Below are 72,089 nucleotides of genomic sequence, written 5' to 3'. Positions count from 1 at the left end.
TTTCCTGAATCAACCTTACCAACCGGACAGTTTTTAAGCATATAGCCTGCCTAACCAAATTTAAAGCATTTGTCCCTCCCCTCATCCCAAAAACCCTGATGCAACCGATAATAAAACCTACAAAGAGGACACGATGAAGCCGACTGTGCTTGACTAGCCTAAGATTGGTCACCCTATGCCTTGAACTTGTCACCTCCCTACTGACACCTATCACCCGACAGTTCCCGATAAGGAGTACTAGCTGTGAAGAAAAAACCAAAACTCCCCCACTTCTTCTTTGCCCACTTACCACTATCCCGACCACTTTGTTATTTCCCACCACCTTGATTAGAGAGTCTAAACCTATGACCCTTGTTTCCTCTATCTCAGCCTATTTTTTCTTTTCTTCCTTCACCTATTGCATGTGAACAACCACCATAGAGATATCTATGTCCTTAATTAGTAATGCAATTTTTTTTTCAAGGATCAACTCCCTAGACAGTACTGAAGTGAACTTTCTTATCCTGGACCTCATATCAGATACCATTTCCAGAGCATACCTATATAACTGGTGAAACTTCAAGGCATACTCCTTGACCAACATCTTTTTTCTTTATATTAATGAATTCCTCTATTTTTGATTCCCTCATCTTCTAAGGAAATGAGCAATCTAGAAATGCATTGGAGAAAGTCTCCCACAAAGAAAACTCCTCAACATCACCCTTTTTCTTATCCCATTCCTCATACCACTGTTACGCTATATCTTTCAGCTGATATGCTAGGAACTCCACCTTTTTCTACATTTGTGGCATGCATAATTTATAAATTTATTTCCATCTCATCCAAAAAACCATGAGGATCCTCCTCCATCTTAACACTAGTAAAGATTAGAGTACTCTACTTCCTGAACTGGCTAAAGCTTATAGCATTAGAAGATGGAATAGTAGATGCACCACACTTAGCCTGAGAGGCCACCAACTGAGCAATCATATGAATCAACTAATGAAACTCTGGATTTGTGATGTCGGCCTGAGAAGGACCAGAAAGAACTGGTGAAACTCTAGAATTGTCAGAGACTGGGACCCCTAGACCAAGTATGGATCTCCTGAGTAGAGCGTGTCCCATCTAAATTATCCCTAGTTTGGACAAAGGAGTTTTCGTGAGATTCAGATCACCGAGGCATGATCGAAAATGAGAACAAAGAGGAATTAGAGAAGTTTTAGGACTTAGACTCCAATCTTGAAAATAGAACACAAAGAAAAAAAAACACTCCTAAATGCCTTGTATCCTTTCCCTTATGAGTGTGGCGCACAACACACCTTAAAATAAGACTGTACTTGACACGACTTTGTGGACTCAAAATTGAACATGAACCTAGGGCTCTGATACCAACTTGACATGACCCAAATCGAGGTCTTTTCATAATGGGAATCCTAAGTCCAACTAGGACCGGGGACCTCCCCTATTACCCAACCTAACATCCAATGATGTACCTTGAGTTAGATGAATTTGGAACATATAATAAGATAGCATTTTGTATATTTCCAAACTCAGGGATAGGTACATAACTGTGACCAACCCAAGCAAGTCCAACCATCCAATACCCAACTAATAACCATATCAAAATAAAAATAATAACCAAGTATGACTCCATAACATTATAAGATGGAACAATCATAAACACAGTCAAACAGTGTATGCCCCAATACCAATGCCAATACTAAGTCTAACGTCACTACCGACACCGCCCACACAACCTATAGTAGTTCCACAAAGTCTCCAACCAAAAGTAAAATAATATCTGGTTGGGACATGCCCCCAACTATAGCCAAACCAATATTCATAAAATAAATAAAATGTGTAATGACATCCATGATATGAAATGGAGCCTTCTGGAATATGGGAGCTCACCACTTCTAAACAATAGCTGATCCCAAATCTGACCACTAAGCAGGAAAAGTAGAATGGTTGATTCCTGCATCGCATGGGGATACACCCGCCCGAAGATGGGTTAGTGGGTGAATGTTAGCAAGTACTAAGGATATGGATAAAATAATGCCAACCTTTAATACTATGTAAGCAACCATATGCATTCACAACCATACATATATATATACATAAAATCTATACCAGCAAAGATAATCGGGTTTAGAATGAATTTAAAAACAATAACCTTACTATGTATAGCTTAACCATCCTAGAACCACCCACGTGCCAGTATAACTTGAACGAGCCTCGGTGCGTGTAGCCGAACAAACCGAAGATACCATAGAGGTAGGGTATTCCCATATACCCTTCTCCTTCCATAATATATATGTACAAGTGTACTTAGGGGATTCTTGTATACCCCGTAATTATCATTTATAGTTGTCATGACCAATCCTCATGGTGGAAAATATGAGTTTCCAGTTTTCATCCATTGGACTTACACCTTTATGGTTAGCTATCACACCCCGCCATTATAGCTCAATTAAAACCATTAGCACACAACCCAACCATCATTCTATTTATTAATAACCAAGGCTATAAGAAATGGTATCATCATATTGACTATATCTTATAAGCAATGTCCTTAGCCAACCTTTTTAGATTAAGGGATTCCCATATACCCATGGATTACATTATTAAGTTTACTTGGGGGGACTCCCATGTACCCCATAAGTAAAGTTCATTAGTTAGTTTTAGTGGAGGATTTCCTTGTACCCCACAAGGCTTTCAATTAAGCCAACTATGATCGTACCATTTACCCATTCCCAACTATTTAGGGTTCCATTACCAAGTTGTACCATGTAATAGTTTTATTAAAAGTTCAATAATGTGACAAAAGCATTCTCATAGGCATTTTATCAAACACATTGGGGATATATAATTTCTAAAGCTAAAACCAAGTCTATATCAACCAAACCACACAACCATGTGTTCAAATCACCATTAAAATATGAAAACCACATGTAAAAGACATGGTAAAAGCATAACCAACCATTATAACCATAACCCCCAAATATATATTTGAAACCCAAAAACATACCACAATTATGCTATGAAAACAATTCATAAAACATACCTTTAATTGGAACTAACAACGAGAGAGGAGTAACATGCCTTATATTGAGAAGAAGATGAAGAGAAACTACCCTTATGAGTCCTAAATTTATCCTATTGATGAAACCCTAGGCTTCCTTGACCTAAGAGCCTTTAATAGAATTTAAGGAAGTTTCTAAGTGTCTAAGATTAGAATATAAGGGTAAATGATATCCCAAGAGAGATATAAGTTGTGGACCTTAAGAGGTTAAGAGGGAAACATCCAGATTACCCCCAACTAAACTACATAAAATTCCTGTAGGAAGGTAAGACCAACCCCTACCACTCATACCGTAGGAATTCGATGAACCCCCAACACTATCCAATATATAAATTGGGCTCTACGACTCATACCCTATCCTCATGACTCATTGTGATCCACTCATACTTAGATCCAAGTTAAGTTACTAAGTTTTAGATTAAGTGAAGGAAAACCTTACCCAATTACCTGTCACTAACTATACAACTCGTTTCTTCCTAGTTGTAACCATTTCAAAAACCCAACCACCCAATACCACCCAATACTGGACAATATACTACTGGTTCACCTACCTTGTCCCTCACTATACGACTAGTATGGTGAGTTATATGATGTCTATAAGGTCCAAAACTTACGAAATTTATAAGGATCAAATCCCAGGTTATTTCAAGTAGGAAGAGATGTATGATAATTTCCAATAGATAACCTACATGTTGCAACATATGTCTAAATCTGCTTGATAATTTCCAACTAATATGTTGTATGTTGCAACTGTTACATTATCTGTTGCAATAATTAAATCTAGTATTCCATTTCAATTAATAAGTTCAAATCTATAGATAAAATAAAATTCATAGATAAAATAAAATAAATCAAAGCCTTTAAAAATAACATAGAATATACGAACAAATAAATTAAATATAAAAAAATTATTATGGGTACAAATGATCTACTCAACAAATAAAGCAACAATTTATGTTTTGGTGCCAATCATTCTTAAGGAGAGGTTATTACTTCGAAAGACTCAAGCTATAATGATCTACTTAATATGGACAAGTTATTATTCATTCGGTGATATGGGATTCAGCTTTGGTCGTCATGGATATTTAATGTCGTTTGCGTATGATTTTTGAGCTTTTGCTTCTCCATATTTTTATAAAAGAGTAGCATATATTTTACGGAGTAATCTAGAATCAAGTCCAATATTTGGTACTTTTAATCCATCGCTCAAATACTCGACGTAAGTGGCAAAAAAAAGACCACTATCCCTGTGTTTGTAAAAATTAGATAATCCATATCTTGCAATTAATCTAAGTGTTGTGAAATTTATGAAATAAAACTAAATTACGATACTTGATTGATACTTACAGGATACCAATGGGTTATTGAGAAATTCCTTCAACATATTCTACATCAAATAGATTATCCATTTTATCCCAATATACTTCAATCGTCGACCAATCACGTTACACCCCAACTTAGGATAAGGAGTCCTACATCGGCAAAACACAGGAGGGATGTTGGGTATATGAGTAATCAAGTATTACTCCTTAGCAATGCATTTTAAATTCGTGAGTGCCTGGGAACAAAGAGAATAATATCACTAGTGGATTGAGGAGTTCATGGGTATCTCGAGCCTTGATAGTTTGGGATGCTCGTCGCAACCAGGGCTTCGGCTTGGGTCGTGACAAATTAGTATGAAGCTTTGGGTCTAGAAATCTACTTATATAAAGGTAAGTTAGCAATATTTTAGCAAGCTTTTAAATCTCAGATGATGGCCTATAATATTTCTTTCCCGACATCGAGTCGTAAACTCGAATGTTCCTCTCTTTTAGAACGATGATAGCCAACACCTAATGGAATCATCACCACAACGAATTGAGATGTACAATTCATCGACCAAATGCCAAGGTAATCCAGCTAAAATGCTAAAATATTTAATGATGTTGATTAAGCATTCCTCATTTTGGAAAACTTTTGGTTGTTGTAGACAACTCCTATCATAGGCATTATTGATGTAAACTTCGTACAAATAATTGATTGTCATGTGTCTGTATTGTTCTTGTGTTTGGAACTTGACCTTCTTTCGGAGGTGGTAAGAAATGACATTGATGTGCTGCTCATATTATCAAACATTTCAGATTACATGACAATAAAATTAATACAAATACAATTAACTAAAGTATTAATAGTAAGATGTATGGCATTTAAACCTTATCATTCCAGCAAGTTTAGGGATATGACATCAAATAAAACTAATTCTTTATTCTGGAATGTGCAACAACAAAGTCGAACATATCAAAACCAAGACCCAATTATTTCACTTTGTAGTGTTTGTCATTTAGTTTTCTGCATGATTTATATTTGTTAGTTTCTTATTTTTACTACAAGAATTATATGAATCAATATCTTTAAAAATGATATATGTTCTTACCAGCATGAAGCTTTAACATCCCATCAGCGATCCATTCTTAATAATCGTTGATCACCTTTATTAGCCTTTTTTGGAGCCTCATTCGAGATATTGAACCCTTCAAATAGGTAATTGTTCTATTTTTTTAGACTGAAAGGTTTCACTTTTTGTTCATATTTAGAAGCAGTTGATGAATTATAAACTGTGATATGATGTTGCTCAGCAATAGTGTAACACCCCGATTCGCTGAACCGGAATGCTACACGGTGCTCATGACCCTAAGGGACTACAAGCTAACCCATGACTGATATCTGTACCTGTATACTGCAAATCATGATATAATAATACGGAATACATAGAACTGTAAGGCCATAAGGTTCAACTGAATAAAACCATATGGGTGAAAATACCCAAAACAACTCAATCTGAACGTAAATCTGAACATAAATCTGAACGTAAATATGAAAGCCTCTAAACTGTCTAAATCTGAGCGACTGCAATGCTACCGCTACTGCTGGGCTAGAGATCATGTCTCAGAACCTATGGTGTAACATGAAAAGAAAGCACCATAGTGCAAATGCGTCAGTACAACTGAAGTACTGAGCATACGAGGAAGGTAGGCTGAACATAAAGGGTTTCATGCATGAACAACACTGACTGACTAATATGAACGTGGGAGTGCAAACACACATATATAGAAACTGGGATCGTGAATATGTGATAGCATAACCTATAAGCTAATATATGGTTTACTGATAACTGTCATGACTGATACTAAAACTATGGGAAGTAGTGTTTAACCGACATGCCCCATGTATACCATTATGGCTAAGCTGGGGTCCAATCTTTGCCCCGACTAGAGGGGTGTCAATACCGTGCCACGGGTAAGGACAGCCTGTGAGTGACCCTTATCTGGTGGGAACTCAATGAGAATGGTGGGAACCCTAAACTGACGGGTTAAGCCACCTCATCAACCCTAATCTGATGGGTTAAAATGTCTCAACCTACGCGGGCTATGTAGTTTTGGAACACAAGAATGACTACTAAGAATCACACCCTGAACTGGCGGGTGAGTTCCTATCCTTGGGTTCACTCGGTGCTAACCTCTACTCCCATCTGGAGGGACTGGACATAAAAAACTGACTGTGCATGACTTAATCTTATTGAATTTCGTTGACTGGCAGAATGTTACTGATATTTGACAACTGACTAAGATCATGAGGTTTTCCTGAGTCACATGATAGACCGAAGTCTATGGAATCATAGCTTGAGTTCGGATATCGTGAAACATGACATGGATCTAGGCACACAACTATAGTTTTTGGGTACAAGTACCCCCAGGACTCGATGGAAGGAAACTGACACACATGAATGACTTGATCATAAGAGTAGAGTCCATAATTTATAATATCATATGTAGGGATCTCATACTAAGCATGGTTATCAACAATGTATTGCATGGAAAGGATTTCATATCACATGGAAGTACTTGCACAATCTTAATATCATGTTCATTACATAATTATATTGGCAACACATACCAATAGCATGGAAGTTCATGTGGATTGCATGGCTATCATACATCTTGTTCATAAGTAGGATTTGCAAGTAAACATAGCATAATCTCATAAGAATAGTTCATGAGTATTCCAACAACATTTACAAGGCACATTATCAACATAGAAGTCATTGGAAAGTAAGGGCATATCATGAATCCTTCACTTAGTCATAATTTAGCTATATTGCATGATTTCTAGTTTCTTAGGCATTTTATCAAACACCTTACATGCATATCATGAGAATAGGTGAAATCATCAAATTATACATCAGGAACAACCAAATTTACATGTTTCCAACTCATATGATATCATGAATTCATAAAAACATATAAAGATTCCATCTTGGGAATCACCCAATATCAACAACATGATCATCAACACCCAACAATATAGAAATCATACTTTATAATGAGAAAGAGGGTTTTTGAGATTTATGGATGAAAGAGATCTATAAATTAACTCACGCATACCTTATAAGGAAAGATTCTTGATGATTGATGGAGGAATTTCCTTGAAATCGGATCTTCAAGCTTAGTTACACAACCCTAGCTGTTTTTCTCTTTTAGTGCTCTTGGATGATGAGCTTTGAGATGAAAATAGGGTTGTAATATGTTTAGAATCTATATATTTCATAGGGTTAAGTTTAGGGACATGTAAGGAGTGTTAAAAGACTTAATTAACCTTAAAATAACTCAAAACGGAGTGTTTTTGGCACCTGGAATTGACTTAGGCGGCACCCAAGTGATTGCCTAACCAATCGCCTATGCTTACTGTCTCTCACGAAAATGGGCATAACTTTTTGCTCATGTATTGGATTAAGGCAAAATTTGTATCGTTGGAAAGCTAATACGATTCTCTACAATTTTGTGGGTCTAAATCAGCAAAAATACCACATTAACATCAAGTTATACTCGTTCAAAGATGACCATTTCAAAATTGAACACTAAAACTTAATGGATTCAAAAACTCTTAGCTTGTATTACCTTAAGTGACTCATATGAACATGCTTACTGCATCATAAGCTATCCTATCACCAAGATATTCATTGTAAGTCATGTACTCAAGTATGAATCACAGGATAGGAGATTTCATACGTAGGAATACTTATTCACTTCCTAGCTTAGAAACATGCAGGGTATTACAATATCTCCCCCTTGGGAACATTTGTCCTAGAATGAGAATTTACTGAGAAGGGATACAAGACAATAGAACCTGAACTGAACATGAAGAACTGAAACTTGATCTCATGACTGACATGCTAAATATATACTGAACTCGTGCATATCTGATGCACGGACAACTGGCACATGAATGTATGACTGAGTATAAAATGGTTAATAGGTACCAAGTTTATACTGGAAACATAAACGTGAACTGAATAAGATTAAGGAGAACCGTTACCTTAAGCTTCATCTGAATTGGCGGGGAAGTGGTGAGGATACTTGGTATGCATATCTGCTTCTGCTTCCCAAGTAGCTCCCTCATGAGACTGATTTTGCAAAAAAAACCTTGACTAGAGGGACTTCTTTGTTCCTCAATCTACGAGCCTGATAGTCTAAGATTTCGAGTGAAATCTCTTCCTAAGAGAGGTTGTTCTGAATGTTGATGCTCTGAATAGGGAAAATAACTGCTGGGTCACCTATGCACTTCTTTAGCAAAGAGACATGAAAGACTGGATGGACTGAGGCTATATCTGAAGGCAACTCAAGCTCATAAGCTACCTTGCCGAAGTGACAAAGAATTTTGAAGGGACCGACATACCAGGGACTGAGTTTCCCTTTCTTGCCTAACCTCTTCACTCCCTTCATGGGAGAGATTTTAAGATAGACATAGTCATTGAACTCAAACTTGAGATCCTTTCTACGAACATCTGCATAGAACTTTTGTTGGCTCTGAGCATCCTGAAGTCTCTCTCTGATCAACTGAAATTTCTCTAAGGCATTGAATACTAAGTCAGGACCTATGATTGAGGCCTCACTAACTTTGAACCAACTAATCGGAGATGTACATCTCCTACCATAGAGAGATTTGAATGAAGCCATCTGAATACTAGAATGATAGCTATTGTTGTATGCAAACTTAATCAAAGGCAAGTGGTCATCCCAACTTCCCTTGAAGTCAATTGCACATGCCCTTAACATATCTTCAAGAGTCTTAATGGTCCTCTCTGCTTGACCATCTATCTGAGGATGAAACACTGTGCTGAGATAGACTTGGGTACCGAGACCCTTTTGGAATGCTTTCCAAAAGTGAGAAGTGAAATGGGTACCTTTGTCTGAGATGATAGATTGTGGAACATCGTGTAACCTGACTAACTCCCTGATATAGAGTTTGGCATAATCCTCGGCGGAACAAGAAGTACGAACAGGAAGGAAATGAGCTAACTTGGTCATTCTATCTATAATGACCCAGATTGAATCATGCTGATGACGAGTTCTAGGCAAACCCATCCCAAAGTCCATGTTAACTTCTTCCTACTTCCAAGTAGGAATAGTGAACTCTTGCATGGAACCACTACGTTTATGATGCTCTATCTTAACCTACTGATATGTAGAGCACTTAGCCATAAATTCTGCGATATCTCGCTTCATCCCACTCCACCAATAGATCTCCCACATGTGCGGTACATCTTAGTGTCCCCTGGATGAATAGAGTATCGCGCACCATGCGCTTCTACAAGAATTCCCTGGCCTTGTCCGGATGATAAAGAACACTCCTGTCGTAATCCTTCAAGATATCTAACCACCTTCTCTGGCAAAGATTGAGATCTTTCTGGGAAAAGACATACTGGAGGATTTTATGGTCTGTGAAGACATCTACATGAACTCCATAGAGATAATGCCTCCAAATCTTCAAGGCAAAAACTACCGCTGCTAACTCAAGATCATGAGTACGATAGTTCTTCTCATATAGCTTTAATTGTCTGGAGGCGTAGGCTATGACCTTACCATGCTGCATGAGGACACAACCTAAACCCACTCTGGATGCGTCATAATAGACTACAAAACTATCTAAACCATCTGGAATAGCTAGAACTGGAGCGGAGGTGAGTTGAGTCTTTAACTCTTGAAAGCTCTTCTCGCATGAACCTGATCACTGAAACTTAATCTTCTTTTGAGTCAATATGTACATGGGAGATGCAATAGAAGAAAATCCCTCGACAAACCATCTATAATATCCATCCAAACCCAAGAAACTCTTAATATCTGATGGAGGTATGGGTCTGGGCCAGTTTCTTATTGCCTCAGTTTTATAAGAATCTACTCTAATACCATCGCTGGAAACAATATGGCTAAGGAATGCTACTAATCTGAGCCAAAATTTGCACTTGCTTAACTTAGCGAATAATTGGTGATCCCTGAGATTCTGAAGAACAATCCTGAGATGGTCTGCATGATCACGCTCTGTGCGAGAATAGATCAGAATATCATCTATGAAGACTATGACAAACATGTCCAATTATTGCTTGAACACACGGTTCATCAAATCCATAAAAGCTGCAGGGGAATTGGTAAGATCAAATAATATAACTAAAAATTCGAAGTGACCATACCGAGTACGGAAAGCTGTCTTCCAAATGTCACATTCTCTAAATCTAAGTTGATGATAGCCTGATGTGAGGTCTATCTTGGAGAAGTAACTGGCACCCTGAAGTTGGTCGAATAGATCATCAATCCTGGGAAGAGGATATCTGTTCTTGACCGTGACCTTGTTGAGTTGACGGTAATCAATACACATCCTGAGAGAACTATCTTTCTTGCGCACAAATAATACTAGCGTACCCCATGGGGAAATGCTGGGTCTGATGAATCCCTTATCTAAGAGATCCTTCAACTGATCTTTTAGTTCCTTGAGTTCTGCTGTTGCCATTCTGTATGGAAGAACAGAAATAGGTTGAGTATCCGAAAGAAGGTCTATGCTGAAGTCTATTTCACTTTCTGGAGGAATGCCTGGAAGATATTCGAGAAAGACATCTGAGTATTCATTAATGAAAGGGACTATTTCAAGGCTAGGATATTCAAAACTAAAATCTTTAACATGCACGAGATAATACACACACCCCTTAGAAATTATTTTTCTTTCCCGAAGGTAGGAAATAAGTTGACCCCTGAACGCTGAAATGCTACCCTTCCGCTTTAGGACGGGCTCATTCGGGAACTGAAACTGAACTATCCTATTTCTGCAGTCGACTGTGGCATAGTAGGAATGAAGCCAATCCATGCCGATAATGACATCAAAATTAGTCATCTCTAACTCCACTAAATCTACTAACGTGGATTTCTGAGATATCATAACCAGGCAGTTCCTGTATACCCGTCGGGCTATGATGGTTTTACCCAAAGGGGTAGAGACTGAGAAGGGCTCTGCTAGGACTTCAGGACTGATTCCAAAATCGCCTGCTATGTATGGAGTAACAAAAGACAAAGATACACCTGGATCTAGTAAAGCATAAACATGAATATGGAAAATCTGTAATGTACCAGTAACGACATCAAGAGAATTTTCCTGATCCTGCAGGGACCGAAGAGTATAGAGTCTGTTTGGGCGTTGCCCACTGGTAGCACTGGAAATGGCACCCTGCTGGTTCGGGTGACTGGACTGAGCTGTAGAATGATTTTACTGACCCTGAAGACTTGACTGCAGACACTCCCTAATCCTGTGGCCTGGCTTTCCACAACCAAAACAGACATCACTACCAGCTCTGCAAATACCCTTTTGGTTCTTACATAAGTCTGACAAAAGGGATTCGTTCGTGCATTGTTTATCCTGTTAATCATGTTCAGTGTCTATTCAGATGAGAGTAGAAATTAGCACCAAGCGAACCCAAGGATGGTAACCCACCTGTTATATGAGGGTGTGATTCTTAGAAGCAATCCTTGTATTCCAGAACTATGTATCCAACATAGGTTGAGACATCATAGCCTGTTATATGAGGGCAAATAAGATGGCTTAGCCTATTATATGAGGATTCCCACCGTTCTCACTAGATTCACCTGTTATATAAGGGTTACTCACAAATTGTCCTTTCTAGTGGTGCGGTATTGATACCCTTCCAATTGGTGTTACAGATTGGACCCCAACTCAGCTATAATGCATTATTTAGGGCATGTCGATTAGATGACTACTTCCCACAGTTTCAGTACAAAATCAGGACTGTTAGATACAGTCAATCAGTCTCAGTAATAGAACTTAGATAGTTTTACAGTATTCAGGATTGTCAGATACAGTCAACTTATAACAGTACGAAACTCAACTCGTTCCATCAAAACCTAGACTATTAAATACATTCGCTCATTATCAGTTATTTCAGTTATACAGATATCATTATTATAATATCCTAAGTAGGGATCTCTTACTAAGCATGGTTATCAACAATGTATTGCATGGAAAGGGTTTCATATCACATGGAAGTACTTGCACAATCTTAATATCATGTTCATTACATAATTATATTGGCAACACATACCAATAGCATGGAAGTTCATGTGGATTGCATGGCTATCATACATCTTATTCATAAGTAGGATTTGCAAGTAAACATAGCATAATCTCATAAGAATAGTTCATGAGTATTCCAACAATAGAGAGACGTTAACAACAACATAAGCCTCGGTTTAATAAATCCCTCCGAGGATCTTGAGGTATTTAACAGCTATCCTTGGGGTTATGAAAGCTTCAAAATAACTGTCGAATATTTGTTGACTCCGTTAACGCCAAAAACAATCAAGTTATATGGCTTTTCATGGGCCTTCATGGTAAATATTTCTTTTATCATGATATGATTCATCATTTTTTTTATTCAATAATGCTTTTGATTTATTGGCGTTATATTATAGGCTTGGGCATTTGAAGCCATTCCTTATTTGAGACAACAAGTGAACTACCAGGAAGAAGTTTTCTGTCCAAGAATTCTGAGATGGTTGTCGGTCAAAACTGATAAAAATACAAAATTTCTTGAACTTTTCAATCCCCCCAAGGAAGCAGTAAGTCCAATTCTAATTAAGTTTCTGTTTTAATTAATGATTAAATGATTTCATTATCATTCTTAATATATGTACCAATTTATTTTAGACTGTCCATCCGTGGCTTGTTCCGACCAACCGAGAGTTGAAGATGCTATTTTTTCTCACTTTATGGTCTGTCTAAACTTTATCAGACCCTAAGGTCGTTGCTGGGATAAAAATGGAATTGTTTGGAGAAACAACCACCACAAAAAAACAATTTTGAAGGGTGGGGCTAATGATGCTCCTCTTACAGTTTTTTGAAATAACAAGCCATTCTGATTATGATCATAATGGTTGTACAGATTTTTCTTTGGATTTTACCACATATAGCGAATGTTTTTCATGAAAATGGCAAGACTACAAGGCGAAACACGATGGAGTAATCAATGCTATTAATGCACTAACTGCTTTTGTAAAGAAAATCATATCTAAGGGGGGTGTCATTCCATCAAAGAGGATTTCATATCCAGAAACTCCACTAGAGACCAAGGCGGCTAAGAGGAGAAGGAAAGACACTTCCAAGGCATTATCAATCATCAAAAAAAACAAGATTGCAATGCCTCTGTCTTTCTCTTGCACCAATATTCAGTGTGCAAGGGCCACAGGAGAGCAGCATGAGCTGAAGAAGGTGAATGTACATCATCTGTTCCCAAAAAAAATAGGCACATATATGTTTCAACAGATGATACATCTGCTAAAAATTATCAAAAAGATATATACATCTGTTGCAACTGTTATCTAATATGTTGCATCAGATTCTTTATTTGTTTCAACAGATGAGTCTTATATTACAATAGATGGGTCATCTATTCAAAATTATCGTATTACTCTGATTTACCTGTTTGAATTTTTCCCAACAGATAATTCATCTGATGCTACATAAGACTTATCTATTACAATAGATGAAAAATTTATTATATATTTCTACTTAGCATTGATAATTTTGGCTTTCCAGGTGGATGTCACAGCTACTGCTGAAGAGCATAATATCACAGTTGATAATCCATCAACTGCTTCAAAAGATGAAGAAAAAGTGGAGCCTGTCAATTTGGGAGAACGAAAGAATTACCCATTGAAGGGTTCAACATCTCGGACGAGGCTCCAAAAAAACTAACACAGTTGATCTATGACTATTCAGAATGGATTGCCGATGGGCTGTTATGCATCATGTCGGCGGGTACATAAATCAATTTTATAGATATTGGTTTATACAATTCTTGTTGTAAGAACCTGATATTAACACGTATAAATCAATATCTAGAAAATAAAATGATGAGCGCTACAAAGTGAACGAATCAATTCTTGGTTTTGATATGTTCGACTTTGTTGTTGCACATTTCGAAATGAAGAATTGGTTCTATTTGATGTCACAGCCACAAACTTGCTGGAATGATGAGGTTTAAATATCATACATATTACTATTAATTAATACTTTATTTAATTGCATTTGTGTATTGATTTTTTCATCACATAATCTAAAATGTTTGATAATATGTGCAGTACATCGATGTCATTTTTTAATACCTTCGAAATGAAGCCAAGTTGCAAACACAAGAACAATACAGATACACAACAGGCAATTATTTGTACAAAGTTTACATCAATACTGCCTACGATAGGTATTGTCAACATCAGTCAAAAGTTTCCCGAAATGAGGAATGCTTAATCAACATCATCAAAGGTTTTAGCATTCCGGCTAGCTTACCTTGGCATTTGGTCGACGAAGTGTACATCCCAATCAATTGTGGTGATAAAATCCATTAGGTGTTGGCTATCATCGTTCTAAAAGAGAGGCGCATTCGAGTTTATGACTCAATGTTGTGAAGGAGAGTTTCGAGCCATCGTCTGAGATACAAAAGCTGGCCAAAATATTGCCTACTTACCTTGATATGAGTGACTTTTTGGACCAAAAGGTTCGTACTGATTGGTCGATAATTGAACCATATCGAGATAAAATGGCTAATCCATTTGATGTACAATATATTGATGAAATCGCTCAACAAACCATTGGTAGCTTGTAAGTTTAAGTGTCATGATTTAGTTTCATTTCACAAATTTCACAACGTTTGCATGAACTGGAAGATATGAATTATCTGTTCTTTTATAACACAGGGATTGTGGTCATTTTGTTGCCGCCTATGTCGAGTATTTGAGTGATGAATTACAAGTACCAAATGATGGACTTGATGCCGGATTATTTCGCAAAAGATATGTTGCTCTTTTATGGAAATACAAAGAAGTGAAAGCTCAGAAGCCGTATGCAATGGATGTTAAAGATCCACAACGACCAAAGCCGAATTTTGTAGCACCGGATGAAGAACAACTTGTCCATATTGATTATATATTTATAGCTTGAGTCCATCAATGTAATAGCCTATCCTCCTTGGTTTAACTTGTTGATTTATTTGTAGAGTAGATGTTTGTACCCATAATGATTTTTTTTACATTTCATTTATTTGTTGAGTTATTTCAAGTAATTTATAAAGGCTTCAATTTATTTTATTCTGTCTATGAATATAATTAATCCTTAGTTTTGAACATGTCAATTGAAATGGAGTACTAGATTCAAATATCGCAACAGATAATATATCTGCTGCAATAGACGACATATCTTATCAGAAAGATTTAGACATATGTTGCAACATGAGATACAATACGTAGGTCATCTGGTGGAAATTATATAACAAGTCTTCCAACTTTTTTTATTTGCTCTAACAGATTACCGATCAGTTACAAAAGATAGATTATATGTTGCAATAGATCATATATCTGTTGCGATAGACAGACTGGGAACATCCGCATAACGCAACAGATGACCATCCTATTCTAACAGACAATCAATCTGTCACAACAGGAACTATATTTGTTAGGACAGATATAAAATTTGTTGCATTATAAAAATTTAACTTGGCCAGACATAAAAATAATTGCCACTACATGTAAAGTGAATTGGCTTGAAATGAAAATTTGTTATCGTATTTGTCTCTGTCCTTGTACATGTTCTTTTTTATACACGGGCTTCAACCATTTAATTAGTACCCCATATGCTTAGATCTATTGCATCTTTTCCACAATAGTGTCGTACACATCGATCATTTGTGTGTCGGTCAGCAAACACTCGATGTATGCAAGCGACTACGGCCCGCATGCTGCACCGATTGTATTTCTTAGGAGATGGATATTCTTATTTTGATCTTCAAAATCTCATGATTTCTTCGGTAAGACTTTAGCCGATAAATAATCCATCAGCTTACTATGCGTCTACAACTTGGGCAACAACTTCAGGAGTAGCTGCATGTGGGTTAAAAACATCTTCTCGCTGAAGACAGGTAAGTTGTAGTCATAAACCTTAATTTTTCCCTCATATAGTAGTATCTCAATAGTGAGAAAATGTGTGACATCCACGTTCATGACTACAAGGATTCTCTTTGCCTTGGTCCAGCTCTTGCCATGTATATATGGCCTCTTCCCTCTAACATATTTAATCGCTTCTTCATCCCATTGGAACGTAGAAATTAACTGATCAAATCCCAGGCCACCGGAATCAGCTATCTTACAGAGTTTAGCGTACCTATCCTTAAAATTATTGTAGAAATTGAGGTTCATTATCCTATCGGTAGCATCACAAGCATTCGGGTTCGTTAATTGCCTGCCCCTTATGAGGCAGATAAATTTCATCAACATATTGTGGTATAAGAAGATAATTTTTAAATAGGTTAGTAATTGTAAAGAATAAAAACATAGTGGAAAGAATCCGATGCAGAGGGTTCTCTGAATCAGTTCACAGATTACCCAGCCAATGTAACTTATGCAACAGATGTGTATTATGTTGCAACAGAATACCAAGTTTTTGCAATAGATTACACATCTGCTGTGTAGATTCTTCTTCATGGAGCAGATTGGAAGGCTAGGTTAGCAAAAGTAAACTTACCTTGTCCTCGTACCACACTCACATATTTGTCATATTCGAGAAGTTTTTGGCGGAAAATGAATGCATGGTGTATTCTTTTTTAACCTTCATCTTAATGAATTCTTCCATTTCCTTCTTCTTTTCCTTGCCAATCGCCGCGAATATGTCCACCTTCTTCGGTAGCCCCTGAACTTTAACAACTATTGGAGCGGGGGGAGTTGTAATTTTTGCTGATTTCAGAACGAAGAGAATTTGTCTAATTTTTCTTCTCTTCCTCCTAACCTCTACTATAGGAGTGCATGGCTCCCTCACCTCGTTGGATGGTATGACACCCCAGATGGATTTCAACTGCTCGGTAGCTTCAGCAATAGCTTCTGGTTTTTCAAAGAATTTATCCTCTCTGTCCTTGTACACTTTGTATTTATATTAAGAACATGAGGGTGAGAAGGGGTGAGAGGGACCACTGTAAGGGTAGGAAGAACCGGCATAGGGGTGAGAGGGAGGACCTATGCAAGGGGTATTTTCAAACATATTTATTTTTCATTGAGTACCAACATGCTCATAATTACGACTAGCAACAGAAGCAGCAGCAGGATGGCTGGCATCATCACAAACAACTCCACCAGCAACACCCCCAGAAGAAGCACCCAGATCTGTTGCAGTTTGAGGTTGGTCATGAAAAGCTTCAACATTAGGCTGACCTTGCCTAACTGCTCTTCTTATGGATGTTGCTCTATCCAATTCCTTATTTATTAACTCCACCGTTGGGTCTTCTTTTGTATCAACAAGACCCAGAGTAACAAAAGAAGTCATCCCCATCTCATCAATGGTAGGCACGATCCAAGGATACACAACCTATAAAAAAAGACATGAGAAATTTAAATCATATAATAATAATTTGCAGTCAGTTGGGTTACATGGGGCTCGGGTTATGTTAACACAGCCAACTTATGCAACAGATGATCTAGCTACCACAATAGCTGATCTATATATTGAAATAGATTGATAATATGTTGCATCAGATTACCCATCTGTTGTATAATTTACAGTAGATAGGTAATCTGTTGAGTAGGGTTCAGACACCAGAGCAACATATGGTTAATCTGCTGCAAAATATGGATTGTCTGTCATAATAGATTACCCATCTGTTACACCAGTTGCAGTTGCCTGGTAATCTGTTGCAATAGACGAACCATCTATCGCAACAGATGGAATATCTGTTTCAATATCTTTCTTTGAGGCAAATTATTTTAGTTGAAAGAAGACGTATTGCATCATCCGTAGGGTTAAAGAGATCAACCTCATTAACATTTTTTTTGCTGCTCTCCTAAGGATCCTTGGATGAGAAACCTTATTCGGATAATCCTTGAAATACTTTCGGAGGGAGGGAATGGCTTCACATGCCCAAGCCTAAAAATTATAAATAGGAAGCAAGCAAAAAAAAAGTCATAAGTATATTCAATATAAATTAATAAATGAGTAAAAATAGTGATCAATTTTTCCATGAAAGCCCAAGGAAACCCGTATAATGTGGTCGTCTTTGGCTTTAGCTTTTTCAGTAAATATTTGACAGTCAAGTAGTAGCTGTCGTATCCCCAGGGATAATCGTTGAATTTCTCAAAATCATGTTCTATGACTTTCCTGACGTCTCTTGCCAATAAAACAAAATGGACAAACTAAACTAAGCACAATTTCTCCCTGTAGTGCTTTGGTATGTCTTTATTCTTGAGATCCGCCATCAAATCCTCCACTCTGTAGCTAGGTCCAACAACCCATCTTTTTATACCTTGCATTTGTTGGAACCTTTGTAGGGTGTTTTATTGATGGGAGGTTCTTCTGGACGATTGATACGGAAATGATAACGGAAGGCTCAAAAACTCCTCAAAACAGTCCACAAATCAACTAGAACCCGAGGACCCCTTTGTGAGCAACTTTCGGCCAACAATAACAACACAAAGATTACAAGATACAAGGTGTATTTTAACACCAAAAAAGCAACAACAACAAGAACAAGATGAACAATAGATAAATTTCGGATTGCACATTAACAACACAAACACACGGTTACAACATCAACACTACTACACAATTACAAAGAAACAAAAGGATAGATAGTTAGACAAATTGAAGGTATAATCTTAACAACCCAAAATCCTATTCCACTCTTGGACCTTTAACATCATACACAACAAATACCTAACTCTTATGTTGGCACAAGAGTGACCTCTATCTCCCAAGCATCCAACGTTTCCAAGCTTGAATCCAACACGAGTGATTCTACACTCAAGTTGAAAGCCATAGTTACAAGTTTCTGATTTGCCTCAAGGAAAGAAGACTTTGTCTTTCCATGTTATACAATATTCATATTCATAAAAAAAACTAAGACTAAAACCCTAAGAGGTTCAATTTATAGTGTATTAAAAGATAGAATGTAAAATGTCCAAAATGGCCCTTCAAGAGTGGGTGGCCCCTTTAGCGTTTGTAGTAGGCTGTTTTTGGTATGTATTTGGGTCCTTAATTACGCTTCTCTTGCACACACACTTGGACGACTTCAATACACACCTATAAGAGTCCATCTACATGATCGTACTCGTATCATCCTCTCTTTCTTGAAAAGAATTCAACCTTGAATTCGTACCTTACAAAATCAAGAGAAGATAAACAAGCACACATCCTCATGACCGAGGGGATAGGGTTAGAAAAAAAATAACACATCAACATGCCTTGATGAGGCAAAACAAACTTAAAGTATATCCATGGATCCTTTGTGTTGAACATAAAAAGCTTAGTACAAAAGACACAAAGGAAGCGGTCATCATCCATAAAAAGAGATAAGGAAGAACTTTGTCTTCCTTCATGAGCACCCACAATCAAACATTGGTTGTCATCTTGACCAAGCATTAAGTGGGGAGTGTAGAGATTTCCACATTCCAAGAGGGTGCCGAGATCAAATTGAAAAATTAGCCAAGGGCTTAAGCCGATGCTATCCCTTTCTTCCCCTAGAATGTCACTCCCACATTTAAACTCAAAAATATTTTCATACACAGTCTCTATGAACAAAACTAATTGCAATGCTTTTACCACACAAGATGTTCAAAGAGTCATGTGCATTATCAAGATCAATTCTATAAATATCATCACTAACTTGAGAATTTTTAAGCACACTATTCACATGCTCAAGTAGTGAACTACATTTAAGAGTAAATTGATCATCATCCATACCAAGAGTACAACCAAGAGTACTCATTTCCGAGACTACATATTCCTTGCCCATAAGAGTACTCTCATCTTCTAAGAAGAGATTTCCATCTTGAGGAGGAATGTTGTCACACCATAGTGGGTTAGCATATAGGCTATAGCTTCCAAGACAAGCCATGCCGTCAACATCGCTTGAACCACTAGGTTCATTAGGAGTAAATTAACTATCTTAAAACAAGACATTGTGCCTAAGGAGTGAATGATCTAACCCGCGGACAGATTTGGAACTTTCACTCTCTAAGGAATCATTATCAAGTTTTAAAGATATGTCAAGCACATGATTAACCCTATGAGCCAAACAAATATTAGCATCTTTACAACAACATAGGCTCATAGGTTCACTCCTTTTTCCTTGTCCAACATCTTTAAATCCTTCACTCACTTGAGATTCATTAATCACATCACACATATCCTCAAGTGGTGGGCAAGTTTTATTCACAAATTGGGCAGCAACTTCCTCCGGGAAGCTCTCAACACAAGGTGCTTAGACAATTGGATTTTGTGGGTAGAGTTTGGGTAGCAATTGGCGTATAATTTCAATGTGCCCTTTTATATCTTCAATATTGTCATTGATACAATCACTTGTGGAATTGAAATTATGGCCAGCCATTGTACCTAAGCAAAAGACACAACGAACAAAGAAAACAAACAAACTTGTTAGATCAAAAATGCCTCACCACACTCTCACTCTCGGTTTTACCTCACACTTGGTTTCACAAGTGTTAAAGTCCGGCTTATACTTCGTGAGTGATTGAGTGTCGAGTCTACTCTTGTCCCAGAATAGATTTTTGTTTGAAACTCAAATGAAATCTTGTAGGACTTGAGTTAAGAACTAACAACAAATTCAAAAAGATAAAAGTACACAAAAAACGTAAACACGAACAAACAGATACAAAACTAACTTACAAGCAAGTAGGAGATTACTAGGTTGTCCATTAGTGTTCGAACCAACAAATGAACTAAGAGACAATAAAATGAAACTAAGAAATCTAAAATTTTGAGCCAAAATTTGATGCGTGAACAGTAACTTGATGACGTGGCAGCACATGTTTGGTTGTGGTTTCTAACAATTTTTGTTGTCCAATTTCAAGTCTTAGTCACTTCACAATTTAGGAATTGGTGGAATTTTTTTTGGAGGGAAATTCAAACAAGTCTTGGAACCTTTTCAAATTCAAGTTTTCAAGACCTTGACTTTCTTGTACTTCTCCTTATAACATGGACCCTTGTTTTATGGAAAGTTGTTGGAAAGTGGTTGAGATGTGATTGACTATTTGATGAGTGATGGTAAGTCTTTCAAGACTAAGAAAACTTCACCCCTTTTTTCTTCACCTTTATAGATATAATGTTCACTAGATATGAAGGTTGTGAAGAACTTTAAGAACAACATCAACAATCACCAAGAACAACCAACAACAATCTCCAAAAACACCAAAATTTTCACAGGGCCAACTATCAATTTTCACAATACAATATCTTCAACACTTGGCCAACACAAGTACAATTTCAACAAAATGGTTCTTAGGCCACCAATGAACAACAATATCACGTGGCCAAGCTTATAACAACAATAAAATGAAGACCACAAGGCCAAAATAGTCCACCACAACAATGTTCAACAACAAATTGGCCAAGTCCAAGTTCACGACTACAACTTCAACAAATACAAGCTCAAAATTGGATTTAGACTCAAAGTGTTAGTGGAGAACAAAAACTAACACTAGAAACACTCAAGACAAGTAAAAATCTAGGACAAGATACAACAAGAACACAATTTTTGGCCAAGAACACAAAATGGGACAGATTGCTATTTTTCTAGAATTTTTAGTTTTTAACACTTTTTTTTTTAAATTTTCTAACAAGCAAGCCCAAGATTGATCTTATAGGAACAAGATCAAGCCATGATTTGACACCAAATGATACAGGAATGACAATGAAAGGCTCAAAAACTACTCAAAATAGTCAGTCCATAAATCAACTAGAACCTGAGGACCCCTTGAGAGCAACTTTCGGCCAATAATAACAACACAAGGATTACAAGATACAAGGTATATTTTAACACCAAAATAGCAACAACAACAAGAACAAGATGAACAATAGACAAATTTTGGATTGCACATTAACAACACAAACACATGGTTACAACATCAACACTACTACACGATTACAAAGAAATAAAAGGATAGATAGTTAGACAAATTGAAGGTATAATCTTAACAACCCAAAAGCCTATTCCACTCTTGGACCTTTAACATCATACACAAAAAATACCTAACTCTTACGTTGGCATAAGAGTGACCTCGATCTCCCAAGTATCCAACATTTCCAAGCTTGAATCCAACACGAGTGATTCCACACTCAAGTTGAAAGCCCTAGTTATAAGTTTCTGATTTGCCTCAAGGAAAGAGGACTTTGTCTTTCCATGTTATACAATATTCATATTCATAAAAAAAAACTAAGACTAAAACCCTAAGAGGTTCTATTTATAGTGTATTAAAAGATAGAATGTAAAATGTCCAAAATGGCCCTTCAAGAGTGGGTTGCCCCTTTAGTGTTTGTAGTAGGTTGTTTTTGGTGTGTATTTGGGTCTTTAATTAAGCTTCTCTTATACACACACTTGGACAACTTCAATACACACCCACAAGAGTTCATCTACGTGATCGCACTCGTATTAACGATCGCATCTCAAGCCTGTCACTATGGCAAACTCTTTCAATCCAAAACAAACCGGCATGCAACAATAGTTAATCCAAACTTTATCCATCTTTTTTCCGCCTTCTTTTGGACCTCCATCATCCCCTGCATACTTGATCTTGCACTTGAGAAGGTCATATACCATAATTATTGGAAAACGGAGAAGGCGTGGCCCAGACAGCTCAAGAAAGTGTGTAAAGCAGCTCTTCTTAAAAAGTCCATTTATATTTTTCTTCTTCATAATACTCCTAAGTTCGTCAAAAGGTTTCCCCAACTAACATTTAAGTACAAGATCACCAAATACTACTTTAGGGCTATTCATCGGTATCGCAACTCAAAACTTATCAATACTAATGGTTTTGATAGAATTATGCTGGAATTTTGATATTATTTCACGCCCCATTGGTGAGGAGGAGTTATCACTTTCCTCGGTATTATTTTGCCCTAACTGAGATTGTTTTAGAAGTTTCTCCGAATCTATCTGTACTCTAACCTCTTTTGTTTGGTGATCAGAAGTTGATCCACTTTCTCCACTTTCAGTTTCTTTTCTTTTGGGAGACATTTTTTAACTACAAATAATAGAAAAACAAAAAATACATTGCATTTGATGTCTGCATGATTTTTTAAAAAAGGTGAGACAAATTTCAATAAATTATTCTATGCCACATAACCAAAAAAGATACTCCAATGGAAAACCCATCAGATGGAACAGATGGGGAACCCGAATTTGTTTGAAGACCTATTTAATATCTCCTAACAGATATTCCACTTGTTGCAATAGATGGACAAATTTTAATAAATTATTCTACGCTACATTACAAGAAAATACTCCAACGGATAACCCATCAGTTGGAACAGATGGGGAATCTATTCGAAGACTTATTTAATATCTCCCAATAGATGTTCCACCCGTTGCAATAGATGAACCACCACCACCACAACCAATGCCACCACCAATGCCACCATGACCTCCACCAATGCCACCAATACTAACACCAAGACCATAGACACCACCACCAAAAAATACAAATACCAACACCACCAACAACAGCCACCAACAACACCACAAACACCACCAAAAAATACCACGATAGTCAAAAAAATACTAAGAGAAAAACTAGAGTTTTCTCGGGTGCTTCCTACCTTTTTAGAATCAAAACTCAAAATTGTTAACCCATTCTCAAAGATAATACAACTAAAAGTCTTCTTTTTCATCATTAACAAAAAAGCCCTATTTTTTAGAATAAATAATAAATGTAGAACTCTTTGTGAACGTTGTTACCTGCGAAGACAGAGAAAATGATGGATACAAGCGAGAATAAAGTCAAAAAAACAACTATATATAGTCATAAATGGGAAGAAAATTAACCTGTTTTGAAGGGTTGAGCAATATGTTGAGTAGTTATTGCTTGTATTATTGAGAGGGAGAAGAGACCTAGAGACAGAAAGAGAGAGAGAAGAGCAAATACTTAAGATTTTAAATAAAAAGTTTTTCGCGTAAATGGATGATTTGTATGGGTTGATTTGTAATTTTAGAAAAGAATGACAAGTTTTGAAATTGCTAATTTGTTCCGAATTGATCTTAATTAATTTTAAAAAATTTCAAAGATATAGTTTTTAAAACATTGAGTTGTTGAGAACTCATTTCAACTCAGAGTGATCGATCGACGACTCAGGTCGGGATGAACGCAATACTAATGCCATGCAATTGCAAAGACTCGATTGGATTTGTAGTTGACCCTGCGAGCTCATTGATTCATCCCTATTCCCACCTATACTATCACTATCCTAAAATTGAGTTAATGAGAACTCATTTCAACTCAGAGTGATCGATCGATTACTCGGCTTGGGATGAATGTAATACCAATGCCATGCAATTGCAAAAACTCGATTGGATTTGTAGTTGATCCCGCGAGCTCATTCATTCATTTCTAGTTCCACCTAAATCAACTTAGGTACTATCACTATCCTAATATTGAGTTGATGAGAACTCATTTCAACTCAGAGTGATCGATCGATGACTCGGGTCGGGATGAATATAATATCAACGCCATTCAATTGCAAAGACTCAATTGGATTTATAGTTGACCCTGCGAAATCATTGATTCATCCCTAGTCCCACCTATACTATCACTATCCTAACATTGAGTTGATGAAAACTCATTTTAACTCAGAGTAATCGATCGATGACTCAGGTTGAGATGAACATATTACCAATGCCATGCAATTAGAAAAACTCGATTGGATTTATAGTTGACCCTGCGAGCTCATTCATTCATTCCTAGCTCCACCTAAATCAACTTAGGTACTATCATTATCCTAATATTGAGTTAATGAGAAATTATTTCAACTCAGAGTGATCGATCAATGACTCGAATTGGGATGAACGCAACACCAATGCCATGCAATTGGAAAGACTTAATTGGATTTATAGTTGACCCTGCGAAATCATTGATTCATCCCTAGTCCCACCTATACTATCACTATCCTAACATTGAGTTGATGAGAACTTATTTCAACTCAGAGTGATCGATCGACGACTCGGGTTGGGATGAACGCAATACAAATACAATGCAATTGTAAAGACTCGATTGGATTTGTAGTTGACCCTATGAGCTCATTCATTTATTCCTAGTTCTACCTAAATCAATTGAAATAAAATATGTTACAACAAACGCCTGAGTTGTTAAAAATTTTCAAACAGATATTCATATCTGTTGCAACAGATGACATATCTGATTTAGTTATCAAATAGAATTTGTATCTGTTATGACAGATGACTGAGCAGTTAGAAATTTTCAAACAGATATTTATATCTGTTGTAATAGATGAAATATCTGATTTAATTAATTATCAAATGGATATTTTCATTTGTTCTCACAGATAACTGAGCTGTTGGGATTTTTGAACAGATATTGATATCTGTTGTAAAAGATGACTAGCTGTTCGAATTTCTAAATAGATATTTATATATGTTGCGACAGATGACATATCTGTTTGAAAATCTTTTTTTCTCTTTTAGTTTTAAAGAAAGCTTCTGGTTTGAGTAGATAATATCAAGTAGTAGTACTTACTACTAAAGGCGGTAAAAAATATTTCTTGAATATCTTAAAAGTGAGTTCATTGAGCAGTCTTATCTTATTTTTTCAATGTCACTAGTCTTAGTCTTCCTCGTGCCCCTCAAATTATTAATAAAATTAATGAATATTAATTGATGAATATTGAAAACCTCCACGTCTACGTACACAATACATCTATAGAAATTATTTCATCCCTTCCTTCAGCTGAAGTTTATTTTATTCAACTTTCATAATCTTTTTCTTTCTCTCCTTTTTAGGGTCACAACCTTTTCTCTCTCTTTTCTCTTCTCTTCTAGTAAAGATCCTTTTAGATCTAAATCAATCAATATCTTTCCTCGGCTAAAATTGTTGTTTTGATCCCCTTTTTGATATTAAGGTATGGTTTATTATTGCTCTTTCATTTTCATCTTTTTCTTTGTAAGTTATTTATATCTATTTTTTTATTAATTACTATTTACCCATATCATATTTATTAAAAAAAATTGAAGGAACTTTTAAGTGTTGAATAAACAAATCAAGAATTTTTATTATAATATGCAAAAATAGTCATCTGTTAGAAGAAGTTTAAAAGCCTTGTTGGCTGTATCATTTTTTTGTATGTATTTTTTATTGTTTCCTTATTGTTGATGCGTTATTGATGTTATTGGTGGGGTTAGCATTGTTGGAACTTGTGGTGTGGTGTTGTTGATGGTTTCAGAACAAAGAATGCTGCTTCTTTATTATTGATGTTGTTGTTGGAACAAATATTGTTTTTTCTTTGTTGTTGATATTTATGCTGTTGTTGATGTTGCAATAGATAGAGAAACTGTTGTAACAAATCAAACCACCAGAAAGATTGGTTTGATGTATTCTATCAGACTCCACATCTGTTGCAACAGACTCTACATCTGTTTCAACAGACTCCATGTAACGCCCTGAATCTGGTACCCAAAATGCTACACGGTGCTCGTGACCCCGAAGGACCATAAGCTAACCTATGACTAATATTTGTACCTGTATACTAGATAAAATACTTTATAATGCAGAAACATAAACTGAAAGGCCATAAGGTTCAATACTGAACATGATCTGACTGATATAACATCTGTGTGGGGTGATAGAATACCCAAAATAAAACTAAACATATTGAAGTCTAAAATATGAGTCTAGAAAGCCTCCAACTGACTGAACTATCTGAGTAAGGAGTTGATGGGACATGTCCCCAACTAACGCCAACTAATAAACTGATTAATGAGATAATAGGGAAAATAATCATGTCCAAGAAAGATGAGGACTCACTTTTAACTCTGTCTATGGATATCTGGAATCTACTGTTGCTCTGGAGCTCGTGTCTCTGAACTTATTGTATAAGATATCATAGCGCAAATGTGTCAGTACTTTGAATGTTCTGGTATACATGTGAGGTAGGCTGAATGCATGGGGTTCATATGCATGAACAATAATAATAACTGACTAACTATCATAAGTTTTAGAATACATGCATGAGATATAACAATTGACTTTAATACTGTGATAACATAATTACTGAATCTAAATATAATTGATAACATAAGTGACTGTATCTAACAGTCCTGAATCTGATGGAACTATCTGTGTTTCGTACTATATTTGAGTTGATTGTATCTGACAGTCCTGAAATCCGAAGAACTATCTGAGTTCTAATACTGACACTGATTGACTGTGTTTGACAGTCCTGATTCTGTAACATAAAACTGTGGGAAGTAGTTATCTAACCGACATGCCCCTGATATGCCATTATGGCTGAGTTGGGGTCCAATCTGTAACCCCAATTGGAAGGGTGTCAATACTGTGCCACTGGTAAGGACAAGCTGTGGGTGACCCTCATCTAATAGTATCCCCAAAAGAGAATGGTGGGGCCCTTATCTGACAGTGCTTATCCACCTCATCAACCCTCATCGGATAGTATTAATGTCTCAACCTATTCTAGCTACATAGTTCTAGAACGTAAGGATAACTTCTAAGAATCACACCCTCATCTAATAGTGTGTGTTCCCATCCTTGGATTTACTCCGTGCTAATTCCTACTCCTATCTGAATAGACTCTGAACATGATTTACTGAACTGAACATGGGATGAGTTACTGAATTCTGTTGACTAATGGAATACTACTGATATCTGACAACTGAATGAGTTCATGAGATTATGGATATTTTCTGGCTCATAAGACTGTCTGAAGTCTAAGAATCATAGCTTGACTGAGGTATCGTAAAAATATGACATTGGCTCTAGACACACAGCTAATATTTTGGGTACGAGTACCCCCAGGACTGGATGGAAGGAAACTGACCAAGCATAACTTAATTGAACATATAACTAACATCATAATCCATAATACATTTATAGAAGCATTTCATCAAAACATGTAATAGGCATAACTTGTACATACATGGGGATTTCATGGTATCATGCTAGTTAGGCACTTTTCCTTCATCTAGGCATTTAATCAAACATATTGTACGCATGGTACATGTAAACATCATTATACAATAATTAAACATCATGGTTCAATTCTAATTTCATCATTCAAGGGTTTAGTCATAGGTTTGCATGAATCTATATCTATAATAATTTAACCCACAAAGAATTTATCATCCAACATGGAGTAGAATTCAATTTCTCATTATCCACATGAACAAGAGCAGCCCAACCATGAAATTCATAATAAAATCCATAAACTTGAATTTAGAAAAGGGATTCTTGGGCTTCATGGACGAAAGAAGTCCATGAATGAACACTATGCATACCTTAGTTCGTGATTTTATAAAGATTGACGGAGAAATTTTCTTGGAATTGGATCTTCTATGAAAACCTTAGCTTGTTCTTGAGAGATTTTTGAGAGAAGAGAGTGTATTTTGGGTGAAAATTGGCTAAATCATGTGTTAAAGAGCTTAAATAGGGGTGGGAAATTAACCCTTTTAACCCTAGACGCGTTATTTAATTTCAGTAAAATTTCTCCGAACTGAACCCCTGGTGCGACGCGGAGCTATCGCGCCGTGTCACTGGAATTTGACAATTGGAGAACTGAGGTATGGCGTGATGCGAAACCATCACGTTGCCCCTTCTTTTGCGACCTGGAACTTTGGCGCGACGCGAAGAAAATCACACTAAGACACTGGAAAAGGACAATTCTGAATTTAGCCATAGCGCGATGCGTCATAATCGCGGACCCCTACTGGAATTTTCCAAATGCCATTTCCTTTTGTGGCGCAGCGTACCACTAACTAATATGGCACTATTTTACTATGGGAACTTAAAATAGTCATAACTTCTGACACGATTATCGGATTTGGGCGAATCTTATATCGATGGAAAGCTTATTGAATTTTCCACATGACAAAAAGTAAAAGTCTTAAAAATTCCTCATGAAATAACCATCATTTAATTTAGAAGCTAATACTAGACATTCTTAAGATGAAATTAGCTAGGAAAAGGATGGGGTATTACAATATCGCCCCCTTGAGAACATTCGTCCTCAAATGAGACTGAATGAGAGGGGAGAAAAGATAAATGACGTATATACTAAACATGAATAACTTGAACATGATCTCATGACTGACATGACTGACAAGCTGAACATATAATACTGAACATGCATATTTGATGCATATGTAGTTGATTCATGATTGCATGACTGAGTGTTCTAAAGAACTAAGTTTCTCACAATGAAAATGCATGTTTAATGCATAATTACATAACTGAACTGATACATGAGTGCATGACTGAATATGCAATGGTTCTTGATACTAAGTTTATAATGGGAACATGAGCATGAAACTGCATACCAAGTTTGCAATGAACACTGAACATGAAACTGAGTAAGCTTAAGGAGAATTGTTACCTTGATCTTGATTTGAGTTGGCAAGAAGAGGTGAGGATACTTGGTATGCATGTCTTCCTCTGCTTTCCAAGTAGTTCCCTTGATGGACTGATTTCACCAATGAACCTTAACTAGGGGGACTTCTTTGTTCCTCAATCTACGAGTTTGATAGTGAACTCCTGCATGGACCTACTAGGCTTCTGATGCTCTATCTTAACCTGCTGACATGTAGAGCACTTAGCCACAAACTCTGAAATGACTCTCTTCATCCTACTCCACCAATAAATTTCTCACAAGTCATGGTACATCTTTGTGGCCCCTGGATGAATAGAGTAGCGCACACTATGCGCTTCTGTAGCATGGATTTCATGACTGATTCTAAAATCACCTATTATATAGGAAGTAACAAAAGACAAGGAAGCTCCTGGATCTATCAAAGTGTAAATATGCACATGAAAGATTTGTAACGTACCAGTAACTATATCATAAGAATTTTCATGATCCTGTTGGGACTAAAGAGCATAGAGATAGTTTGGGCATTGCCCACTAGTAGCACTGGTGGTGGCACCCTGCTGATTTGGGCGACCGAACTAAGCTGAATAGCAGAGATGACTCTGATAACCTGACTGAGAGTAGTCTCTGACTCTGTGTCCTGGCTTACCACAACCAAAACAGAAATCACTACCTGCTCTGCAAGCACCCTTGTGGTTCTTACCGCAAGTCTGACAAAGAGGATTAGTTCGGGCATTGCTAACACTTTCCTGAGACTTAGAGCCTGGCGTTTTATCTCGGTTACCCTTCTTGAACTTAGGAACTGGAGCACTGGCTGAAGAAGGGGCTGGAATTGATGACTTAGGAGTAAATTAGGAACGGTTTCCTCTTTCTGATTTAGGTTGAGCGAAGTTGAAACTACCTGTCTTCGCTCTCTTATTCTGCTTTTCTCTCTACTTAATCTTCTGCTCCTCTATCTACTGAGCATAATTCATAAGTCTGGCTAAGGTGATGTCACTTTTTAGTATGGCATATCTGCACTCATTAACCACACTATCATTTATCCCTAATACAAACTTACTCATCCTTGCCCTTCTATCTGCAACCACATGAGGGGCATATCTGGCTAATTGAGTAAACTTGAGAGAATACTCTTTCACTGTCATATTGCCCTGCTTGAGGTTAATGAACTCTAACACCTTGGATTCTCTAAGCTCTAAGGGAAATAATCGATCAAGGAAAACTGAAGCAAACTCCTCCCACTCAACTAACCCTGCATCATCTACCCTTTCTAACTTCCACTGCTTGAACCAAGTGTAAGCAATATCCTGTAACTAATATGCAGCTAGCTCAGCACTCTTAACAGTAGTCACCCCTATGATGTCTATCACCTTCTGCACTTGATCTAGAAATTCTTGTGGGTCTTCATCTATCTTAAACCCGAGAAAGGTTGGAGGGTTCATTCGGGTGAAGTCCCAAATTCTAGCTGCAGCTGAATTAGCCACTGGGTTGGCCAAAATGATAGGTGGTCATTCATTCTGGACAGTTACAGACTAAGCAAGATTGGTGAATGTGGCCCTGAATTCCGCATGAGAAACATGATCGTCCAAAGGATCTTCTTGGACAGGCTGGGTTCTTCTCATGGGAGGCATATTCTGAAATAGAGAGAAGAAGCAAATTAGACTGAGAGATTGACTTAAGTTTATACTCACTGGCACGACATGAATACTGAAAGAGGGGAAACTATTCCTAAAACATCCCATAGCCTCCTCTGCACATAAATGCGGTGTGCAACACACCCATGTACATGACTCTACTAGATACGACTTTCAGACTTCCTAGGACTCTATTGAACCTTAAGATCTGATACCAAGTTTGTAACGCCCCGAATCTGGTACTTAAAATTCTACACGATGCTCATGACCTCGAAGGATCATAAGTTAACCCATGACCGATATCTATACCTGTATACTGTATAAAATATTTTATAATACAGAAACATAAACTGAAAGGCCATAAGGTTCAATACTGAACATGATCTGAATAATATAACATCTGTGTGGAGTGATAGAATACCCAAAACAAAACTGAACTTACTGAAGTCTGAAATATGATAGTCTAAAAAACCTCTAACTGACTGAACTGTCTGAGTAAGGAGTTGATGGGACATGTCCCCAACTAACTCTAACTAATAAACTGATTAATGAGATAATAAGGAAAATAATCATGTCCTCGAAAGATGAGGACTCACTTCTAACTCTGTCTGTGGATATTTAGAATCTACTATTACTCTGGAGCTCGTATCTCTGAACCTATGGTATAAGACACCATAGCGTAAATGCGTCAGTACTTTAAATATACCGGTATGCATATGAGGTAGGCTAAATGCATGGGGTTCATATACATGAACAATAATAATAACTGACTAACTATCATGAGCGTGAGAATACATGCATAAGACATAACAACTAACACTAATATTGTGATAACATGATTACTGAATCTAAATATAACTGATAACATAAGTGACTGTATCTAACAGTCCTGAATCTGATAGAACTATTTGAGTTCTGTATTGTATATGAGTTTGATATATCTGACAGTCCTGAAATCTAAAGAACTATTTGAGTTCTAATACTGAGACTGATTGACTGTGTTTGACAGTCCTGATTCTGTAACATAAAATTATGGGAAGTAGTTATCTAACCGACATGCCCCTGATATGCCATTATGGCTGAGTTGGGGTCCAATCTGTAACCCCAATTGGAAGGGTGTCAATACCGTGCCACTAATAAGGACAAGCTATGGGTGACCCTTACTGATAGTATCCCCAAAAGAGAACAGTGGGGCCCTTATCTGACAGTGTTTATCCACCTCATCAACCATCATCGGACAGTGTTGATGTTTCAACCTATACTGGCTACATAGTTTTGGAACTTTGGCGTGAAGCAAGGAAATCGCGCTAAGACACTGGAAAAGAACAATCCTGTATTTGGGCCCTGGCGCGATGCGCCATAATCGCGGACCCTTTCTGGAATTTGCCAAATAACATTTCCTTTTGTAGCGCGGTGCGCCACTGACTAATATGGTGTTGTTTTATGATGGAAACTTGAAATAGTTGTAACTTCTGACCCGGTTATCGAATTTGGGTAAATCTTATATCGATGGAAAACTTCTTGAATTTCCCACTTGAAAAAATGCGAAAGTCTTGAAAATTCCATATGGAATAACCATTATTTAATTTAGAAGCTAATACTAGATATTTTTTAGATAAAATTAGCTAGGAAAAGTACAAGATATTACACTCCACATCTGATGCAACAGATGTATAATGTTCTTTTTGTGATATCAATTTTTTTCCTCTTCTTTATAGATATAAGGAACTGATAGTTGATCATTTTTTGTTGGACCATCACAAAAGGCTGCGGTAAATATGAGTTCGGAGGAATAAGCTGCTTGCTGATGGGACCACTTCATATGTGGAAGATATGTATTACTGATAATATTATCGTGGAAACACACATAAAGTGCACTGATTTTATGAATGCTATTTTTACTGATTAGTCATAGATCGTTCAAACAAGATGTCTGCAATTTTACAGTTAAGTTTGGTAGGTCCAAACTGATAAGGCTGAGGGACCATGAATATGGTTCTGATACCCTGTTAAGATTTAATGTCAGTTGTTGCTCATGTTTATTTGTCAAGCATTATGAAGGGATCTAGTTTTAGTGTTATTGTAAAGAGATTCAATAGCGATTGGACTAACTTTTAGGGTGCATTGGACCCTTAGAGGGCCTTCGAAGCTTAGCATTGCATCTAACAATAATGGAAAGCCAATATAGCTATTGCCCTAGCCTAAATTTATATGGTTGGGTTGCTCGCTTGAGGTTATGATTATATGCCAGAAGGTGCAGTAGGAGAATGCCTTCGAGGGAAAATTGGTGGTTGATGGAAGACTATATTATCTGAGAGTTAATTGAAGAAAAGACATAGGATAGAAAGTAACTTCTAGCGAATATGGCCGAAGAAATTATCTTAATAGATGCAAAATCTGAAAGTGTATCCGTTAATGTAATTTCATTTGTTGTCTCTCTGAAAGAAAAATAATACAGATAGACACTTTTCTAGGGAGCTACATGGTCAGGATTATCACCTAGATAGAAAATAAGAGAAGACCAACAAAGCAGCCTCATGATCATCGAGGTTTGAAATGATGTACAGAAAGTCTAAAAAACTTACACCAACAGCAACTGCAGTTAAAATAAGGAATCTAAGCGAAGGTGGTAATTTCTGAATTTTAAATTTCATCCCATGCCTTCTTAATATGTTTCTGATCAGGTCCACTATCGTTGACCTGATTGGAACCACAAATGAGATTGAAAATAAAATTGAGTATCATTGCTTCTTTAGCAATATAGTTATAATTGATTGTGTTTTCTTGCCTTAGCATGATTTCAACATTCCTTGGAGAAGATCAGATGCTTGCTGTAGTATGTGAATCTCGATAATTTCCAAGCTTGCCTCCAGCTTGTTGATTCTGTATTCAAGTTGGTCGTTGCCGTCTTCGAAGTTGGTAAGGAGTTTCTCATCTCTTGTGAGCTCGATCAGGAACACTACCTTCAAAGTTGTGGCATTATAGAAGCCCTTCAGAACACTTTCTTCAGAAGCCTTAACTGTGTTTATTTTCGGTCAAAATGTGTTGATACACATTGAAAATGTGGTCCCAACAGTTGAACAACATACTTTTATCGAGCATTGCTCAATCTATCTTTCTCAACTAATTTGATAAATTAGTAAGCATCGAGTTATGTAGCATGTGATCTAAACCGGCTCTACCAAGCCTATCAAATGTTATGTAACTCCAAGCCCATTACCTTATTAAAAAAATATGACTGAGTTAGTGCATAAATCAAACGAGCTCAATCTCTCAACCTTTCTATTGATCGCTTTTCTCCAATATAGATGACAAGATATCTTCTATGCAAAAGTCTACACCGTCACCAGACATGCTTGCCTAGGAGCAATTAATCTGAAGATATTTGTTGATTGCTCCCAGGCAAACATGTCTGGCGATGGTGTAGACTTTTACATAGTAAATATCTTGTCATCTATATTGGAGAAGAGTGATCAGCAGAAAGGCTGACAGATTTAGCTTGTTTGATTTGTGCACTAACTCGGGTATATTTTTTTTATAGGGTAATGAGCTCAGAGTTCCGTAACGTTTGATAGGATTGGTAGAGTCGGTTTAGATCATACGCTACGTAACTCCATGCTTACTAATTTATCAAATTGATTGAGCAAGATGCATGGAGCAACACTCAATAAAAGTGTGTTGCTCAACTGTTGGGACCACATCTTCAACGTGCATCAACACATTTTGACCTAAAATAAATACAGCGACCCTCCATGTATCCTTTAAGGCTTCTGAAGTAAGTGTTCTGAAGGTCTTCTAGAATGTCACAACTTTGAAGGTAGTGTTCCGATTGAGCTCACAAGAGATGAGGAACTCCTTACCAACTTCGAAGACAGCAACGACTAGCTTGAATACACAATCAGCAAGCTGGAGGCAAGCTTAAAAATTATCGTGATTCACATACTACAGCAAGCATCTAATCTTCTCCAAGGAATGTTGAAATCATGCTAAGGCAAGAAAACACAATCAATTAATCTATATTGGTAAGGAAGTAATGATACTCTATTTGCCTTTCAATCTCATTTGTGGTTCCGATCAGGTCAACGGCAGTGAACCTGATCGAAAACACAAACAAGAAGGCATGGGATGAAATTTAAAATTCATAAATTGCCTCCTTCACTTAGTTTCCTTATTTTAGCTGCATTTGTTGTTGGCGTAAGTTTTCTAGACTTGTTGAACATCATTTCAACCCTCGATGCCCGTGAGGCTACTTTTTTGGCCTTCTCCTATTTTCTACCTAGGTGATAATTCCGACCATGCAGCTCCCTAGCAAAGTGTCCATCTGCATTATTTTTCTTTCAGAGAGACCACAGACGAAATTACATTAACGGATACACTTTCAGATTTTCACTTGATTCAGATTTCGCATCTGTTAGGATAATTCCATTGGCCAGATTCGCTAAAAGTTACTTTCTACCCTATGTCTCTTCTTTAATTAGCTCTCAGATGATATAGTCTTCCATCAACCATCTATTTTCCCTCGAAGGCATTCTCCTACTGCACCTTCTGGCATATAATCATCACCTCGAGCGAGCAACCCAACCATATAAATTTTGGCCAGGGGAATTTCTATTGGTTTTTCATTTTTTTTTTATGCAGTGCGAGGCTTCGAGGGCCCTCTAAGGGTCCAATGCACACTTAAAGTTAAGTTCAATCGCTATTGGTTCTCTGCAGTGACAACAAATACTGATCACTTCTCAAAACTTGACACGCATAAACACGAGCAACGACTGTCAGTAATTCATAACAGGGTATATGCACTATCTTCATGAGGTCCTCAGCCTTATCAATTTTGATCCCATCAAACTTAATGGTACAATGCAGGATCTTGTTTGAATGATCAATGCCTAATCGGTTAAAAACTGCATTCACAAAAACATTGTACTTTATGTGTATTGTCTCGGTGACCTTATCAATAATACATACTTAACTCCCACACATATAATAGCGGATCCATCTGCACGTACCTTATTCTTCCTAGCCCATCTATGGCTTTAATTAAATAAACAGATTACTAGCTAGTTGCAACAGATGACATATCTGTTTATATTGTCAAACAATTGGAGACATTTGTTACGACAGTTGATCAACATATTGCAGAAATCAAACAGATATATACATATGTTGCAAAAGATTGTCAGTATGTTGTTTGTAAGTTATCTAACAGAAAGAATATATTTTGCAACAGATTACCCATCTGTTAGATTTATTTTAAAGTAATTTTCTTTTTTTTCCGAGCTACAATAATTTATAAATAGGTCCCTCCTTACAAATATGGATTATCCAGATTCGTACAAGCATATTCATATTGAGTCCTTGCGTGAACTTCAAAAGCAGTTTGATGAACTCCAGAGAGATTTGGCTGACTTCGGAGCAAGGCCGCCGGATGAAAAATATCCGATTGACAATAATAATTATAGTAGTAATAATAATTAGGTAATAGTTTTTATTTTATCTCATGTATTTTCCTTCTTTTGTATATCGGATCTACCCAAGGTATTCAAAAATCTATGAACATTCATTTCATTTTATTGTCGACTTTGAATTTTTAATTCTTGTTTAGTATTTAATAATCATTCTATTTATTCCTTGTTCTCAACATGTCGACGGTTGGTGGTAGGGATTGAGCAATTTGTGTCAACAGAGGTTAATCTGCTACGACAGATCGATCATATGTTGCACCTGGCGGTTATTAATAAAAAAAAGTTATTATTGTTATTGAGAGGGTGAAAAAGAAAAGACATGACTTTCCGATTATTCAATATGAAAAATGTTTCATAAATAAATAATAAGGAAATAAATTATAAACACAATTTATAACCTAAAAGAACGGTTATTTAATTTTAATAATTGATCGTGACTTTTCACCATTTTTTTTTTGAATTTATTTTTTAAAATTAATTATTATATAATAAAATGGTTATTATTTTATTAAGAAATTTGAAAAGGTATTTTTTTTATTTATAAAATAAAAAAGTAAGCAAATTTGGATTAATGATATGATGATAGATTTTTTTAAAAAAATAAAAGTAGATTATATGTTGCAACAAATATATTATTTGATGCAACAGGTTTACTATTGTTGCAACAGATGATATATCTGTTGTCACAGATGACTTATCTTATGCAACCGATATCGAATCTGTTGTTACAACTCAATAAAAATAATTCTTGGAACGAACTAATTAATAATAATAATAATCTGAAAAGTCATGACTTATCACAATATGTCTTAATTTAATTAAGTCATTACTTTTCACATTAATCAAAAATGTAATTAATAAATAGAGGCGAAAAGTTAGATCATATGTTGCAACAAATAAGTTATTTGATGCAACATATTTTATATTTGTTGCAACAGATAATATAGCTGTTGTCACAGATGTGTTATCTGATGCAACAGATATAGAATTTGTTGCCACAACTCAATAAAAATAGTTCTTCGAAAGAACTAATTAATAATAATAATCTGAAAAGTCATGACTTATATCACAATATTTATTTTCTTAATTTAATCAAAAATGTAATTAATGAATGGAGGTGAATAGTCGCGCATTTTTGCCTCTCATTCAAATTCAATCCTCTATAAATAGGTCCCTCCTTACTCAATCGTTCATTCAACTACAATCTATTTATTTATTGCATCTCGTTTTTCATTTTACACTCTAGAAGATTATGACTGACCCAGTGTAGGACGTTGCTTTTCTGCAAGATGCCGTGAATGAACTTCAGAATCAAGTTCGTGACCTGCAATGAAAACTGGGAGGAGTTAGAGCAAGAATGCTCCGCGAGATACGCAGGCTGAGGAGGGCCTTGATACTTTCGGTTGAAGATTGGTCGGCTGGCAATGATGATGATGATAATCATAATAATAATAATTAGATTATTATTTTTCTTTTAGTCTATTATATGTATTTTTATTTGTTTTTGTTTAATAAAAAAATTATGTTTGATCTTTGATGTTTTAATCCATATTTAATTTTTATTCTGTCTATTATCTTCTCAACAAACATGTCAACGATTCGACGTAAAAAGGAATAATTTAGAATCCAGTAGCTATAGCAAGATTTATCTGTTGGGTTTGTGGCAGGGGCTGATGTGTTGTTCAAAACAGATTACTCATATTACAATAAATAAGAAGTCTGATGCAACAGATAAATAGTCTGTTTCAACAAATGACTAGTTTGTTGCTTGGCTTTGAAGTTTTAATTCGTACTCCCTCCATCTCAAATTACCCATCCCAAATTGAGATGCCACATTGATTAAGAAAAATAATTAATAACATGTCTAGTTTATCATAACCCACTGATCAATTGGTGGGACAGTAGACGTGTTTGAAATAACCATTATTTGCTATTTAATTGAAATTTCATAAGAAAAGAAAGATTTTAACATTGGTCAGCGTATAGTCCCCCTATTAAATGATGTCTTCATTTTAATTTGAAGAAAAAGTGATTAATGCAAAGGGTAAAACATGGATTTTTTTTTAATCTTTTCTTGATTAATGAAAAAGACAAGTAAAATGAGAAATTGAATTAGCGAATTTGGGACGGGTAATTGGACGTAAGGAATAATTTTAAATCCAGTAGCAATAGCAAAAGTTGAAACATATTGGTTATCTGTTGGGTTGGTGGCAGGGGCTGATTTGCATTGTTCCAATCAAATTAATCATTCATTGCAACAGATAATTAGTCTGGTGCAATAGATAAACATCCTGATACAACAGATAATACGTCTGATGCAACAATAAATATTCTGATGCAACAGATAAATAGTATGATGCAACAGATAAATCTTCTGATACAATAGATTACTCATCTGATGCCCCAAATGATTGATCTGTTTAAATTGTGGGCACTTATACTAGATTCATGATTGGGGTTCTATCCATTGTTGAAAAAATAGAAGTGTACCTAGATGACAAATACGAATAAAAATCATAATTTTACTTACTAAAGTCACCTATGAAGTAATGCCAAAGTGGAAAATGATTTAGTAAACAAAATTTGTCCTAAGAAATTGGTCAGGGCGCAGCAGTAGCATTGTACCAATAACAACAACAACAAATGATCGACAAGAAGAAGATGAAGATGATAATGAAGTAGAAGATGATGATAATGAAGCAGAAGATGATGAATAAAGCAGCAGAAACAATGAACAACAAAATTGCTAAGAGAGAGAAAACAACAATGGATGAGAAAAGAGAGAAAGACGCCTTTTTTTCCCTCCGTTTTTCGTTATTTTAGGTAAATATTGGGATCAAAGTGTAAATTTAAAAATATATGGGTTATTTTCTAACTTCCTTAATTTTCTTAATCCATAATAAAGCAACTGTCACCTCCAACTAATAATTAAGACTTGTGTCACCTACACCTCATTTTAAAACTCTTTTGTCACCTGTGGCCCAAACTCCCAAGTAACATAAATTTTTGAAATTACATTAAAAGATACTATAAATCACAACCATTAACAACTTAAAATAATTAAAAAATACATTAGTAAAAATTTGATTGACTGTATAAATCCTAAAATTGGGACAAAGCGAGTAACATAAACTATTTGATAATTACGTAAAAGGTACTATAAATCACAATGATTAACAACTTAAATTATTTAAAAATTTGATTGACACTTCAAATGTTATTTGTGCTACATAAATTGAGATAACGCAAATAACATATATTGAGCCCATGCTGACACGGGCTATAGTATCTAGTTTCTATATTATAGAAGATGTGGTTTCAACGTGATAGTTTTTTATCTTTAAATTCATACTTAAGGGTATTAAAGTCATTACAATAAATTATAAGCTCAATTCAATTTTTTTTGTGCTTTCATTTTGGAACCTCATCAAAAGATTGAATAAAAGCCCATTTTTTCCTCTTTAATTACAAGCAATGCCATATAAGAAATTTACCATAATGCCATCACACATGGCCTTGCATATATTTCCACACATGTGGGCCCTCTATCTTCCATTTATTTTTCAATCTTATTTATCTTTTTTATGTATAAAATTGTTTCAAAAATATTTAAGTAAATTGATTAGTAGGATGATAATTTATTGTAAAAATTAATTATAATTCATGCAATTAAATAAATTTTATTCTTTATTTAATTTCATATCAAACATATAATTTACTTTCTTTCTTATTTGTTACTACAATTTCACATAATTTAATTTTTTCCTAATATATTCAATCATGATTTTACTATATCACCTCTAATTAATTATTATGGTCATCTAAGTATCATGTCACTTAAATTGGAGTAGAAAAAGTTTTACACAATAATTAAAAATTTAAATTATTTAAAAAAATATAATTGACTATCAATGACACAAAACTTTGGACAAGGAAAATAGCATATATTTTGGTTTCAACATGGTAGCTTAAAGGTATTAATAAAAAGATTAAGGATATTATGGTCTTTTTGTAGAATTAACTTCCTTTTCTATATTATCTTTAATGTTTTACTTGTTGAACCTTAGCAAGACTTTTTAAGAAAAGTCCACCCCTTTTCATTTAATTACAACCATAACCCTAAATAAAAGTCCTCCCTTTTCTATTTAATTACAATAATGCCTAAGTTCTATTGAATATGGTGGGGCCCGTACTTATTAAAATATATAATTAAATATTTCATATATTTTTTATTTTACTCTCTTAAAAGTAAATAATTTATTCACTATATTTTGCATTTAAATTTTTACTACTCCATAATTTTACTATATCACCTCTAATTAATTATTATATGTTATTTATATATTAAAAAATTAATAATATTTAACTAAAATATAAAATAGACATTTATCATAGGTCTGTTTCAACCAAAATTTTACTATATCACATCTAATTAATTATTATAGATCATTTATATATTAAAAATTTAATAAATCCAATTTGTGATTTTACTATATCACCCCTAATTAGTTATTATAAGTCATTTAGGTATTAAAAAAATTAATAATATTTAATTAAAAAAAGTAAAATAAACATTTATCACATATCTGCTTTAGCTGCTTCAAACATGATTTTACTATATCGTCCCTGATTAATTATTATAAGTTATTCAGGTATTAAAAAATTAATAATATTTAATTTAAAAAGTAAAATAGACACTTACGATATATTTGCTTCAATTACCTCAACCATGATTTTACTAAACATCACCCCTAATTAATTATAGTAAGTCATTTAAATATTAAAAAATTAATAATATTTAATAAAAAAGGTAAGATAGGTATAAAAATGATAAATTAACTCTTGATGTTTAAAATTAACTTGACGTCTTATATGAGGTCCACTTAAATTTTTTTTACGAGCATCTTTTATAGTAATTTGGCTAAGTCACTCTAATTATTTGTTGTGAGTCATTTAAGACATTTATGCTTCGCTGCTTCAATCGTGATTTTACTATATCACCCCTAATTAATTATTATGATCATCTAAGCATTGTACCACTTAATTGGAAAAAAAAAATTATAAATCACAATAATTAAAAATTTAAATTATTTAAAAAGTATAATTGGCTATCGACAATACAAAACTCCGGACAAGGAAAGTAAAATTATTTTTGTATAAAATTATGGGTACATTGCAACATTTCACACCACATTTTATCTAATGAGATGTATCATGGATCTCAACTATACTCATTCTCGGTGTGCTTCATGAATAGCTATTATTTCAGCATAATTCGATGAAGTGGCTAGATAGACTGCTCTATATATCTTCGAGATACGACAGTATCCCCGCATTCGAACATATAGATTATTTGAGATCGACTTTTATACGGGTCAGATAAGTACTCAACATCAGCATAACCAACAAGATCGGGACTACAATCTTTAGAATAAAATAAGTGCATATGTTTGATCACATTCCGATATCTTCTAGTAGGAGCAGAACTATATATACCTTGCAAACAAATTGATTGAAAAAGGTTATGTCATGCCTTGTAGTATTTGCAAGATATATTAGTGCATCAATTGCACTAGGATATGATACTTCATAATCAAGGAGTTCCTCATTCTTTTCTTGAGGTCGGAATAAATCCTTATTCAATTATGGATGTTTCTCATTTAAGCAAATATTCTATTACTTTTGAAAACTCTCCAAGAGTTTCAATAATTTTCAAGTTATAAGCTTATACAATATAAAGATTATAAATAAGTTTCCTAGAAACTTTTATATGCTTCAAACATTTTGAATTCTTAAACAAATTTGTATGTAAATTTTGTTAAGTGACAATATTCAACATTTCATGAGTGACATCTTTAAGTATCTGGACTGCAAATTAAATAAGTTTTATGCTTACCAAGATGCATCATTACATGTCACTTGATAAATGTTTCTACGCCAACATGCTTAAATAAATGTAGAATTTAGATCCTTGTAATCTCTTACAATATTGCGCCTATATTGTATTAAAGATATTGATGATATATTATTTCGTATCGGTTCATAGTGTGATATAACATTTTGAGATCTCATCATTTTATTATTTTCAGGTACCTAAACCTCTTATAAGGTTTCATGAAGTGTTATGTTGTAGACTCTTCAAGAGCACATTGCCTTCTTATTATGGTTATTTGCTCCGTATTCTTTTTAAGGATTATTTCATTTGAAACCGATTGGTCATCACGCTTCACGCATGCATAGATCTTGTCCTTCAGGGACACAAAATAGGAGCACTTGCAGCTTAAATATGTTATGTTTTTGACATTTGACTTGAATTATCTTTTGAATGAGGATCTGATGATAATTCCTAACATATTTCATAACTGCTTGTAATCTCCCCCTTATGTTAGTAAAACTAACATACATTCTTCATCTTCTTTGAGGAATTCATCTTTGCCCATTATGGTATATTCATTAATCGTATACCGTACATCAAAATTATTAGATGGACAACGTGTGGTTCCTGACTCAGAATCAAATTTGAGGGAGAATTAATCATAATTTATTGGTTTGATGCATACAAGTACTTTTGTATATAATATTTCAAACCAACACATGAAAACTTTGTTCTCATTAGCAATGGTTAATCTATTTATCAAAGACATTCTATGCCAAATCAACATTACCAAGATGAATAGTCATGATTACACAATCTGAAAATTATGCTCTTAACTCAATTTTATTGAGCAAACAACTTTATGAATGTCAATCTGCAAGTTGACAATAAATATACATGTGATCATCTTATTGATGCATTTTTTTTAACATATCACTTGATAGGTAAACGGACTCATATTCACCTTTTATAATTTTCAGTTTTTGAGGGATCCAATCCCAACATTAGTTGGTCTAACCAACTTATCATGAGAACAAACAACATTAAAAGTAATGAAGAATTTTCTAATTCTTCAATATAGGTTCAATATTCAGTATGAACATCTTTGGAATGTCACAATCGTTCATGTCAATTTATGAATTTTTATTCTAGCAAACTCCAAGTTTACCATGACATGTACTTTTTACTTCAGTAAATTTTAGATTTACTACTTTAGAAGTAGATTTAAAAATAACTCTTTTCAGTTATTCAGTCTCTTTCGGAGGTGAGTTGTGATACCATCAAAATCAAGTGCACGTTTGCATTAATAAATTTCTCATTCCATAGGAATAAAATATAACCGTGCCTTAAGCCTATCAGATTCTGATAGCTTATAACTGCTTTCATGATATTACTATTTCAGGAGCACATCAAGGCATACATATTTTTCAAAAGATATCATATATTACTACTACATTCACTTCATGGAATGAAGCATATTTAATGGACAAATTTCATGACTTTTTATTAAATACATATTATTTTTGTCTTAGCCATCATAATATCATTAATATGAAGAATTGAGATTCAAACTCAACTTCTTATTCATATAAAGGTGTCTTAGGCATAACTCAGTGAGAATTGAACCCAACATCTTATCATCATAGTGCATTGGAACTTTAAACCCAATGTCTTACCCTCTTAATGAGATGAGACTTAAATTCATCATCATATCTTTTACAAATATTGTTCTTTATGAACAAATTTAAAACATAAGTAATTTCAAATCAATTATTTTTTTTCTCAAATCCAACAATAATTATATCATTAGTAGTAAAATACAAATAACATAAGGAATTACTAATCTTGAAATTACCTTTAGATTTATAATCTCACCTTGTTTGGTAGAGTCTTATGCTGATAACATGATATAAAATAATAATAAAGAATAAAGAAGAAGAGTGGAGAGAGAAGAGAGAGTAATAATTATTTCTCTTGAGAGTTTCTTGATGGCGTCTCTTACAATGAAGGGAAAACCCTTTTATTTATAGGGAAAAACTAATCTTGGAGTTTCTAATTTTTTTATATACAGACATTCACTATATATATATATGATATTTCCATAAATAGTCATTCATTGTATATATACGATAAAGTAGACATTCGCTATATATGGTAAAGTAGACATTCACTGTATATATGATAATATATTTATAACAGAAAACTTTAATTAGTTCTTAAAAAGGATAATAATTTAATTAATTTTTTGATTCATTTATTTTAAGAATAATTTTAAAATATTATAATTTTTTTTTTTATATTTTTTAAAATTTATATCCAATCAAACTATATTACCTAATTATAGTTGAAATGGAGTGAAAAATAAAGAAAAACTTATTTAGTTCTTAACGAGGATAATAATTTAATTAATTTTCTTTGTTTTATCAGTCCTAATTTCTTATGTAAGGATACTTGGTTGAAAAGCAAATCACCTGTGATGAACCCCAAAAGGATCAAATTGTTATTTTTCCGAAAGCAGTAAATATGCAGTTGTATTATTTTTTGTTTTAAGACAAGCAAAAACTAGAAAGCTGTCTTATTCAAAGACGACCCTTTCGAAAAAGAGAATTTTTCCTGGATATGTGTTAAAAGGCTTGAAAAAGGGGCGGAAGGGATGCAAACTCAAAAGGAGTTGTTGATTTCTTGGTAATCTTTTGTTATTCTTTTCTTTTTAAATTTATTTCTGTATCTTTTCCACAATAACAAGACCAAACATCCTGGGGTTTTCAGTTTTTTTGTTGTTAGAAAGAAGACATCCTCTTGTCATTTTTTTTGCTTGTCCAAGAAAACATACAGCTATTTTCTTGATTAAAAGTAGTGGTAAAGGCACCAACTTTCTCAAATACATAACCCCAAGAAAAAGGGGGATGGAGATGATCAATTATCAGGTTGGAAGTAGTTCTTATCAGGATTCTTTGAAAGTTCTGGAGGCTGATATTCAGTATGCAAATACTTTGTAAGTTTCTCCTTAACCTAATCTTTACTTTTTCAATGACTTGATTTTGCTTTTCTGGGTTAATTCCTCCCCCCCCCCCCCCCCCACCCCAAAAAAGAAAAAAGGTAGCTGCTATGCGCAGAGTCCGGGAAAGGGCCGGACCACAAGAGTCTATTATATACAGGTCGCGTGGCAGCAACTTTATGATACTCCAGGGCTCCCCTTCTCTGGTATTATTTACTAGTGGATCGTTGTATACTGATATGCTTTTAGTTTAGATAGTTGTATAATTAATGGTTTTTATTATCTTTTCTGGATATTGATGCTTTAATGTGGCTTTCTACCAATAATTTGCCTGATTTTGTGTGTTGGTCTGTGCGAGCCTGTTTTAGCTTCACAAGTGGTTTAGCTTATTGTTGATATCAATTTCATTACTTTCTTTCTTTTTTTGGAATAAGAAGCTTGATTTCTTATTTATATGGTTTTGTAAAAAAAAAAAAAAAAACAACAACAACAAACCCAGTGTATTCCCACCTAGTGGGGTCGGGGGTAAGATGTACGCAGTCCATACCTCTACCTCTGAAGAAGTAGAAAGGCTGTTTCCGATAGACCCCCGGCTCAAGACACGAGATACCACATAACACATAGTAAAGCACAGCACAAGATTACATAACATAAATACGACACCCATAAGTAATATAAAACAGAGGAAAGCACACAGATTTATAATAAAACATGGAACACGGACTCCTAACAAGAAAAAACCCCCACCAAGTAATTCCCTACACTAGCGACTCAAATTGGCCCTAGTCCTCTGCCCTAATTCGCGTCCTCCAGACCTTCCTATCTAGGGTCATGTCCTCGGTGAGCTGTAACTGCTCCATGTCCCGCCTAATCACCTCACCCCAGTACTTCTTCTACCTACCCCTACCCCGCCTAAAACCATCCAACGCTAGCCTCTCACACCTACGGACCGGGGCATCCATGCCCCTCCTCTTCACGTGTCCGAACCACCTCAATCGGGCTTCCCGTATCTTGCACTCCACTGGAGTCACACCAACCTTCTCCCGGATGGTCTCATTCCGAACTCTATCCCCTCTAGTCAGCCCACACATCCAGCGCAACATCCGTATTTCTGCCACCCTCATCTTTTGGATGTGCGAGTTCTTAACTGGCCAACACTCCGCTCCATACAACATGGCCGGACGGACTACCGCCCTGTAGAATTTGCCTTTAAGCTTGGGCGGCACCTTCTTATCACACAGCACCCCCGACGCGAGCTTCCACTTCATCCATCCCGCCCCAATACGGTGCGAGACATCCTCGTCAATCTCACCGTTACTCTGGATCACGGACCCGAGATACTTGAAACTCTCCCTCTTACCTACCTCCTGTGAGTCCAGCTTCACTACTACCTCATTCTCCCGCCTCACGTCATTAAACTTGCATTCCACATACTCTGTCTTGCTTCTGCTCACCCTGAACCCTTTAGACTCAAGGGTTTGCCTCCACACCTTTAATTTGTCACTCACACCCCGTCGAGTCTCATCTATCAGAACTACATCATCTGCAAAAAGCATACACCACGGCACCTCCCCTTGAATACGCCGCGTCAACACATCCATCACCAATGCAAACAAAAAGGGACTAAGAGTAGATCCCTGATGCAACCCTGTCCGGACAGTGAAATGCTCTGAGTCTCCTCCCGCCGTCCTCACCTTAGTTTTCGCTCCATCATACATATCCTTGATTGCTCTGATATATGCCAGCGGTACTCCACTCACCTCCAAGCATCTCCAAAGCACCTCCCTGGGGACTTTGTCGTAGGCCTTCTCCAGGTCGATAAACACCATGTGCAGGTCCTTCTTCCTCTCCCTATACTGTTCCACCAACCTCCGTACCAGGTGAATTGCCTCCGTCGTCGAGCGGCCAGGCATAAATCCAAACTGGTTTTCTGAAATAGACACTATCCGTCTCAGCCTCACCTCGACCACTCTCTCCCAGATCTTCATAGAGTGGCTCAATAACTTAATCCCCCTATAGTTATTGCAATTCTGGATGTCCCCCTTATTCTTATAGAGAGGTATCATGGTGCTCCACCTCCAAGCCTCGGGCATCTTTGCCGTCTTGAAGATTTCATTAAACAATCCAGTCAACCACCTAACACCAGCCTCTCCAACAAACTTCCAAAACTCCACCGGTATCTCATTCGGCCCCGTCGCCCTACCCCCTCGCATTCTGCGAACAGCCTGTCTAACCTCTTCTACCTTAAAACGTCTACAATAGCTAAAATCCCGACACTCCTCAGAGTGCTCCAGTTCCCCTAACACAATAGCTCTATCCCCTTCGTCATTCAAGAGCCTATGAAAGTACGACTGCCATCTATTCTTAATGTGGCCGTCCTCCACCAACACTCTACCGTCCTCCCCCTTAATGCACCTCACCTGATCGAGGTCACGACCCTTCCTCTCCCTAGCCTTAGCGAGTCTAAACAACTTTTTCTCCCCTCCCTTCCCCTGTAACCGTGCATACAAGCTCTCAAAGGCGGCCGTCTTAGCTGCCGTGACTGCTGACTTAGCCTCCTTCCTCGCTAGCTTGTACTCTTTCCTGTTTACCCGCTTCTCCTCTTCGTCCTTACTCTCCACCAACTTAGCATACGCCCCTTTCTTGGTCCCCACTTTCTTCTCCACCTCTTCATTCCACCACCAATCCCCCTGATGGTGCCCGGCCCGGCCCCTAGAAACCCCCAACACCTCACTTGCATTCTCCCTGATGCACCTAGCCGCCCTATCCCACATACTATCCACGTCTCCCCTACCCTCCCACACCCCCATTCCCGCCAACTTCTCCCCTATCTCCCACGCATTCACTGGCGTCAGGCCGCCCCACTTAATTCTAGGTCTACACTCCCTACTCCTCCTCTTTCTATTCTTCTTTGTACCCAAATTCATAACCAAGAGCCTATGCTGGGTCGAAAGATTCTCACTCGGGATGACCTTACAGTCCTTACACCACGCCCTATCCCCTTTCCTAAGCAACAAAAAGTCAATCTGGGTCCTGGCTATCGCGCTTCGAAAGGTGATCAGGTGCTCGTCCTTCTTCGGGAAGCCCGAGTTCACCACCACCAGCCCAAAGGACCTTGCAAACTCCAATAGGGTAGCCCCCTCTTCATTTCTTTCCCCAAAACCAAAACCACCATGCACATCACCAAAGCCTCCCGGTAGCGCCCCGATGTGCCCGTTGAAATCTCCTGCTACAACAATCTTCTCCGAGCTAGGCACGCCTCTCACCACCTCCTCCAAAGCCTCCCAAAACCGCATCTTCTCCTCCCCCCCCGATCCCACTTGCGGCGCATAGGCACTACACACGTTCAGGGTAAACCCCCGAATGACCAACTTAATAGTCATCAACCTATCGTTGATCCTCTTCACCTCTACTACCTGACCTCTAAGCTCTTCATCTACTAAGATGCCAACTCCATTCCTACGCCTCTCGCTCCCAGAGTACCACAGCTTGTAACCATCCACATCCCTAGCCTTAGACCCTACCCACTTGGTCTCCTGAACACACGCAATGTTGATCCTCCTCTTCCTAAGGGTCTTCACAAGCTCTATGGACTTACCCTGAAGGGTCCCTATATTCCACGACCCAACCCTCAGCCTACCGTCACTACCCGCACTCCCTCCACTACCCCCCCGCGGCCAAACCTTGGCCTCCCTCCCACTCCCGCCCTTTCCTCATCCCCCGCCCCCACCACGGCCCCACGCCCCAACCCCTTCGGACATGACCCTATCCACCCATTACCGCCCACAGCCACAGCTACACGAAAGTATACGAGAATATAAAGATAATATAAAGATATAAAGACATAAACGATGGTAATAGCAAAGCAGCAGCAAGTAATAAGTAATAGCAAGTAACAAGTAATACAAGGCTCACACAAATTCAAAGAACTACTCCAGCAACCAAACTATACTTAATTACTAGTATAATACGAAGCATGAAAGAATGCAGAATGAAGAATGAAATAACAAAGGTTAGAAGTCACCGGGTTTCGCTTGTAGACCGAGCCGGCAACCAAGCCCCGCGTCGACCTGCTGCCGGGGGATTTCGCTGCCGAGATGGATCTGCGGCTGCTGGCGACCGAGCGGCGGGTGCAGACGGAGTTGCGGCTGAAGACCGAGCTTCGGCTGTTGGGCTGTTGTACCGGCGCCGGAGGCGGGAGGATGGGGGGGGGGGGGGGGGGGTATGGACAGAGAAGGGTGGGGGGGTGACCAGCGGGGGGGAGGGGGGGAACCGGCGGTCGGCGACGGGGGTCGGCGCCGTTGACCCGTGCTCGGGGCCGGAGGTCGGATCGAGTCGGCGCCGGCGCCGGGGCCGGGGACCGAGGCGAGAGGGAGAGGGGGTAGGGAGAGAGAGAAAGCCGTTCGGCCGGCGACAGCGGTCGACGCCGGGGACCGGTGGTCGGGTCGGCGCCGACGGTCGGCGACGGCGCCGAAGGCCGTGGACCGGGGCGAGGCGAGAGAGAGAGAGAGGGTAGGGAGAGAGTGAGAGAGCCGTTAGAGTGAGAGAGCCGTTCTGACTAGCAAGCAAAAAAAAAAAAAAAGAAAAAGAAAAAAAGACTTGATGATTGTTAGTCTTCACTTTCCCTTTGCTTTTTGATCATATTTTGATGTTGTAATCCCTGATGGTAATTGGGATTTACAGTGTACCAGTCTCCTGTTTTTCTCCAGCATGTTCATGTTTGCAACTTGTAGCATTTGAAGTACTCTTAGTATCAATCCGTCGTGCAATTTTTCCTTTTTTTGTCTTTTGTTTTTTGCTCGTTGGAGTTGATGATTCATGTGGTTAATTAACTAATATGCTGGATTGCAGGGCTGCTGCAATTCCGAGAGACAAGGGTGGAGCACGTCTTCAAATGAAACTGGCCTACAATGGATTGGCTCCTGTTTTTCTGTTTTTGCTGCGATGGATAGATAGTTCCTGCATATGTGTGCTTCCTGGATATCTGAATTTCTTTCATGTCCTCATTTACAAGGTATGATCCCTAACTTTTCTGTTGAGTCTGAGTTTTTTTGTCGTAATGCCGTAACCTTTTATCTTTCCTTCTTTTCGGATCAAATCGTAATCCTATTCATGTATGGGCTATGCATTCGAAGAGTCAATTTGTGTGTTCCCATGTATAAGTCAAAGGCCACTTGCCAAAAAGGAATCATGAAACTCCACTTAGCTTTCTGAATTTATAAAATATCCAGTGTTTTTCTTTCCCCACTTTATTAGTGACAATGACAATTATAGTTGCACAATCTAGTCTTCTGTCACTCTTTACCTACTTTGCCATTTATATAACAATCTCTCTCCCTTGGCAGGTGCATATGGATGGGAGACCAAGAATATCTAGGCATGGAAGAAGAGCAACAATTAACGACTTTTATGGTTAGTCGTGCATTCTCTTATTATGCACTAAGCTTTTTATCTGTTTTAGGATAGGTTTCTTACGTTGATTGTGCTTAACCAATTACCCTTAATAATGACAAAATTACAGGCGTTATACTTCCATCACTACAGCAGCTACATTCTAACTTGGTGGAGCTGGACGATAGTAAAGTTGTAAATCATGGCATAGAAAGTTCTCAGGAGAAATTGAAAGGAGGCGCTAAATTTTCCAACTTTGAAGCTGAGAGAGAAGATGAATGTGGAATATGCTTGGAGCCTTGTAACAAAATGGTTTTACCAAATTGCTGCCATGCAATGTGCATTAATTGCTATCGTGACTGGTAAAATACCTACATTTTCTTAGAAATAATAAGATCATATCTACATTCTCTCTATTCATGTCTTTCATTATTTTGAGAACTTGGCTGAGAACAATATTGCTGTCTCAAACTTCAGGAATACAAGATCAGAGTCCTGCCCCTATTGCCGTGGTAATTTGAAGCGAGTTAAGTCAAGAGACTTGTGGGTCCTCACTTGCAATGATGAAGTTGTTGATCCTGAAACTGTTTCAAAGCAGGATTTATTGCATTTCTATCTGTATGTTAACAGCCTGCCTAAGGATTCTTCTGATGCGTTGTTCTTGATGTATTATGAATACCTTATATGACATATAACATTTGAGATAATTAGTGTACAGATAGAGAAAGAAAACCTTCAAATGTACATAATTCTGATGGGCGCAAATTCTCCTAGTTTCACGGAGAAATAACCAGCTCCATGATTGTCTTTGTGGTGGCAATGTTGGTTTTTTAGCTTTGAAATTAGAGAAATAACAGAGAAAGAGTTGGAGAGAAAAATAAGTACGGCAATAGTATTGTCAAAGGAAATTATTTTATTAATAACTCAAAACATATATTTATAGCTAAATTTTTATCTATACTTCAATTTAAATTGGGATAACTAATTCCTATTCAAATTATGAAGGGACAACTAATTCCTAAGTCACATAGGACTCTAATAATTAAAAACTACTTAAAATATCTATTCCTACTTTACTTCATTTCTGAGATATATTTTCAACACTCCTCCTTGGATCAGAAATTGTCTCGGCTTCTACTGAATTTAACCTCTTGAATAAATTTGTCAATTCGTCTTTGTTCTTGCATGACATATGTGCATCTTCTGTTGGATTAAATAAGAAACTTTTGCCTCTCATATCAATTTGTAAAATCTCAACATTAGTGGAATCAAAGATTCGACAATAGTTATCTCCAATCAATAGTTTAAATCCTTCTTTCATTAGTTGACCAACACTTACCAAACTTTTATCAATATCGGGCACGTAAAAGACATTTGAAATTTTTTTTGTACCTGAAATTGTTTTGATTGCAACATTCTCTTTTCCTTCTGCAGGAATATAGTCACCATTTCCAATTCTGATTTTCTTATTTTCCAAAGGCAAAAACTCTTTAAAAAGAGTTTTGTCATATGTCATGTGGTTTGTACAACCACTATCAATCATCCAAAAATCAAATCTCTTGATTAAAGAATATGTTGCCACAAATAAGTGATCTCCTTCTTCTTCTTTGGTGACTTGGGCATCTGCTTCATATTTTTGAGATTTGTTCTTGCAAATCACGGCTTCATGGCCAAATTGATTACAAATCTTGCATTGTGCATCTGGTCTCTTCCAACATTTAAATGGAAGATGACCTATTTTGCCATAGTGCTGGCAAGGTGGGTAATTTTTTCTTGAATTATTACCCTTGCTTTGAGTCTTGTGGTTGACTGCCAAAGTTCCTTCAACCATATCATCCTGCCTCATAAGTCTCCTTTGCTCTTGCGCCTGCTACGTATTTAACAATTCTGCCAAGGTAATCTTGGACAGGTTTTTTTGTATTTTTCAAGGTAGTTATTGATACTTCGTATCCTTCAGGCACACTAACAAGAATTTTTTCAACAATTCTTGAATCTTTAAATTTTGTGCCAAACAATCTTACCTTGTTAACAATGCTTAGAAGTCGGTCTGAGTACTCTTTGATGGTCTTAGATTCCTTCATCTTTTGCAATTCGAATTCCCTTATTAGATTCAATTCCTTCATGTCTCGTATTCTTTCATCTCCGGTCTATTCTTCCTTCAGGTAATCCCAATTTTTTTTTTGGTGATTTAAGGGCCATAATTCTCATGAAAATTATTGGAGACAGACTAGCAAACAAAGTTGCTTTTGCCCTTGATTTTCTGATTAGCAAACAAAGTTGCTTTTGCCTTTGATTTTTTGATTTTCTTTTTCTTTTGGCTTTTGATTTGGGCTACCATGGGATTATCGGGCAGCGGAACAACATCATAATCCTCCTCCACGGCCTCCCAAAGATCTAAAACCTCAAGATAAGTCTCCATTCTTACTGCCCAAAGTTGGTAATTCTCACCATCAAAGATAGGAGGAGCTATTTGGGAAAAGTTGTTTTCAGAATTCATCTCTCATAGATCCCTCAAGAAATTGGCTCTTGATACCAATTGTTGGTTTTTGACTTTGAAATTAAAGAAATAACAGAGAAAGAGTTGGAGAGAAGAAAATACTGCAATAGTGTTGTCAAAGGAAATTATTTTATTAATAACTCAAAACATATATTTATAGCTAAATTTCTAACTACACTCCAATTTAAATTGGAATAACTAATTCCTATTCAAATAATAAAGGGACAACTAATTCCTAAGTCACATAGGACTCTAATAACTAAAAACTACTAAAAATATCTATTCCTACTTTACTTTATTTCTGAAACATATTTTCAACAGGCAATCATGCCAGCTTCATGATCAATATCAGATTTTTATTTTTGAAATAATGTCCCAAAGCTCCTATTTAGAATTTTGCATCAATTACATATAATATATCACATTGATAGTGCATAGCCTTTGCTTTTGATGAATTACAATCTATGCATTCTTTTATTTTGCTAGAACTTTATAAGGACGTGCTATATTTTAGCAGTATAGTGAAAACAACATCACGATGAAGGTGGAAATGAAAGGAAGACAAAATTTTAGAGAGATGATGAATTGACACAAGGAGATTAGAGGATGAATTCCCTACTCTTAAGCCCCTAGTTTGTACTTTTGTCAACTCTGAATGGAAGCTATAGTTTTGATGAGAAAAACATCATTTGTTTTTTTGGTGAAGTACAAATATATACAAGACCTGTGATTTTGGTGTAGGAGCAGTTAGCTGGAGTGTCCAGCCTATTTACAGGTGAAACCACTAAAAGCTGTTGAAAGTCTCAATAAAGGAAGAGTATCCTTCCAGTTCTCATTAAATTACTACATATATAAACTCATGTATGAAAATACACGTGCACTAACAGTGCAGCTTGGCGTAAATATTTATTGTACTCCACAAAGTTTATCTATTTATTAGTGATAGAAGAGGTAATCTGCCTACTCTAAAGTTTCTCATTCTTACGAGGGAAGAAACATTCCTATTATTATCTCGCTCTCATGATTGGCCTTTCCGGAGCGGTATTATTTACTAGGTTGCATTGAGTCCAATCTACATGCCACTCTTCCTTTTGACCAGCTCGCTGAAAGATGGTTGACAGAAGCCTTGATTGAGGAAAAGATCAGTGACTTTCCGATTCATCGCTTCTGTAAGATGGATACCATCCCAGCTGATATATTTGCTTGGATCATTACATTTAACGGTGCCAGGTGAGCCACACAACGAATTCAGGTTGAAGTTCAATGGTCCTCCTGCAGCTCCACAACAAGGTTTGAAATCTTCCTCAAATTGGTACTTTTTATGGTTCATCTTAATTGTTAGATATGCATTCCAGAAGTCAGCATATAAAATCTGACAATTAGGATACAATTTACGGAATCTTTCCAATCTCCTTTGCAGGATCTGGTTGTGGATCATTACTGCTGTGTTGACAGCTGCTGCACATCCCATATGATCAAGAGCAGCTTTCACTGGACATAATGAGATATGTAGTGGAAGGCATCCTATTGGTGGTAAGCCTTGAACTACGATATACTTTGCTCCGCTTCCCAGCGCTGCCTATACATATACCACCGATTACTTAGCATTGCTGTTATGTCAAATACCTGCGATACTAATAGTCCATTTGGACAAATTTCTAGGATATTACGAGTGCTTCTTCTTCAAAAAACAAGAAAGCTTATTTTGGAACGTTAAGGTGTTTGGACTTTTTGGCCAAAATCCTGAGAAATTTAAGTGCTTTTGACTAGAAGTAGAAACAGTTTTTTCTTTTGTGAAGGAAAAGCCTGGAAAAGTAGCTTCTTAGTAAGAGTAGAAGCACAAGTTTTTATTTTTTTTTTCGACAAAACTATCTTTACCAAAAAATGTGTCAACTTATCCTCACAGTGTGAACATTAACTTAGCTCATGCATTTTCAATGATACATATATATGTCCAAAGTCTCGTAAACTTGTTCCTCTCTTTTTTATTTTAGTTTTTACATTTTAATTAAATGAAGTTGAAAATTTTAATTAAGGTCTCTCATATAAATATTGCAAAACAGTTGAAATTTTTTAAAAGATAACACATTGTTGCTATAAATACTAAGAGAAGTGCATTTCAGATGATTCGACAAACACAAACTGCTACCATCCACAACGACAACATATTCACTATATTCCCACAAAGTGGGGTCTGGGGAGGGTAAAGTGTACGCAGTTCGTACCACTACCTCAGAGGTGAGGTAGAGAAACAGCTGATAGACCCCCGGCTTTTCCTTAAACTTCATTTGACACAAATACTTATCAACATAAGCAAATCTGGAAGCTTGACAAAAGGGGTTTTACTACTAATTGTCATAAATTGTAGTATGTCAAAGCTTTTATGGAGACAATTAAATTACTTTTCATGTACATACCTCGATTAGTCTGCTAACTTGAAGGACGGACTGCTGTGTGAGCCAATGTGTGGATAGAGAGGACCCTTGTATACGAGCATAGTCACTAACACCAACAGAGCCTATCCAAAAGAGTGCATTCTCCAATTCAGCCTTGCAATTATTACGTCCCATCTGTTGCTTCAACGTATTGAACCAATCAATCTGAGTTTGAAAGGTCAAGGGTATTCCTTTCCAGAATAGGTTAGTAATTTTCTTAGTTGAAAAATCCTCTTTGGGGAGAATTGTTGATCCGGCTATTGCAAAATTGGCCCCATTTGTGAAATTTGCGGAGCTACTCTGAAAGGGTGGCAAATGTGGTAGCTTAAAAGCATCACATAGAAAATCTACCACCAAATGTCCATCACATAAACCATTGTTTGATTTTTCTGAAGTGCTCGATGAGTGAGCGAAATTTTCATTCAATCCACCCACTAAATTAGCATTTCCTGCATCAGTATAGGAGTCTCCAAAAGCATACACCTTGTTGAAGCATCCTATAAAGTTATTATGCCTGGTTGAAGTGCCGTGGCTACTGTTATTAGCACGGGAAGAGTTGCCTTTTACAAAAGTAAAGTAAGAGCAAGTCAGTAAAAGAAAATCTTTGAGGCGTGAAAGCAACTTCCTTTAAGATATATTGTCCGTAGACTATTTGGGGATATACAGACAAGTCCGCTCGTGATACAACAAAGCCTACAAGTAAACTTAGCCACTATTCAGAGGAGTCATGTATTTAAAGGGTCAAGGCTATTCAGAATAGTCATATGTTCTTTCAAAATTATGACCTGGATTTGAATTTAATTAAAGCTCAAACATTAAATGAAATGAAAAAACCTGGATTTGAATTTAATTAAAGCTCAAACATTAAATGAAGTGAAAAAACTATTTTTTAGGATGTGTTTGGCGTGATGGAAGTCTTTTCTGAAAAAGAAATGACGAAAATATTTTCGTGGGAAACGTTTTCTTTAAAATATTCTGTTATACCAAACACCCTCTATATATAAAGCCTTTCAAATTCATATTTATTTGCCTTTTGATGCAGGTCAATCTCACATCATATATATTGCATTCTATCTAATGTAATCAGGGGAAGATATACCAGGATTGGCGGGAACTTCTGGGTTGTCGTTCTGAACAGGCAAAGAATTACCAGGCTTGGTGGGAATTTCATTACTGCTGTTATGAGCAGGGAAAGAATTACCCTGTTTGGTGGGAACTTCCTGGCTGTTGTCATGTACAGGGGAAGAGTTACCCGGCTTGGTGGGAACTTCCTGGCTGTTGTTATGTGCAGGGGAAGAATTGCCAGGCTTGGTGGGAATTTCTTGGCTGTTGTTATGAGCAGGGGAAGAATGACGAGGCTTGGTGGGAATCTCTCGGCCATTGTTCTGAGCCGGGGAAGAATGACCAGGCTTGGTGGGAATGTCTTTGCTGCTATTGTGAGCTTGGGAAGAATGACCAGGCTTGGTGGGAATTTCTTGGCTGTTGTGAGCCGGGGAAAAATGAACAGGCTTGGTGGGAATTTCTTGGCTCTTGTTGTGAGCCGGGGGAGAATGACCAGGCTTGGTGGGGATATTTTCATGACTATTGTTATGAGCAGAGCAACAAGAACAATCACAATGGAGAGTTTCATGTTCCTTGTAATGAGCATATGAAAATGAGAAAAATAGGCAGAAACAGAAAAAGAGGGTAAGAGGAAAATGTGGTATGAACATTTTGGACATAGTTTATTTTTTTGGTGCTAAGTTTGTGTTATTATTTCTTTTTATTTTTTGGGTACTTTTTGATACTTTGTGTTATTCAAAAGAGGTCTGCTAATTGTTAGATGTATTTCAAGAAAGCTATTTATATATAATATCCAGTTTTAATCTGTTGGAGATTAAGAGGAGAATTTTGTAGAGAGGCACCTTTGTTTTAGGGAATAACCGGTATTCATTCTTTGAGGCACTAGAGACCAACGGCCCACAACAAAATTTTTTTCTGGGGATGCAATAAACCTGAGTTGAACTAGGATTTGAGCCACAATATTTATTATCACCACTTTTCTCGACCACAAGTAGGTGTATAATTGAAAGATAAAAGAGTAACAACTTCAGAAATGTACTTTTTATAGTGAAATAGATAAATGAGGCAATTTTTTATTAGTATATTGTTGGCCGAAATCGTGGCATGTGTTATAAAATGAATATTTGTGATGGATGTCAAGGAATTAAGTCACTTCCATCCATCTTCTCCGTGATGGTGTGTAATTAATTCTTCATTACTCCACACATTATTATGGGTATAACTCTCATATCCTTTAATTTCTCTCATAATGTTCTTGTTTAATGTAATATTATGACAAATTCTTTGTATGCCTCTATGAAGATTATAAATAAAGGCATATGATCTCATATTGTACACATAAAATATACTTGAAAGACTTGTATACTTATACTTGAAAGAATGAAATGCTCCCATCTCTTGTCTTCTTATTTTCTTATCTAGTTATTCTTTCATAGTGCTACTCTTTTAGATTAATTTTTGTTAGCCCATATGTTATTGGGCCTTTAGTTTATGGACCTTTAGGTTATTGGCTATGTATATATAGCCTACTTTTGTTTTAGTTAGTTTTATGCTTTTCAGATTATATTGTAAACCTTAGCCTTTCTTTCTTTCAATAAAGTTCTATTAACAATTTTTACACGTTATCAGTACGAAGCTCAACGATTAAAGGTAATGAATTATTTTTCATGTTTCTATAATACTGACATCTTCTTTATTTTATGTCCCAATCCAAGCAGTTCAATCATACGTGTCTCTCGGCCGCCTGAGTATCCACTTTAAGGTCTCGTTTTATGTATTTTCTGGATCATATTTGATCATGCTTGCTGCTTAAATTAGGATGCATAAACAGATATTTTGAAACTAGTGTAATGACATATATAACTAGTAAACTAGTTACAGATTTAGTTATGTGCTTATTATATTATGCAATATGCAATCTGACAAATTATATTGACATGAATGGAAATATGGTAGATCATATTTTTTGTTACTTTTTTTAAAAATTCTTAGTTGATAATGGATTTGAAGTCATCATGAATGAAGAGTCTGTGCTAACTGTATCTTGACATTGTAAGTGATTATTATGTAATAGATTGATTGCCCACCGAAGAAATATATATTAAAAATTTTCATATTTTTCTTAATAGAGTAACAACAGCATTTTTTACAATTTTAAAAATAGGTTTCAAAACAGTATTTTCTTCTCCATAATGTTTGTTCTTCATTTTTCAACTTACTTGTATAATCACAAAGTGATAATATTATTAAATACGCAAGGGTGAGTCTTGTTCCACCTTGAACTATTGTGTCATTGATTTAATATAAGATGGTGAATTTAAGTCCCATCGCATTAAGAGGATAAAACATCGATTTAAGTTTTGGTGCACAATAATAATTTTTGGTTTAAGTCCCACAGAATTATGACCTCACACACCTTTATTGATAAGACATTGGGTTCATGTCTCAAAGCATTTTGATAATATGATGATGGCTAAGGTAATTAATGAAAAGTCATAAAATTTGCTACATTGATATGCTCCATTCTTTGATGTGAATTAGGTAGCATTGCCTAATAAGTCTGAAAATTAAGAAGCCAAGAGGTTTAATATATGTGGCCACGAAGGAAAAAAAAATATATACTAGTCATCATTGTGGTAATTGTAAAAAAAAGAACATTATGGATTCTCAAAATGATCCTCCAAAATATGAAGGTTATTTTTCTCATTAATTTGATAGGCAAAGTATAGGCAAAGTATTGGACACTCGGTTGTAGTATAATCAAATATGATAAATTTTATAAAATTTCCCTCAAAATATAGGAATATAAAGTGCTGGTACACTTAACCTTTTAAGATGATATTGAGATGGGTCATATAAATATGACAAATGAACAATGAATGACAATGAACTTATAAGATTATGAAGCCCAAGTTAGTCTATTTCTTGAAAAGAATATGACTTGTGATAAACATTGTGGATGTTCGACCATTTATGAAAGTGAATGTGTCAAGATATGATAAAATTCATGAACAAAAACGTGCTTATATATGGTTGGATAAACACCAAAACTCACATCTATGAGAGGTTTGAGAGAAATAAAGAATTTTAATTTCGTAGAAAAAAATCATTGGTGCCATAATATGTTTTATCACGATCTACCAAAGGGAAAAAACAAGAAGTGATTCTTGCCTATAAAAATTTTGGTCATGGTCAAAATGAATATTGTGGTGTGGTCGAATGAATTCGCTATTGATCACGTAAATATAATACACCAAAAAGGGCTTTCTCAAATGTTATACAAATAAATTATTAAAAGCAAAAATAAAGCAAAAAAAGAAGAGGTCTTGCATATTTTGACTACAACGATAATAATTTTCTCCCTAGAAGGAGATGGTCACCATACAAATGGTGTTTTAAAATATGAGATAGTACACGAGTATTTGATAGCTTTACGGAGGAATGAGATTTTTTATGATATTGAAATTGTAGTAAGTCTCCAAAAGAAACTTTATAAGTTTCACGGGAATTGAAAAAATTATTATTATATTGAGATTATAAATTATGAAAAGATTTTATATCTTTATATTTGTCACGACCCGACCTCGGACCTGGCCGTGACAGGTATCTCAAGCCCACGAAGGGCCGGAGATCACCCCCTTAACCTTTATCTCAAGAGCACAATAAAAGTAAATAGTAAAAGCCAACCAAACTAGGGATAGATAAATGACACCAAACAAAAATGTAAAGAGTCAAACAAGACATCAACAACATCCCACTTTTGTTTCCAAAAACCTCTAAAATAAAAAATACCAACTAAGTCAGGACATGTCCCCGACTATGATAAAAAATACTTCAAAAGTACTACGACAATAAAAAAAGAACAATGAAATGTTAGGGCCTTCCGAAAGGTGGAGGATCACCACTTCAAAGCTGATCAACAAAAGTACTCAACTACCTAACGCTACACAGGAGCAACAGAAAGGCCCTCAGATCCTACATCATGAAAAGATGTAACGTTCAGTGACAGTCAGTGGGGCGAGCACTGACATGTAACTCAGGGGTAGGAATAAAATAATACAATTACCAAAATCCAGTCATAAACCAATGCACCACATTCATATACATATAATAGGATGTCGGGATAGGGACAAGGGTCATGAACATGAGAGTTTAAAATATTAGCCTGAATTGTATAGCTTGCTCCGTCCTGAAGGCACCCATGGGTTATATAGGTCCAGCTCCCCCTGCTGTAAGAGCCCCAGTGCCTGTTAGCCTTACGAACCGAGGAAAAATTGAGGAAAGGCTAAATATACCAAGGCCATTATCCTCCTAATATATACATGTATATAATGTGTGCATCAAGCACACGACCATATGGACCCCAACGCCGCTAAATATAGTTTTCAGTAATGATCTCTCCGGGATCTACACCTTCACGGTGAGCTACACAATTTTATTTAAGCCTAAATTATAATACTTTGCACATAAACTAACCATTAATCCAGGAGTCATTCATTAAGACATTTACCAACATGGTATCGTCATATCAATATGCTTGCAAGCTAATATAATTATGCTGTACCAATTCGTATAATCAAATTGACTCCCAAGTTTCTTTTAAAATTCAAATCCAAGACCACCAAGGCCATCCAAAACCATATTCATTCATTTATGTTTTAATGCAGTGCAATGGGTTTAAAAGACAAGTTAAACCATACAATTATTCATATTCAAAAATAAGTTTACAAGGTGAGTTGAGGTTAATGCCATTATCAAGCCAAAAATTCCATTAATTTGGGAAAATCTATGCCCTCTATTTCAACCATTTAAACAATGAACCAATTCAGTTCTCATAACCATACGTTAAAGCATGAATAAATAATTTAAAATATGAGGAAAGTAATTCAAGTAAACCCAATTAAAATTCCTCAGCTTAATTTCAAATTCACAATTTAAATCATATGACTATCCAATCAATTTATGCCATAATGTAAAATTACAAGTTAGGGATGAGCAACATGCCTGAAATATAGAATAATTTGAAGAGAATTAGAAGTTTGGAGCCCAGAGTAGTCATTTATTGAAAAAAACTTGAGTTTTTTTGGGTTGGGAGTTAAAGAAGAGAATAGTGGAGTTTGATCTTTGAAAACTGAAGGAAAAGGGTTGATTTTGTGTTTAAAAGCCGTGGAAGGGGTAAAAAGACCAGAAGCCCCTTACCTCAAGTGAAAAAAATTAAAAACTGAACGGACATTTTAACACAGTAGCGTGTCACGCCAATATCACGGAGGCTAGCCCCTGTGCCACTTCTATCGTGGAGCTCCAGTGGTGTGGCGTGCCAGTATCGCGGAGGCACACTACCTCAGAGTTCTAAAGTAGCTCTGAACCCCTTCCAAAATTTTTGAAACTTTTCTAAAACACTCCTTTAGCATTCCTAAACATAATTCAAGTCAAAAATTGACATTATGCACACGGGAGGGTCTAAAATAAAATGATCAAAATTTTATGGGGTCTCACATTATCTCTTCTTTAGGATTATTTGTCCCTGAATGATGAGTTAAGACGTTTTTAGCACGAGAATAGCAAGAGTACATCAAAATCAAATGACAAATTCAAAATGCGACAAGAGAAAAATGAAACTCATAGATTAAGTACTTTTATCCAACCCGAAGAACAAGAACAGATAATTGACTTTCATATCTTCGTTAGCTTCCCATGTAGCCTATTCTATCTTTTGGTTCCTCCAAAGAACCTTCACCAAAGCTGCGTTCTTTGTCCTCAAAATCTATGAACTTGTCTATCCAATATTTCAATTGGGACCTCATCATAAGACAATGACTTCAAGATACCAACATTCTCAACAAGCACTATTAAAAAAGGGTCACCCACACACTTTTTCAGTATATACACATGAAAAAACAGGATGAATTGAATCCAAACTCGCAGGAAATTCCAACTCATAAGCAACATTCCAAATTCTCCTCACAATCTGATACGAACCAACATAACAAGGACTGAGATTCCCCTTGTTTCCAAATCTCATAACTCCTTTCATAGGATCCACCTTCAAGAAACCCAATTACTAACTTCAAACTCCAAAACTCTTTACCTCACATTCGCATAAGACTTTTGGCGACTTTGAGCAGTTTTTAGTCTTTCTCTAATTACTTTCACCTTCTCTATGGCTTGGTGAACCAAGTCAATACCAAACAACCTAGTCTCACCCACTTCAAACCACCCAATAGGAGGCCTATATCTCCTATCATAAAGAGCCTCAAAAAAGCCATTTGGATGCTAGAATAATAACTGTTATTGTAAGTGAACTCAATAAGAGGCAAATAGTTAACCCAACTACCTTTAAAGTAAATCACACAGGCCCTTAGCATATCCTCAAAATTTTGAATAGTCCGTTCCACTTGTCCATCCATTTGAGGATGAAAAGCGGTGCTAAGGTTCACCTGAGTACCTAAATATTTCTGAAACGATCGCCAAAAATGAGATGAGAAGTGCATACCTTGGTCTAAAATGATGGGCACCAACGTACCATACAACTTAACAATCTTCTGAATGAACAACTTAGCATAATCCTCTCCTGAGTAGTTAGTCCTCATAGGAAAAAAATGAGTAGACTTAGTCATCCTGTCCACGATGACCCAAACAGAATTATACTGATTACGTGGCCATGGAAGACCAGTAATGAAATCCATATTAATAATATCCCACTTCCATATAGGCAACTCTATCTCTTGAGACATGCCACCAGGCCTCAGATGCTTAATCTTGACTTGCTGTCAAACCATACACTTAGCCACAAGGTTCGCCACATTTCTCTTCATATTATTCCACCAGTAGATTTTCTTCAAGTCATGAGACATTTTAGTTAAACCCAGATGAACTGTATATCTAGACTCATGTAATACTTCTTAAAATTTTGATCATTTTATTTTGACTCTCCTATTCGTAATGTTAATTTTTGACTTGAATTATGTTTAGGGATGTAAAAAGGGTGTTTTGAAAAAGTTTTTGATTTTTTGAAAGGGGTTTCGGATCATTTCGGGACTCAAAGCAGTAAGTCTCTGTGATAACCATGTCATAGAGGTTAACCTCTAAGATATTGGCGTGGCACGAAGGCTACCCTATGCGATAACGGCATGCCACAATGATATTTTAAATTTGTTTGATTTTTATTTTTTTCACTTTGGGTGAGGGGATTTTGGTCCTTTTACCCCTTGTACGACCTTATAACATAAAATAACCCCATTTCCTGCTGTTTTAAAAAATCAAATCATTTTCTTCCCCTCTTAACGAAAAACTAAAGAACATTCAAGGGTTTTACAGTGAATTAATCATCTGGGCTTCAAACTTCTAATTGTTTTTAATTCCTTGTGTATTTCAAGCATGTTTCTATTCTCTAAACTTGAATTTTACATTATGGTATTAATTGATTTTCATATGATTTAAATTATGGATTTTGAAATTGGGTTGAGGGGTTTTAATTGTTACTTCCCATGTTTTAAATTGATTATTCATGCTTTAAATTGATATTTTTGGCATTGAATTGATTCATTATTTAAATGATTGGAATGGGGACATGGGTTTCCCCAAATTAGGTGAATTTTGACTTGAAATTGACATTAACCTCAATCCACTTTATAATCTTGATTTTAAATATGGATAATTGCATAGTTTAACTTGTTTTGTACCCATTGCATTGCATTGCATTAAAGGATATATATATATATATATATATATATATATATATAAATATGGTTTTGGATGGCCTTAGTGGCCTTGGTTTTGGATTTTAAATGAAACTTGGGAGTCTAATTTGGTTGTGTAAATTGGTTTGGTATAAATAAGTAAGCTTGCAAGCATAATGGTATGACGATACCAAGTGGTAAATGCCTTAATAAATGACTCATTGGTTAATGGATTGGTTTATGTGTAAATTATTTTAATTTGGGCTTAAAGAAAATTGTGTAGCTTACCGTGAAGGTGTAAGTCCCGGGGGGATGAATATTGAAAACTAGGTTTGTTGGCGTTAGGGGTCTAAATGACCTTTGCTTTATGAATACTTGATGTATATATTTTGGGACGGTTATTGCCTTGGTGGCTTTAGTTTTCCCTCGGGTTTTCCTCAATTCGAACGACTAACACACTGGTGCCCTTTCAGCAGGGGAAACTAAACCCATATAGCCCATGGATGCCTTTAGGATGGACTGAGCTACACAATTCAGGTTAAATCTTTAAAATCTCATATTTATGACCCTTTTCCCTATTCCAACATCTTATATCTATGTATATGAATGTGATGCATATGGCTTATGAATGGATTTTGGTAATTGCATTATTTTATCCTTATTCCCTGAGTTACATACCAGTGATTATACTACTGACTATCCCTAGATGCTACATCATTTCATTTTGCAGGGACCGAAGAGTTTTTTGTTGCTCCTATGCAGCGTTAAGTGGTTGAGCACGTCAATTGAGTTGTTGTGAAGTGGTGAGCCTCCATCCTTCAGAAGGCCTTATTATTTCAGTATTCTTTCTTTATTCTTATAGTACTTTTGAATTTTTTTTATTCATAGTCGGGGGCATATCCCGACTTAGTTTGATATTCTATTTTTTAAAGGCTTTTGTGGACAAGTGTGGGTTGGAAGTTATTTTTGATTCATAGAGTTTACATTTGACTATCTATCCTTCTTATTACCATTTGGTTGGCTTTCGTTGTATTTTTTTATTGTGTTCTGGATCTTAGGCTAAGGGGGTAGTTTCCGGCTTACGGTGGGCTTGAGATACCCATCACGACTAGGCCTTGGTTTGGGTTGTGACAACTAATGAGCCTCAATAAAAATCCTTTACCACAACTTATTAATATCAGGAATACAAAGCCTCCCCTAATACCTCAAGATGCCATCTCCCTGAATCTCGAAGGCCATGACCTTTTGCTGACCCACATCATGCTTAATCTACATAAGTATGGGATCCATAACCTGCTTCTCCTTCACCTATGCACCAAGAGATGATTTAACCACTTCTTGAACAATCAACCCCCATCCTCAGAGTCTGAAAAATGAACTCCCAAATTTGCCAACCTGTGAATATACTTTACTAGTCCTCTTTTATCCTCATTAATGTGATATAGACTTCCCACAGAAAACTTTCTGAGAGCATCAACAACAACATTAGCTTTACCTGGATGGTAGTACAAACTCTTGTCATAATCCATAAGCAATTCAAGCCATCGCCTCTGCCCGAGGTTTAATACCTTCTGCAAAAATACATACTGCAAGATCTTTTAGTCTGAATAAATTTACACATGCAACCCATACATATAATGACACAAAATATTTAAAGAAAATACCATAAACACCAAATCTAGATCGTGAGTTGGGTAATTACTCTCATGAACCTTAAGTTGCCTGGAAGCATAGGCCACAACTTTACCATGCTGCATTAATGAGTGGTGAATTGACCACTCATTTGCATCCTAAATTCGTGAACACTGCTATAATTTAAAGGTATTAATGAGACAAATGTGTTACTTGAGTGCATTAATTTCTACATTTTACAGTCACACAGGTGATGAGATAGAAAGATGTAGATTTGAGCTAAAAAGGGATCAAAAGGAGAGAAAAAGTGCACAGTTTATGACCTTGCGCAAATCAGGCTCGGTACCGCTATCACGATCTGAGGGCCATGATCATGTCCAGTTAAGATGGGTCATCCACCACGATCGGGTGGATCTGATCGCGGTCGGGGTGGCTGTGATAGCAACAATGCCAGAATAAGCCCAGAGACAATTTCATAATTTTCAATAACCGATCCCAAATTCCTTAAAAGTCTCAAACCCTTTCTCATTTTAGGATTATATACTTTGGAGAGAAATTGAACTTGTCATTACAAATCCTAGCTTGGGCAACACTTGTTTCTAGATTTCTTGATTTGAATTTGGTGAAATTAAAGGATGGATGTTTTGAATGAACCTTATGGTATATTTCTTTCTCTTTACTACATGAGTAGCTAAATATCTTTGTCTTGGCATTATGTTGTACTAAGGTGTAATTGTGCGTGGGTTGTGATGTATTTTGTGTAGATTCTAGTTTGTTGATGATGGGTTTCCCTATTGCTTGGTTTAAGGAGTTGGGATTTATGGGTGAAAACCCTAAGCTCTTAAAAGCTTACATCATCCTTGAAAAAGGGATGTGGGTGAACTTTTGGAACCCATGTCATCCTTGAAAGAGGGCCATGGGGGACAAAACAATCATGGATAATAGTAGATGTAGTTTTCTATCTATGGGGGACAAAGCAATAGTGGACAATAGTAGATGTAGTTTGCTATATTTTTTCCATCTAGAAATAAGGGTAATTAGAGAGTTGGCTGTGTCTTGGGCATCTTCCTAGAAATAGGGATGCCCAATTGAGGTGTTGGGTTGCTTTAATTGACACACTCGTTAGGGTACTCGAAAGGGTCAATGAGTGATATCCTTGAGGCTTTGTTGACATACTAGCCTTAAGGAATTTCAACCTAACATAGCTTATCACCATTAACTAAAATGTGCACTAAATTACCATATTTCCATGTATAATTTTTCCTTAGGTAGACATAATCCCAAGATCCTTCTAGTAGTGAATTTTTGAATCACAAGTGTTGTCTTAGTGTCTTGACTTGAGTAGATATTGATCAGACCTTGTTACAAATCAAAACACCCAATTTAAATCATGCTTTTTACTCTATTTACACTTCGGGTATCTGTTTAGTAATTGCTAACGCCCATAGGACTAGAAAGATAATTTTGCTCCTCATGGATTTGACCTCAACAAAAATTGAGTTATTGACAATGATCGTCCTCTATCAACTTAGTATAAGTGAGCATTAATTATGCATCAAGGCACAACCCAATCCCACATGGTACGCATCATAATACACAACAAACCCATCAGTACCCTCGGGCAGGGTCAAAATTGGTGAAGAAGTCAACTTATCCTTCAACTTCTCGAGACCATCCTCACAAGAATCGAACCATAAAAACTTAACCTTCTTATGAGTTAACTTCTTCAATGGAGCAGCAATAGATGAGAAACTCTCCACAAACCTCCTACAATACCCAGCCAACCCCAAGAAGCTCCTAATGTCGTTTGGAGTCGTGAGTCTAGGCCATTTTTTAACTGCCTCAACTTTTTGTGGATCCACCTTGATCCCCTCACTAGAAATAATATGCCAAAAAAATATCACAACACTTAGCCAAAATTCACTCTTAGAAAACTTTGCATACCATTTCTGGTCCTTAAGGGTCTACAACACAATTCGGTGGTGATTGGCATGATCCTCCTCACTCTTAGAGTACACCAAGATGTCATTGATAACGTCCAAACTATACCTTAAATCTAAAGATTATGCGATCGTTATCAAATATAGTAACCCAATAAAGGTTGGGGTTGAATCCCAAGGGAATACATTAAATTGTGGCTCTTAACTGATGTGATTACGGGCAGAACTGGAATAGTAAATGAGGGGATTGTAGAGACAATTTCAAAAAAGTAACGAATATCAACTCTGGTTGTAACTCATTCGTAAATAAATACTAGCATTGTGTTCCCCCTAGACTCTAACTCAGTAAGCTTCTCGTGCTCAATCCAACTATACAACTGTTGTGCATGTAGAATTTGGTAAGATAGGTATCACCAACAACCTCTCGATACTATTTAGTGAATCTCAATCATCTCCTCTCGATCTTAGAGTGTTGCCTTACTAACCCTTACCCTGGACCACAATTTTAACTATCTTCTCTCGATTTCAAGTTGATTAGATGAAAGTTAACCATCTTAAGAAGATAATACAAGTAATCTTATTTCGGCAGTTAGCTCCAAATCACTATTGAGATTTCTTTTTCCTAATATCTACCTCCCTCTCGGGTTCATAATGAATACATGCTGGGTCTTAACGTCTGTAACCGTTAAGACACCAATAAACTCGAAGGAAACTCCAATACATGCATCAATAATAGTCTAGAAGAATTGAACACCTTTCCCTACTCTGTTATGTAGTCAGGGTTCCCATAACCCTAGCTAAGGGAGAATATCCGCTCATGGTTGGGTAACGATTAAAGGAATTCATATTTGAAAACATTCAACAATCACACAATAATCAACAAGTAAAAACCAAAGGTTCAACTAAATTAATAATCAAAATCAACACAAAGTAATTCAAAGACCAAATTCAGATCTTAGAATCAGAATATATGTTTGTTACTATATAGAGTGCGTAAACTCCATATAAAAAGTCAATAGGGTATTTATAGAATACAAGGAAATCCTAAAAATGAAATCTTGAATGAAAAAGGAAAAATGAAGTCGGTGGCCACTTACAAAGGTCACATACAGATCGTATGTTACACATATGGACTGTATGTGGTCATACGTATGTGACCACCCTTCCATCTTAGATTCTTCAACTCTCTAGACTTTGTACTTTCGCACTTACAAAGGCCACATACGAATTGTATGTAGCACATACAGACCTTATGTGGCACTTTGTATGCGTCGGGCTTCAGAAACTGAACTTCCAACTCTCTGGAATTTTCCTCCCAGGACATACGTTGGACATATACGGACTGAATGTGGCACATATAGACTGTATTTAGTCTTTGTAAGAGGGAGAGTTTGCTTTTTCCTGCAGCTTAGCCTTTGGTTCTTCAACATACTTTGCTCACCTATGCCAAATAAGTAGCACATATGCCAAAATATGACTTTGTATGTTCCCAAAAACTTTAAATTTCTTTTTTTCTTCAGATTTACATCCAAAACCTAGTTTCCTACAAAAAATACCCAAAGCACATCATATCTAACAAAACAACCTAAGAAACTTGCATATTTTCAACGTTTTAAGCATTGAAAGTGTTGTGTATTTGTATAACACATCAACACCCTCAACTTAGAACATTTGCATGTCTTCAGGCAACACAACAAACAAAACATAATACAATGCTTAACTAGGAGAATCTAAGTTATTCAAGTCAGTCAATCAACACTTTAATCTCAATACATATTACCCTCTCCTACTTTAAACTTTCAAAACCAACTGTGTGTAAACTTGAATCACAATAATGTGACACAAGGGAATCAAGATATGGCATTACATTAGCAATAGATAACCTTGCATATATACAAGTTGCACTACCCAAACAAGTAAGAAGCTAGCAATATGACTCATGTGTGAAATAATGCTAGTTAATGCAGGAACAGTTAAGAGATACTCACTCTCAAAAGAGAAGTTCCAATCAATATGTATCAAATACCATAGGCTTGACTTATTTTCTTTACCTTAGTTTTCAGACAGTCAAGTTAGGATCACTGTAGGACTTTATTCGGCTTGAAATGTAGTCTTGGGGGGATGGTATGGTACATATGAATATATAAAGTGACTAAGCCTCCTTGGCGATACACTAGCTTTGGGGTCCATACTTTAACCAATTTATTTTTTATTCCACCCTTATTTCTCCCTTTTTATTCTTTGTTGCACATTCAGATTGGGTGTGGTTTTTATTCTTTCTTTTTTATATTTTCACAATTTTTCTTTCTTTTTTTTTTCTACCACACCCAGCCCTACTATCTTTTCCTCTTACTTTACCCTTCTACATATCCACTTTACACCACACACCTCTATGATTTCCTCCCTCAACTTAGGCAATTTGCCTGAGTTGAGGTACAAAAATGTCCAAGGAGGAACAGGGCTAACACAGGATTTATTGTAGCACAAAGGTGAAAGGTGTAACAAGAAAAATAGGCTATACAGGCTCAAAAATAAGGATCAAAGGATTTAATTCACACATGGAAAGTCATTTAGGCTAAACGTGTACTAGTATAAAAAAAATGGCCTATGATCCTTTCCTAACCAATTATCCTACAACCTAGGCACGACTAACCGAGCAATTTCTGAATTTAACACACAAAGGAAACTAAGTAGTATCTCACACACATGGCACAAAGTCAATCTTACAAGCTACTACCTATCTGGTTCATGCAATTGTTAGCAAGTGATTATCATTTCCCTAATCCTAATGCCATAACAAGATCCATAATGGTCACACATATATACATTTGCACAGTTCTAAAAATAAATTTTTGGAGGCATATCATTTTTCTCAAAATCAACAAAAATCATGACAACTGCCCTAAATACTCAAAAATCTCCTAATTACACAAAAACACAACACAATACAACACAAAATTTTAACCTAGACATACTAGTTCTACAACTATACTACGACCGACAGAAAAAAAAGCAAGGCAACAAAAACCTGCGGTGGCAATGGTATACCTCACCCCAACTAAAAGACTATGCAATGTCCCTAATGCGCTAATATAATATAAAAAAAGAATGAGGACATACCTGAGATACACTAGGCATCCGTGTCCCTTGGGTTACCTCCTAAGAAACACCAGATTTAACATCACAGCACGACTCAGCTGCCTCGGCTACTCAGACTTCACCAAGGCACATCTTATCAATTACCTTTACCTCTTAATAATAATTTCCCAAATAGTGTTTCACACGCTGCCCATTCACTTTGAATGAAATATCACCATATTTTTTTAGTTCTACCACACCATAAGGAAATGCCCTAACCACGGTGAATGTTCTGGACCACCTAGATTTCAACTCGCTAGGAAATAAGCAAAGTCTTAATTTATACAATAATACCAGATCACCAGGTCCAAGCACCTTTTTTCAATCTTTCTATCATGTTAAAACTTTATTATTTCTTTGTATATGGCGAATCTCTCATAAAAACAGAGCCAAAATTCATCTAACTCATTTATCTTGCCCAATCTCAAATCTGTTGCATCACGCGACTCAAAATTTAGCCTTTTCAATGCCCATAGTGCCTTATGCTCAAGTTCAACTAGTAAGTGTCATGCCTTACTATTTATAAGATAATATGGAGAG

At 36.3% G+C, this 72,089-nt stretch overlaps 2 protein-coding genes across 2 annotated transcripts; one reads left to right on the top strand and one right to left on the bottom strand.

The window, feature by feature from the left end:
• The first annotated feature begins 45,229 nt into the window (after positions 1-45,229).
• On the top strand, positions 45,230-51,986 carry LOC107848552 (E3 ubiquitin-protein ligase AIRP2). The gene is made up of 6 exons (XM_016693347.2): positions 45,230-45,462; positions 45,547-45,772; positions 50,627-50,789; positions 51,121-51,187; positions 51,297-51,528; positions 51,644-51,986. The coding sequence occupies exons 2-6, from the start codon at positions 45,684-45,686 to the stop codon at positions 51,852-51,854; spliced, it is 762 nt and encodes a 253-aa protein (XP_016548833.1). The 5' UTR covers positions 45,230-45,462; positions 45,547-45,683; the 3' UTR covers positions 51,855-51,986.
• Positions 51,987-54,457: 2,471 nt separating this feature from the next.
• On the bottom strand, positions 54,458-57,924 carry LOC107848527 (GDSL esterase/lipase At3g48460). The gene is made up of 3 exons (XM_016693316.2): positions 57,198-57,924; positions 56,081-56,658; positions 54,458-55,242 (listed from the first exon to the last, which is right to left on the bottom strand). The coding sequence occupies exons 1-3, from the start codon at positions 57,817-57,819 to the stop codon at positions 54,736-54,738; spliced, it is 1,707 nt and encodes a 568-aa protein (XP_016548802.1). The 5' UTR covers positions 57,820-57,924; the 3' UTR covers positions 54,458-54,735.
• Between the last annotated feature and the right edge of the window lie 14,165 nt (positions 57,925-72,089).

Source organism: Capsicum annuum, chromosome 11, assembly GCF_002878395.1.
Source record: "Capsicum annuum cultivar UCD-10X-F1 chromosome 11, UCD10Xv1.1, whole genome shotgun sequence".
NCBI classification, from domain to species: Eukaryota; Viridiplantae; Streptophyta; class Magnoliopsida; order Solanales; family Solanaceae; genus Capsicum; species Capsicum annuum.
Note: the sequence above shows the minus strand (reverse complement) of the source record. Positions and strands in the feature narration are given on the sequence as shown.

Bases quoted from the DNA above. Each gene is read 5' to 3' on its own strand.
- LOC107848552 (XM_016693347.2), top strand. From the start codon at position 45,684: ATGGAGATGATCAATTATCAGGTTGGAAGTAGTTCTTATCAGGATTCT. The intron at 45,773-50,626 runs GTAAGTTTCTCC...GCTGGATTGCAG, and splicing joins ATTCAGTATGCAAATACTTT to GGCTGCTGCAATTCCGAGAG. The intron at 51,188-51,296 runs GTTAGTCGTGCA...ACAAAATTACAG, and splicing joins AACAATTAACGACTTTTATG to GCGTTATACTTCCATCACTA.
- LOC107848527 (XM_016693316.2), bottom strand. From the start codon at position 57,819: ATGTCCAAAATGTTCATACCACATTTTCCTCTTACCCTCTTTTTCTGT. The intron at 56,659-57,197 runs GTATATCTTCCC...CTTTTGTAAAAG, and splicing joins AGAAGTTCCCGCCAATCCTG to GCAACTCTTCCCGTGCTAAT. The intron at 55,243-56,080 runs GTATGTACATGA...GTATATGTATAG, and splicing joins AAGTTAGCAGACTAATCGAG to GCAGCGCTGGGAAGCGGAGC.